At 43.1% G+C, this 72,089-nt stretch overlaps 1 protein-coding gene across 8 annotated transcripts; it reads right to left on the reverse strand.

Annotated features, from left to right (window-relative positions):
• Positions 1-499: 499 nt before the first annotated feature.
• Positions 500-39,641, reverse strand: LOC133384989 (arylsulfatase H-like). 8 transcript variants are annotated; one of them, XM_061627050.1, is made up of 13 exons: positions 34,824-34,999; positions 32,681-32,751; positions 31,242-31,312; positions 28,367-28,516; positions 28,146-28,205; positions 24,943-25,064; positions 24,491-24,613; positions 21,978-22,401; positions 20,927-20,973; positions 17,210-17,344; positions 12,264-12,426; positions 4,951-5,072; positions 500-2,395 (listed from the first exon to the last, which is right to left on the reverse strand). In XM_061627050.1, exons 3-13 carry the CDS (start codon positions 31,274-31,276, stop codon positions 2,019-2,021), a joined length of 1,758 nt encoding a protein of 585 aa, XP_061483034.1. In that variant the 5' UTR covers positions 31,277-31,312; positions 32,681-32,751; positions 34,824-34,999; the 3' UTR covers positions 500-2,018. The 8 variants fall into 8 exon arrangements, with proteins under 8 accessions (XP_061483034.1, XP_061483028.1, XP_061483029.1 ...); XM_061627044.1 differs by lacking the exon at positions 34,824-34,999 and adding an exon at positions 39,325-39,641 and having other exon boundaries at positions 502-2,395; positions 20,927-21,063; positions 32,681-32,748; XM_061627045.1 differs by lacking the exon at positions 34,824-34,999 and adding an exon at positions 39,325-39,641 and having other exon boundaries at positions 502-2,395; positions 20,927-21,063.
• Positions 39,642-72,089: the final 32,448 nt, after the last annotated feature.

The raw sequence follows: 72,089 nt of genomic DNA on the forward strand, positions 1-72,089 counted from the left end.
CAGCTTTTCCTTCAGTGTTACAGGAGGCATCCTAAAGCCATGGTGCAGAGAGACAGCCTCTCTGCCTGCCTCCAGTTCCCAGCTGTTCTCCAGACAACTCTAAACACACTCAAAGCACAAACCTCTGCTAGCCACCAGGAGGGGGGGAGGCTCTCCTGAAGAATTTCAATGACAAAAGGATCTTCCTGGCCCATTCACCAGTTGCTGGGCACCTGAAACACCCATTAGCAAACTGGCCACTCTATTAGCTTAACAAAATTAACTCATCTGGCCAGCAGAGGCAGCCCCTCCCCCAAGGCACAGGGTTCCAAATCAGAGGCTGGAAGGGGACTCAGGAATTATCCATTCCAACCCCCAAACTCACAACAATATTGTTCCATAAGCTTTCATGGATCACTAACTGTGATGCATCTGATGAAGTGGACTTCGCCCCCCTCAAAAAAACCTTTTACTACAAAACATTTGTTAGTCTTTAACGTGCTAGTACTGCTCTTTTTGTTGAGGGGGGCACCCTTTGTTTTTCTGCCTCAAACACTGCAATGTCTTGTGTTAGTCCTGATCTCTATGAAAGGTGTTGCCTTGATACAACAGACTGAATGAATTGAATTACAGTTTCACTTTGAGGCCTTATTTTTTTACGAAAATAAAATACAACACAATTCCTGAACTTCCATCCCCTTTTTGTTATTTATTTCTTTTATTAGAAGGTCTTTTTTTTTCTTGCAGGGTGTGTGTGGGAATCATTCCTTTTATTCCAAAGAGACTCCTGCTTGTTGTTTTTTACTCTAGCTGGGATGGCCAGTTATGCATTCCCCTTCCCCTGAACTGCATCACAAAAAAAGGAGAAAGGAGGACAGAGATTTTCATAAAATATACATAGGGTCATTTATATGTATAGGCACAATTTATAAATAATTACTAGGGATGTGCACACACACCCCTTCACCCCAGGGCCATGGTCTACCATTAAGCCAACCTGCCCTGTGCTAAGTGGAAGACCACCTGTCCCCCATCAGATCTGGTCCCGAATTCATTTGGGGGGGCAGGGCTAATATGTAATTAGGTTTTTAAACACACTAATTGAACATATGGTCAGGAGGGGGGTAGGAGAAGGATACACTGCATCTCCCCCCCCCGGACTGAGACTGTGTGTGTCTGTTTCAATTCTTTGGGTTGCTGTTGAGCAAAGACATTGTTTCTGTGGAATGATGCTTCCTAAGTCGCTGCTCTGCAGGGAAACCACTTGCAAATGAGCACCATGCACCCTGCAGGATCAATGTCTTTGAAGCAGAACCCCTGCAGGGAAGCCACTTGCAAATGAGCACCCTGCAGGGTCAATTCCCCTGCTCAACAGCTGTTGAGTGGAGGCATTGATCTGGTACTTCAGGGGAGGTGCATCAGGCAGGAAGGAGGGTCAGGTGGCATTAGGCAGGAAAGGCAGTCAGGTTGGAAAGAAGTACCCCACTCCCAAAGGCTTCTACCTTCCCACTCCTACCTTGTCCTGCCTCTCCTTCTGGCCTGCTGCCCTGCCCTCTGACAGCTGCTGATTGCTCTAGGCCACCAACCTGACCTGCAGGTATCTGGGGCTAACTCAGCCTGACGCAGCCAATACCAAATCTGGTGCACAGCCCTAATAATTACTATAATTTAAATAGAAATACATCTTACCCTAGAGAGGAAGACACCTGGAGACCTGTGTGCCTGCTCAGTCTGCTGACCAGAATCTTGGAAACTGTTGTTCATTAATGGTGCTGGGAACTGTATCTTTGCGAAGAGTAAACTACAGTTCCCAGGACTGTGTGTGTGTGTGCAAGTGCATGTATGGGAATGTGCTTTAAATATATGGTGTGTATGCAGCTTTGGACTTGAAAGCCTTCAAACAGAAGACACCTTCAAACAGACAACAGCCCTCAGACAACCCTTCAAAACAGAGGACTATGAAAAGTAGAACACACAGCCACCCCAACTCAAGGTCTCTTGTGGTCTAAATAGGTCTAATTCATCCAACATAGAAAACTTTAAAACTGTTGTCTGTTTTCTATGTCATCCTTTTCTTTGTCACATGAACAGAATGGGAATGTCCCACAGCATGGCTGCAGCCACGGTTTCCAGATAGTGTTGTCAAGAGAGAGCTGCTGTGGGACAGGCCTGAGAGTCCTGCGATGCTCCTCCACAGCTCTGTCTATGCTCTTTAGAACTGCTTGGAACAGTGGCTCAGTATCCGGTGACAGAGGCATGGCCTCTGATGGGTCCTTCGAGAGATCAAACAGCAGAGGAGGATTGTGATGTCTTACACCTTCCCCAGAACACGGGCAAAATCTGGTTTTGTAGCAACCACTGGCTCCCTCTGGATGAAAGACTGGTGTCATGTAATGGGCCTTCCATGTATTTCCACCTGGTAGGAAAAGAATCCATATGATTAAAATGGGTGTCAACTATGCACAATATCATCAGTCTTTTCGACTGCCTGTGGCTAAGAAAGCATGCAGACTGGTTTGTATCAATATAGCTACACCCTGTGCTTAGGAACTGAGGCAGGCAGATCTTTTGGGGTGGGTTAGGTTTTATTATTATTGTTGAGATGTTTAATGTTTTTATGTATTTGTATGTTTTTATCTTGTACGTCGCCCAGAGTGGCTGGACAGCCAGCCAGATGGGCGACTAACAAATGTAATAAATAAATAAATAAAATATCAACTGCAATCCTTAAAAGACAAAAAAGCTTCCCAATTTGGTACCTTGATCATGCACTCGTTAGCATGATGGAAGTGACCAAAGGAAAGAGTGGTTCTAGGATATAGTCTGAGGGCATATGTGGTCACTACCTTGCTGAAGGTTAAGCTAGGTCTGTGTTGGGTCAGTGCCTGGCTGGGAGACTGTGTCCTGCCTGAACTCGAAGAACTCAGACATGGCTGAGTTTTTTTTTTCATTTATTGTAGTAAGAGACAATTTCAATTCAGCGCTCTTCATGACTCTACCTATGGCTTACTCAGAACTCAGCATTTCTCTAGGTCTAACTAGGCACATGTTCATGGCACTAAGACGTTGCCTCAGCAACTACTCCCCCTCCCACTTGGCTTAAGTAAGGCTGGGCAGGCACCCAGCTTGCATGTGCCAACTGTCACTTGTTGGGAGCGTGCACGCAGGCAAAGACTCCGCCTCAACTGTGTCTGTTGAATCTCCCACCACATTTGCCTCCTGGCATGAGGCAAAGGCGGAATCTCCATCATTGTCCCATCTTCCCCCTCCGAGGGAGGAGGGCTGCCTGCTGGCGATGCAGGTGCAGGGAGAGGGGAAGCGTCAGGCTGGGAAACAAGTGGCTGGTCAGGCTGACTCCACAGGGATATCTGGAGCTGCTGGGGTTGAACTCTCAAAGTCCAGAGCTGGGGTGCCTTCAGAGTCCCATTACCCTCTCAGCCCTTTACCGGCTCGAGCATCCCACTCCTAAGTCCTCCTCCGCTTCGTTCTTGTCCGTCCACCCCCTTCCAGCAGGGCTCATGACAGACTGCCTGGGAACCTCATATATGCTGCATATGGTTCCATGAAGGAAGAAATGTGGAATATACATGTAAAAAACATTGTGGCTGTTCATAGAGAAACTGCACCTTCCCCACTTTCTCCCCTTCCCCAGTTGAGATGGTCTTGACTCATGCTGAGTCCTCATTTTCTATATGATTCCCATATTTCTCTGTATTAGAAGTGCAGCACATCCTGATTCTAGGTTAATTACAAAACAGTTTTAACCTCTTAGTGACCAATGAAGGTATCACAAGGTGACTGTTTTGACATTGTGATTGTTCCTGTCAGTGCCTTTGCACAATTAAAGTCACAGCTCCGTTTCCAAGATTACATATATGTCAGGTCTGTCTCTTGTGTGTGTAGACTGATATGTCTCAGATCAGTCCAAAAACAGGTGCCCATCTAGTCCTAGATTGAGGGATCTGCTGCCAGGTTTCATGACAGTGCCTCATTGAAAAAACATGAAGGCTGCAATCCTAACCCCATTTACTTGGGAGGAAGTCCCACTGAATTCAATAGGACTTACTTTGGAGTAGACATGGTTAGGTTTCTACTATAAACTTACAATTTCAGACACTGTGATGAATGTTGCCCTTTGAGCTTGACATTTTAAATTGCAGATCAGCATGTTTACCTCCAAACTAACCTGCTCCTCAGTAGATAGTCCAGGCAGCCATAATGACTGACAGGCTGGAGACCTTTGCTGCCAAAGATCTGTTCTTAAGCTTCAGGCCTGCTCTTTGTCACTTTGTATTATCTTGATGTATGGCTTATTACTCATTTGTCCTTTTGTCATATAAAGAATACAAAGGGGAATGAGACAAGGGACAGCTAAAAATGCAGACACACCAAGGAAAGGAATCAATTTTAAATGCTGAAGCCTTCTCAAGACCAAGTATCATGCTGAAAGGAAAATTATGAATTAGTGTTGGGGGAGTATGGTAATGCACTGCCTAAAAGTGATTGCTCTTTCACCAAATTGAAAGGGAAGTTAATAGATTGTGCAATATATATGCATTTTTACATACTTTCCCTTAATATACGCATTCTGTACACATTACTTGGCTGGAGAACTGCACTGAAAAATTCACATAAGTGCAAATTTTGAATGATGACTGTGTTTTTTTCCACATACTGTTTCAGAAAAGTGCAAATTAGGTAGGTTCACCTTTAAATTAAAACTGAATTGAATTTCTCCCTGTACCTAATCCATGGTTATCCCATATTATCCTCACAATGACCCTGCAAAATGAAGGTCTCAAGCTGCTCAGTCTTCATCACTGACTTTCATTAATTTCCTTTGTCTAGCACTATTATTACATTATCTCTTCAGAAAACAGATTTTGCCAGGTGAAGCCATTGTTTTGTTAAAGGTTATTTTGAACAGAAATTGAACAGTTCTTTGTTCAAGGGGGTAGCTCTTATACTTACTGTCCTTCTGGTACCAACGTGTTGCATGTAAATGCATTCCACAGTAGTGAAACATGAATTCATGCTCTGAGTGCTCCACTGATCCCTGCAGCAAAGGCATCAAATCCCGGCCATCAATTACTCTGAAGGGACAAAGCAAATGATAGTAAGATATTCAACAAACTATCTCTGAATTAGTTCTGCATTCAGAACTTTGAAACAATGCAACATTTGTAATATGCCAAAAGTAAGTGAGTAGGTATTTGCTAGTTTGTATCTAAAGTAATATTTTTATTGTTTTAAGGTAGTAAGCCAATATGGGGCCTCTCTCTCTCTCTGTGTGTGTGTGTGTGTGTGTGTTTGTCTGTCTCTATCACAATTGTATTCTGGGATAGGATCTGTCATACTTTACTCTAAATCCAGTAAACCCTTACATATGTGAATGCTCTGGTATGTACTACCACCAGAAAGGCTTCCCTATCCATTTCTGAATTTATAAAACAGTCTTAACATAGAGTTGTCCCATTCATTGGAATGAATTGTTCTCTGCCTGTGGATTGAAGCACACATGCAGAATTCTAATCAGGAACACTTACCCGATGTTAAAGCATGATTTCATTGGAAACTAGGGTAATCACAGTTTAAATCAAGAAACACAAAAATCAATATAAAAAAAGTTTGGAGCACTTCTTTGTTTACAGAAAAGGTGAGTAAGAGGGACTTGACAGAGGAGTGTAAAATTATGCATGGTGTGAAGAAAGTGGATAAAGTTACATTTTACTCTGTCTCATATCACACCAAAACTTGTGGACATCCAGTGAAGCTGAATGTTGGGAAATTCTGGACAGACAAAAGGAACGACCTCTTCCCACAGTGCATAGTTAAACAATGGAATTTCTCACAACAGTGATGGCCATCAACTTGGATAGCTTTAAAAGAGGATTGGACAAAATCATGGAGGATAAGGTTTTCAATGGCTATTGTTATATTTATCAGGATGAGACCGAGGATAAAATAAGAACTTCTTTATTTAATAATTCTTAAAGAGTAAAACATCTGAGCTTGTTCTGTGCTAGGCCTCACCCAGGACACACAACACTAACTCCAGTAACCAAATCAGTCTAGCTCCCCCTAGGGTATGTAATACCTTCCATAGAAAGTTAACTCTTTCTTTGCTGTGCATCTAACCTAAAGACACATTTCACTACATTTCTTTTCTTTGAGTTCTAACTTTTGTGTGTTTTTTTCCAGCAAATATTGTGTAGAATAACATTTAGTCTCTATAATGTTCTGGTTTTTGAATTACTCTTCCTCTGGATGTCACTGTCTTCGGACTCTCAAGAGATAGGCTATCTTTGGCAGGTGATGCTGGCTCACAAGAATTTGTCGGTTCTTTGTTCTCAGTCTTGAGATTATTCTGGCAATAAATGCTGCTCTTCTGGTATTTCTGCCTCTGAATTCTCATTTTGTGAAATTGATTGTGGTTTGGGAACCAACTGTAGATGTCTCCTGTTCCTTCGGAATGGTCCATTGTTGGTAGGGACAACATAAGATCTTGGAGTTTGACTTCGGCTCTGGACTGTTGCTGGTTCAGACCATCCTTTCTGGTCATCCAGTTTCAGTCTTACTTGTGAACCAGGTTGTAATTTTGGAAGTGTCTTTACTCCATAATGTCTGTCATAGTAATATTTGTAGTTTCTTTTAGCCATGTTGTCTGTGACACAGACTTCTCCCAAATCAGGCCACTTAGGATACAAATTTGTTTCTGAGGTTGGAATTGGTGCTCTTAATTGTCTTCCCATTATCAGTTGTGCAGGACTGCACTTTGTTGCATTGATAGGTGTTGCTCTGTAGCTCAGCAGTGATAGGAAGGGATCTTCCCGACATAAGATTGGCTTTGCTGTTTGTACTGCTGTCTCTGCTTCCCCATTGGCTTGTGGGTAATGGGGACTGGCTGTAATGTGACAAAAGTCATATTTCTTTGCAAACAAAGTAAACTCTTCCCCTGCAAATTGTGGTCCATTATCTGTTACCAGTTCATTTGGGCATCCCCATCTGGCAAAGATATTCTTCAGACAACTGATAACAGTAGAGCTTTTGAATCAGGCATGTATGCAATCTCTATGTATCAGGCAAAATAGTCTATTCTGACTAAGTACTTTTGTCCTTGTAACTCACAGATGTCTGTTCCCACTCTCTTCCATGGTCTATCTGGCAATGGAGTGGTAATGAGCGGTTCCTTCCATTATGAAGGTTTATTTGTCTGGCAAAACTCACAGTTTGTTATTATTGCCTTGAGGTCTTGCCCTATTTGTGGCCACAAAACAGCCATTCTTGCACATTCTCTGCACTTAGTGATTCCTTGATGACCTTCATGGAGTTTCACCAACATTTTCTGTCACATTGTAGCAAGAATGACAGTTCTATCACCAAATAGGACTGTTTGTTCCAATTCTGCAAGGCTTCACTTTTCTACAAAGAAAGGTTTAAGGTTAGTTGTCACTTCAGACATGTACAATAGCCAACTAGTTCTGACAAATTTCAGCACCATTGAAAGATCTGGGTTAGTGCTGGTACCTGCTTGAATGCACTGAAGTAGTGTGGTAGATATTGGTTTAGAAGCTTGTAGAATATTTACATAGGCTTTGATTTCCTCAACTAACTGGGTTGTTTCAGTGTCTGGAGTTTCCAGTGGATTTCTTGACAGTGTGTCTGCTACAAGAGTCTTGCCTTGTCTATATTCTGCTTGAGGATTGTACCTCATCATGCATAAAAGTAGTTGCTGACATTGTATTGGTACTTGTGATGCGTCCTTCCCTGGCTCTCCCTGTCAGGTTCCTACCTGCTCGAGGTTACTGCCTGTCTCTAGGCACCACCAGGGACTCCACCAGTCCGGACCGCACTCTCTTATGGTTTACCTATCCGCTCTAGCACAGATCTCAACAGATCCCCCTGCTAGGCAACCACCAGTAACGTCCCAATACTAGTATTCCCAGAGACTCTGAATACTGGTATTGTTATTCTCTTCACCGCTGCCACCATTTGTTACAGTTCCCCTTCAGCCTTGGTCATTACCTTACCCTCCCTTCTGGTCTGTGAAACCCCAGCCAAGGATCAGACCTTTGGTAAACCAAATTAAGTATTTATTAAAGATAACAAAGCTAACAAGATTAACAAGATTTCTTCTTAAGGCACATAAGCATATGGTTTTACTCAATACTAATCCGAACTCCACCTCCCTCCTGGTAAACAACTCTCTAAACCCCACCAAGCAATCCACTCTTTCTCTTCTCCCCCCTATTCCACTCTCACTCTTCCTTTTATACATTCAGCCATTTTAAACACTCAGCCAATCACCTCGCATTCTACTGCCCATTCACTCCCCCTCTTTCACTCCACTTACCATGTATCTTCTAAAACAACAACACTTACCATATATACATTAATATAGGAACATCACAGTACTCAATCCAGGTCTTTGCAATTTATCAGCGGTACCAAGGGTTTATGGTCTGTACAGAATGTAAATGATTCTAGCCCATAGAGATATTCTGAGAATTTTTCATAAGCCCAAACAGTAGCTAGACATTCCTTTTCTATCTCAGCATATCGGGTCTCAGCTTCTGCTAGTGTTCTTGAGCAATAGGCCACTGGTTTCAATTCTCCATTATGATTTTGGAGTAGTACTCCTCCCAGGCCCTAACGGCTGGCATCAGCACTCACTATGGTCTGCTGATTAACTTCATAGTAAGCAAGTACTGGAACCTCTGTTAAAAGTTTTTTCACTGTTGAGAAGGCCTTTTCTTGGCTTGGACCCCAGCACCATATGCTGTTCTGCTTTCAAAAGTATATTTAATGGGTGTAGTCTCTCTGCCAAATTTGTCAGGAAACATCCTACATAATGTACCATGCCCCCAAATCTTTTCAGTCCTGTGATGGACTCCAGAGGTTTGATTGCAGAAATGGCTTATATTTTCTTAGGATCTGGACTCACACCATGCTTTTATGCAGTGTCCAAGATATGCAAGGTCTTTCTGGCATAAGATGCATTTGCTGTTGTTGAGTCTTAACCCTGCTGCTTTTACTGTTGCTAAGACTTTGGCCAATCTTTCATCATGTTCTGCCATTGTGGCACCATAAACCAATCCATCGTCCATGAACACTGAAATGCCTTCCAAGTGTTGTAACAGCTCCGACATTTCTCTCTGAAACAGCTCAGATGCACTTGAAATTCCAAATGGCAATCCCTTGAAGAAGTATCTCCCAAACAGAGTGATGAATGTAGTCAATTTAGCAGTGTCGGCAGCTAGGCGGAACTGCCAGAATGCACTTGCAGCATCAAGCAATGAAAATATACAGCCCCCCCTAACTGTGGCAGGATATCATCCATAGTAGGAAGAATGGACTTTTTCTGCTTGACACCTTTATTTAGTAGTTTTAGATCCACACATATGCGTACTGTTCCATCCTTTTTTGTACTGGAACCATTGGCGTGCACCAATCAGTAGGTTTTCTGATAGATTCAGCGAACCATTCTATCCAGTTCTGCCTTTATTTTGGGTAGCAGTGGAACTGATATTGTTCTGGCAGTTTGAATAGCATAAGGTACAGCCAGAGCTCAGAAAAGTTACTTTTTTGAACTACAATTCCCATCAGCCCCAGCCAGCATAGCCACTGGATTGAGCTGATGGAGATGTAGTTCAAAAAAGTAACTTTTCCAAGCTCTGGGTACAGCCCCTTCTTTGAGCCTTATCTGTACTGGTGGTGTCTTCAAAGTTCCACCTTTGACAGGAATGTCTGTGGAAACGTTGCACCACAGTTTCACTCATCATTCTAGTGCAGCACAGAGCAGCAAAATGACCTATCTTCTTACATTTGTGGCATTCTGCAGCCTTTGCAGGACAGACTGCTCTTTGTGTATGCCCTTTCCCACATCTTCTGCATCTACGGGATTTTATTTGAGTGTTAGATGTTTGGCTGTATTTCTGTTTCTGGTATTTTGGAGTCTGGGGTTTCCATTTCTGCAGGGGTTTCTTGGCTATTTCTTGCAGCCCTTTTAAAGCACCCTGGTCTTGGACCTGATTTTTTATAAGCTCTGAGTTTCTTATCTCCACAGCTTTCTCCAAAGTGAGATTGGATTCCATCTGCAACTTCTGGGACAGGTCTTTATCCAAAATACCCACTACCAATTGGTCTCTGAGCATTTCACTCCTGGTGTCTCCAAAAACACATTCATCAGCTTTCTCATGTAGCCATCTTATATAGGCCTCTGCAGATTCCCCTGGTTTCTGATGTCTCTGGTGAAAGCATACCCTCTCATGAATTACATTTTTCTTTGGCACAAAATATTCATCAAATTTCCCCAGGACTAGGAGACAGTCATCTGGTCCTCTGCAGCAGCAAACTCAAATGATTTAAATATCTGCTCTGCTTGCTGGCCCATGGCATAAATCAAGGAGCATACTTGAATTTGTTCCTTCTCTTCATTCAGTTTTGTAGCAATGCAGTAACTGGAAAACCTCTGCTTCCAATCTGGCCATGCTGCAGGCCTGGTGAAATCAAAGGCCTCTGGTGGGGAAAAATTTGCCATTTTTTTCCCAGTGTCCCAGGAGCCCTGCTACTCTGGAGACACTATGAGGATTTCTTAACTTCTGACACCATGTTATATTGATCATGATCAGACCGAAGATAAAATAAGAGCTTCTTTATTTAACAATTCTTAAACAGTAAAACATCTGAGCTTGTTCTGTGCTAGGCCTCACCCAGGACACACAACAATGACTACCTCCAGTAACCAAATCAGTCTAGCTCCCCCTAGGGTGTGTAATACCCTCTAGAGAAAGAGAACTCTTTCTTTGCTGTGCATCTAACCTAAAGACACATTTCACTACAGCTATTAACCACAATGTCTATGTTCCTCTTCTGCTGTTTAAGTAATATGCCACTGAATGCCAGTTGCTGGGAATCGCAAGTGGGAAAGTGCTGTTGTGCTCAGCTTCTGCTTGTTGGCTTCCCATGGGCAACTGGCAGGCCACTGTGAGAACAGAGTGTTGGACTAGATGGGCTTTTGGCCTAATCCAGCAGAGTTCTTTTTATGTTCTTATTACCACATTAAACCATCCCTAGTGTAAAATGCTGTCTTGTTCTATGCATGTTTACTCAGAAGCAAGTCCCCAATGGGCAATGGAAATTATTCACAAGCATGCAGGGAGGGGGGGTATTATTTCCAGTATGTTTGAGATTAAAATATTTCATCTAAGTGTGTGGAAGCTATACATTTCTTATTTTTCTGTTCCAAAACTTATACGATGCATGAATTCAAAACACTGGTAGGTAAGGGCAGCTCCACACATTACGATTATTGCACTGGACTTACCAGCAGTATACCATGTAATATGTGCATATCATACATCTGTATACAATCTAGGAACTGTGGCCCAGTCGGGTTTCCAAGATGCATGTATGATGCCCATACACAGAAATTTCCTGCAATTAACCTTTGTTTTTCTCAAAAATCAAATACGTGGCAATTTGGTAATTATGGTAATGTCCCAGTTTGATGGTTTCAGCTGGAAGAATATCAAAGGATTCTAGGGCAACTTAACCAACGTGTTCAAAGGCGTACTGGTATTATTGTTTCACACTTTCAGCATATTAATGCTTATTTTTATTCTTTTCCCTATATTTGTCTTCTATTTGCTCATGCCTCACTAAAGCAGTTTCCTTCTTCGAACATTTTGGTTTCATTCTACCTGTGGACCACTTTATGTTACCTTTTCTATGAAAGCAAGCCTACCAAGAAGGTAGAAAACATGCATAACTATATTTTAAGAAGCTATGCTAACATCTCTTTTCTGCTGTTATACATGTGCATATTTTATTTATTTATTTATTTATTGTATTTGTATACCGCCCCATAGCCGAAGCTCTCTGGGTGGTTTACATTAACTAAAAACATTAAAAACAAATATACAAATTTAAAACACATCTTTTAAAAACAATTTAAAACACAATTTAAAAAAATTAAAACAATTTAAAAAACACATGCTAAAATGCCTGGGAGAAGAGGACTGCCCACCTTCTGCATTCATACATTTAGTCTCATATTTATATTTAAGGGAAAGTTACATGCCAGCATATGAAGTGTCTCAGATTTGAAACAGCATCAGAATGCAGATTTTGAAGTGCTCTGGATTCCAAATGCTACTTAGCTTATCAGGAGAGGTTAGCCACCTGTATACAATTAAATCATAAGCAGGGCCATGTCTCAGTTTTCAGCCATTTTTGAGACACTGGTAAATATAAGAAAGAGTCTAGCTCAACAGCACCCATACCTCTCCTGTGGAACTGTCCCGCCAGCCAGGTGAACCATTGTGGGGTAAATGTCCATTAGACTGGTTGGTTCAGGAATAACCTTGCCCTCGGGTAGCATTCCTGTCCATCTAAATAATCCAGGGACACGGATCCCTCCTTCCCAGCCTGCCATGGCTTTTCCTCCTAGAGTTTCATACAACAACACCAGTTTCAAAACAGTAAGGATTCTCAACTGAAAAAAATGTTATATCCAAGTTCATTCAGCTTACCATATAATTGTATTAATATTAATTTTACTTGAGAGATGTAGATTCCTTTTTATTTAAACCTATTTTCTTGGAAAATCCTATCAGTATAAATTTTGCACAGCACAGTCTCCCCCCCCCACGTTTAAAATTTAACCCCTTGTCATGTGGTTATTATTAGGGCTGTGCACCAAGTCCCAAATTGGACTGATTCAGGGAAATCTAGGTATTGGTTGACTTGGGTTAAGGTAGCCCTGGATTGCCATGGGTTGGGTGATCCAGAATAATCTGGGGTTGTTGGGGAATGGGGCATCAGGCAGATAAAAGAGGCAAGGGTCAGGCTTGAAGAAAGAGAAGTTGTGAGAAGCGAGGCACCTACCCAACCAGCTGGCAGCTGCATCTTTCCAGGAGAAGGTGGGGAGGAGGCATGGATGCTTTTGGGTGTGGGCTTCCCCACCCAATCTTTCCTTCCTGCCCAGCCTTTCCTTCTTCCCACCTGATGTCCCGCTCCCTAAGGTAGCACAGTGCAGGATGGAATCTTCTACTTACCAGCTGCTAAGCAAAGGATTTGATCCTGTATGGTACACATTACCACTTCTTCATGACAGCTTCCTTGATGAAGGAGTAGCACAATGCAAGATTGAGTCCTCCTGCTTTTCGTTGGGGGGAGAGGAAGGAGATGCAGGGTTCCCCCCCAAAATGTATATTAAACATTAGTCCTACCCCCAAATTGATCTAGGGTTAAATAATGGAGCAGGGTGGGTGGTGCCTGGTTGCCAAAGGGCGGATCAGCCTGATCAGCAGGGCTGGCAACAAAGGGCGGCCAGGTCAGGCCCTGGCCGAGGGCCCCTGAGAGGCCTCTAAATAGGGTAGGAGAGTAGTGCTTTCCTTCCGCGATCTGTGGCCGGATCGCTGCCACAATCACAGGAAAGGAGCTTCTGAGCCACCCACCTGGTCCCTCGCTCCACCTACCTAGTTCTCCTGTCTTTTGTGGCTGCACGCACAGGGCTGCCATTAACCAAGATGGTGGCTGAGGTTTCCCTAAGGTGCTGATGCCCCTGCCGCTATCTTGGTTGATGACAGGGATGCACATGCATAGGATGCATGTGTGCCATCAACCAAGATCGCGGCGAAGGCTTTAGCCCCTTAGGGAAACCTTGGCCACCATCTTGGTTAATGGCAGCTCTGCACACGCAGCGTGAGCAGCCTCAAAAGACAGGCAAGAGGTAAGTGGAGCAAGGGAATGGGTGAATAGCTCAGAAGTTCCCTCCCTGCAATCTGTTGCAGTGATCCTGCCATGGATCGTGGAAGAGGAGTGCAAGGTAGGTAGGTAGTGGGGTGTGTGTGCGTGTGCCGGGGCCAGGGGCAGGCTGGTGCTCAAGGGCCCTGGCATGCCTGGCGTCAGCCCTGCTGATCAAGAAGGGGGTGTGGATTGGAGCTGCAGGGCAGATCGGGGAGGGGTCTGTGTACAGCCCTAGTTATGTTGTTCACATGGAAAGTAGAATAAACTATGCTTCACTTTTAGGCAGTTTATGTAATACAATTATACCCCACCCTTCAAGGAAAAAATAACACAAATTAATCAAAGAAAAAGACAAAGCCACCAAACACAACCACCAAGATGTACAGCAGGATAAAAACCATTCTGCCACAAATAAATAAATATTTGAATAAATAAATATTTCTGGGAGGAAGGATGGGATATAAATTTAATAAATAAAAAATAAATAATCTGGAAAAACAAAAAGGCTTTTGCCTAGCGCTCGAAGTATGTTACAGATTTGTTGAAGATGGTGATCTTTAATATAACCCAGACACAAGCCAGGTAAAGCCTTAAGTACCAGCTTTTTTTTTTTTTAACTTATGAATAGAAATGGACCAGGAACCAGTGCTGTTTGAGCATTATTATTTATTGAATTTATATCCTGCTCTTCCTCCTGAAGGAACCCAGAATGGCAAACACATCAATAGTAAAACCATTTTTAAAAAAGCATTCTAACATGTAAAACGTTGTAAAACAGTTATAGTTAAAAACATTCTGTCAACCAGTGATCTCTGGGATGCTAGGAACTGTGTTTTTCAGTCATCAAATGCCTGAATAAGCAGAAATGTTTTCAAATTCCTCCTGAAAATCAATAATAATGGAAACAGATGCATCTCAACAGACAGGACATTCCACAAACAGGGAACTGCCACTGAAAAGACCGTATCACTGGTCAATGCCAACTGAGCAGTCCCCAGAGGTAGTACCATCAACAAGGCTGCATCTACCAATCGTAGGGTCTGAGGTTGATACTGAGGAAGGTGCTGTTTTAGGTACTCAGGTCCCAAGCTATTTAGGGCTTTATATGCTAGCAGCAGCACCTTGAATTGGGCCTGGTAGCTCACTGGTAGCCAGTGCAGCAATTGCAGGACCAGTGATTCATGGTCCCATTGGGCTGCCCCACTTACCAGCCTAGCAGCTGCATTCTGCACTAGCCGCAACCCCCAGACCATCTTCAAGGGCAGGCCCACATGCAGTGTAATCCAGTAATCCAGACAGTTTAAACACCACTGAGGTATGTTTCCATGGGCCAGTCCCAGAGCTGAATCTAGCATAGTCACTGCATGAGCAGAACGACTTTCACATACACAGTGGACCTCCTCCTTCCTCTTTTCCTCCCATGTGTCCCCACAAGTCTCCTCCAAGGAGTTGGGTAAACCCACAGGACAGATTTACGGGAATAAAACCCAGTTAGTAACGTTACAGCTTTGTTTGGAACCAACTGCACTTTGGCCAGATAGGGAGCAACTTTCAACAGCAAATGAGGGCTTGTCCAAACGGAGCGGGATAATCCACGGTTTCCATATTTGGTTTGTCATCTGATAGTCCCTCACTTTGCCTTTTAGTTCGCTGTTTCCCAATTAAAAAAACACACTTTTTTGCACCCGCACACGCAGCGGTAAGACCCCTACATTCTTTTCGCTGTTTCCAAGCTCCGCCTCTAAAACCTCCCCCTATCAACCAATTGGCCAGCAAAAAAATTACGTATGCTCCTCTCCCCCTTTGGAATGAAGCACAATATAGCTGTAAAGGAGTTCTCACCTCGGAAGCAAAGGCTGCTGGTCGGTTTCACGCCTGCCTTGTTTGTATTTGCGATATTACACTTAAACGAATGTATGCTTTTCTGCCTTTATTGATATTTAAGGAGATAGACACGCTGGCAATTGCACTTATTTCTCCAAAAAAGCAAGAAACTGTCACCCCCCCCTCCTTCTTCCTTCCCTTCCCACGGGAATGAAATTGACAAAGCTTTCCGGAGCAGGCTTGAAACCGACCAGAAGCCCTTTTCTTGTTTGTATTTGCGATATTACACTTAAACAAATGTATGCTTTTCTGATTTGAAGCAAAACCCCCAGCAAGTACAATGAAATTGACAAAGCTTTCCAGAGGCAGGCTGAAACCGACCATCCCCCCTTTCTCGCTTGCTGTGCATTGCAGATCTCACCCAGAGCGGCCACCCAGTTTGCAGGCTGGCAAAAAATAAAATGCATCTGTGCAGTAGTTGCAGACCCCTCCCCAACATCCCACCATTGCGATGATTGGTTCAATTTTCCCGGGCTTATTCTTGCACATGCGCAAAAGTGCAGATACGTGATTGGCTGGAATGAGGAGAAGGGGCAAGGGGAAACAAGTCCACAGTATTGCATCCTAACTCCTGAAGGCATAGTGGATGATTCCCAATTTTAAACAGCAAATCACATTTTTGCCGGTATTGCAAAGAGCGGATTTAACCCGTGAAAATGCATAACAGCGTGAGATGTCATTTGGACGACCAAAAAATAATGAATACACATAGCGGGCGTGTCACACATTTTGCAGTCGTCTGGATGAGCCCTGAGCAGAGCTTGGAAAAGTTACTTTTTTGAACTACAACTCCCATCAGCCCAATCCAGCGGCCATGCTGGCTGGGGCTGATGGGAGTTGTAGTTCAAAAAAGTAACTTTTCGAAGCTCTGGCCCTGAGTGTCTGGGCCCTTCATTAGGAGCACATTCTTCACTGGGGCCCTACACTGGCTTTTTCTACAAAATAAAGGTTAAGCTTGCTTGTTTAAAGACATGACTAACACCACATGCAGTTTGGCCCTGAATCAGATGTAAAGGAGAAATAGGGTGTCATCAGCATACTGATGAAATGACCACACCCAATTGCTTCATATAGCCATTCAAAAGAATAGGGACAAGATGGAACTCTGTGGGACTTCATAGCATAAGGTCATGTAACTGAATAGTAATCCTCTGGCACTGCCTTCTGGAAACAGCCCTTCAGGTAGAAATGGAATCATTGAATCACAGTGCCCCTAATTATCCAGAAGGTTAGCACCCAGAAAGCTGTTGAGGGATCTAGGAGAATAAAAAGGGCCCCATTTAGCATGCTGTTAGGTTGTCTCTGCCCCCAGAGTATGATTTTCAAAAATTTTCTTTTTATATAGCCACTTCAGATTTTCTCTCTTTTTAAACCTTTTTCATACTAGTCATCCTGAATCCTTTTTGCCATTCTCTCAGGTAAACTATACATGTGTCAGTGTTCTGTGAATTGCTGACACCTCCTTTTAGTAAGCCTGCTTGTTTTAATGTTTCAGATAAGGTCACACACTTCCTACAGTAACATTTGATAGGCTGTCAAATGCAATAAACTACTGAAAATCTTTTAGAACAGTGGATGAACTCAGAATTTGTACCTTTGTATATGCCATTCCAGCCACCTCGCTGAGCATTTCCTTCCTGAGCTTCTAAGTGTCCACCATGGTCAGAGGTAAAATATGTCAACGTGCTGTTTTTCAAATGTTCCTTGTCAAGAGTATCCAAAATTCTTCCTATAAATCAATAGTGACATTTTCTGGTTGTAGCCGAGTAGTTTTATGCATGTGAGTAATATTGTTGCACTACTGCACTCAGCCAGCTGCTTCATGTTTAAGGCCACATACTTCAAATTTAAAGCAAAATCATATTTAAAAAATGTTTACAGGTTTTCAATGAAATTCCAAGAAATGTACAGGTATGGCATTAACTGAGCCCATGAAAGACACCCACTGCAATGGATAGCATATTTTACCTTACTGGAAATTATTAATGCTGCTTTTTATTTCATGCTTACATAGGCCCAGTGAGCAGAATATGAATGCTATTTCTTACTTTTTCAACTGCAAGTCATTAGCTTTCAAAAGTATTTGTTACTTCTTTCTGTTTGACCAATAGTCATATATGTAATTCAGTCAACTTCAAAAGTTTTTCACACATTATTTGCATAGTACGTTTACAAAGTCATGTGGTGAATAACCCCCACACGTCCCAGCCCTAACCACATTAGCATGGGTTTAAGTTCAATTGAGTTTCTCATAAGGTGTAGTAATAACTGAAGATGGCACAGTGGTGCGGGTAGTAAGAAAACTGCATTCCTTATCTTGAATCCAGAGTTCCTGGATCTACCAAGTTCCAAATATAGTAAGATGTGATAAGGAATAGTCACATAGTGCGTAGTGCTAGACCAGACATTATGAGCAGAGATATCTGAGTGGGAAATTACTATGTGGAAGCAGCTAAAAGTAAAACAACACCACCACGGGGCCAATCTACATGTTAACATAATAATATCTATTACAGAGCAATCTAAACCCCAGGCCCCCATCACTGCCCCCAGAGCTCTGCTGCTCATCACAGCCAGGGCAGAAGGTAATGGGGGATGGGACAGACAAGAAAATTCTGGTTTTTTGCTTTACCATTTCCAGGCTGGTGCAGTAGAAAGGTTTAGATCAGGCCTGTTTCTACAACTCGCCAGTAACTGGACTGGCTTAGGACCTAGCAGATCCTTGGCTGGCCCAACTATGCCCCTCCCGTCTCCCAAACATTCCATTATATGCTGGCAATGGCCAGCAGGGATATCACTGGTGGTAGCTTCTGCCCATCCATGGTTTAGGCAGCACACAGTTGAGAGCTCTGTGGTGGTGGATCACCCCAACCAGTGAAGCCTAGTCTGGCTTGGCAGAGCTAGGTGGAGAGCAGGGATGGAAGAATCCATCAGTTTTGGTTCTTTCACTTTTTCGGTTCTCTCATTTTTCCAGTCTTAAATTCAGTTCTCCACAGTTTTACAATATATGTGTTTGTTTGTTTAAAAAGAAATACTCATTAAAATTCTTCAGCATATTTGTGCAAATTTCTCCTAGTCAGGTGTGTTTTCACAACGGGCCACTTCAGGTCATACCAGTTAATTTTTTTTTCCAGGTGCCCCCCTAACCCCCTCTTAGAGTCCCTATGTCTTTACAGCCAATCAAGTTATGCAATTCCCAGGTGCTGAGCCAAAGACGGGCCTTGCATCCAGCAAGGTGAACAGTGACATTTACATAGAGAGGAGGGTGGACAGCCAAGCTCAGGTACTTACTTTCTTATGATCACTGCAAGCTCAGGCTGCCAGCCAGCAGAAACCTTTGGGGGAGACACTGGGGCTTGCTTTTAAAAAAGTTTTGAAGGGAAGTATGGAGCAGTATATGAGTCCCTGCATGCTGAAGATGCTGCTGTCTGCCAGCAAGTGCTTCCTTTCCTTTGCCCCAGGGAGGAGTTTTATGAAGGGTGCGTGTGTTCATTTAGAGAGAAAGAGATTTTGTTCAATGTGGGCTTACTCCTAAGTAACTGTGCCTTGGATGGCAGCCTTGCGACCCATTCCTATGCATGCTTACCAAGTAAGTGTGTAACTCAATAACAACTGTAGGAAGATCGTCAGAAAACTCTGAGAATGCAAATATAATACCACATGACTGATTTTTGTGGTGGGGGAGGTGCACTCTAAAGCGTTAACTAGAAACCTCAGATTGGTACCTTACTGTTTTGGAGCAGAGAGACAGAAAGTGTGTTGCCAACTCTCTCTTTTTTTTTAATAAAAGGGGGGGGATGTGTGGTTTTGTTCCAGCCCAAAGCCAGGAATTAGGGAGGAAAAGAGAAAAAAATAAGTTGGGGAGGGGGATATGTGTGTGTGCTTTTGTGTGCAGATCCATAGCTGGGTGTGCGTTTCTGTTGGGGAGGCGGAGTTATGTTATCGTAGGTCTTTCACCTGCTGATCTTAGGCTGGTAATGCTACATTCAGTGCACAATCAGGCATCGTATTTCAGATGGAGAGGGTTGAAAATGATTTCAGATTTATAGCAGTTCTGCTCAGATGCTCATGCTGGGATAAATTCAAGATTGAAATAGTTAAAATCAAGCACTGGTTAATTTTTGTGATTACTTATTAATACTTCATAAAAACTATAGCACTTTTCTTTTTTATTTTTGAGCAAAAAGGATTTGAAATGCCCACTCAGCCATGAAGCTTATTTGATGCCCTTGGGCCCAACCTACCTCACAGGCTTGTTGTGATGTATAAAATGGCTACAAAGGGGGACTTAGGGTGCAATCCAATACATATTTATCTGGGAGTAAGTCCCATTGAACCCAGTGGAGCTTACTTCTGAGTAGACATGTATTGGATTGCAGCCTTAGTGCTACTATCATAGGCATCAAATTTTGCTTCCTTTAACCAAAATGATTCATTTTTTATAAAGGAAGGGACATGTTTTCTTCTCTGCTCCCTACCCCTCCAGGCCTCAACCAATCTGGAATGATTATTGTGTGTTTAGATGCATGCTAAGTCCCAATTGTATTCAAGTGTGCTTACTCCCAGGTTGGTGTGTACAAGGGGCCCTTTCTCCTCTACCCCTCCTTACAAAGAATCCTAGACTCCTTTACAAGGCCAGCGCCAAGGGGCGGCCAGGTCTGGCCCTGGCCAAGGGCCCCTGAAGGGCCCCTCCTTAAGGTATGGGGGTAGCGCTCACCTTCTGCGATTCTCAGCAGGGTTGACTCCTGACCCTGCTGCAGATCACAGAGATGGAGCTCCTAGGGCCCCCCCATACAGACCATTTGGGCCCACGGCACCAGCCCACTCCACCTATCTCTCTTTCCTTTCTGTAAATGCTCTGTGTGCTGCACGCTCAGCTGCCATCAACCAAGATGGCAGCAGAAGCTTCTCTAAGGGGCTGATGCCCCTACTGCCATTTCGGTTGATGTCAAGCATGTGCACGCACGCAGTGTAGCGTGCATACGTGCCATCAGCAAAGATGGCAGCAGGGGTATCAGCCCCTTAGAGAAGCCTCCACTGCCATCTTGGTTGATGGCAGTGATCTTCGTGTGGATCATTCACAGAAAGAGAGAAGAAGTAGGTGGAGTGGTCCCGCACGGTTCTCATATTGTTTTGGAAAGTGCAAATTTGATATATAGAGCTTTAGATGTAAACTGGAATGAATTTCTTCCCCATCCCTAGTAAACTGGAGATACCCGTCCATCTCACCCAAACCTCCTTCAGCATGGCATATCAGGGTTTGGATTCCTCTGCCCACCTGTTAATAATCTTATTTTTAAAAAAGACTTACCTACCATCCAGTCCATCTCTTCTACATTGTCGCCATACAATCCATGGCTGCTTTTTCCAATGAATTTTTTTGTTGTAACCAGTGGCGTGTGAACATGCAAGAAAGAAACAAAGAGGAAGAATGGCCCTTGCTTGTTCCTACAAAAATAAGTTGCCAAAAGTAAGCTTCCACAGAAGAAAATTAATTGTGTGCATGTGCATATGATGTTCTGATATTTTTGTCAGTGCCTTGCGCAGAATCTATAGTGATAGTACTGGATTCATTAAATCAAGGATGGGGAAGTTTGGGGGGGCAAATGCAGCCCTCCACACCTCTCTATCTGCCTGTGAGACTCTCCCCAGATCACACCCCTCACCAGCCCTGCTTTTCACCCTCCTTGAGTATTTTTGCCTGGCTAGAATGTATCCCAGAACTCTGCCCATGCTCCTTGTTTGCCTGGATGGAGGAGAGAGTGTGTGTAGAAACAATACTGTACAATGTAAAATTAACATTCATTGTTTCACCACTTTTGCTTGTATCTCTGCCCACCATTGGAATGTGGCCCCTGGGAGGTTGCCTAGTAGGGAATGCGGCCCACAGTTTCCTCAGCTCTGCATTAAACCATCTCAAAGCTTGTAACCTAATAGTATTTTTTTTAAAAAAAGCCCAGTGCAGTGCCTTGGTTTCTATTCAATTATGTGAAGATAATACTCTTTGCAGATGTTTGGACAATGTCTTCTCAAACCCTTTTAATCAAAATCAACACTCTCAGGAAACTGTCATTTTGTCTGATCAAGCAATTATCAGGAAGCTTCTACCCTTCGAACCATAATATTCTAAGTATATATAATAGTTGTGACTCAAGAATTCCAGAATTTGAGAGGCAAAGTAGCCATTCTGCAGACGGAAAAATAATGGAGGCTGCTGATAAAGGCCTCTTTGCGCCTGCCTCTATTGAATGTCACTACATTCAGTGACATGACTGGTCTTTTTTTTTTAATCAATATGGGTGCTATGTTTTCTCTCATCATTTTGCAACTTTGTGTAATTTATAAAAGGAATCTTGTTTTACCTTTCAATAAAGGAAATGGCTTCCCTCAGCATCAAGGGTGCAGCTCTCTCAACGTTCATTGGTTGCTCTGTAATTTCATGGTTTCTCATCACAATACAGTCCCAGTATCTTATGAATCCGAAGCTTGAGAACCAGAAAATGAAGAAGGAAAAGCCAAACAAAGCCAGGAGGAAGATGGTTTTCCAACTGAGAGGCACCAGGTGAGTGAGTTTTGCTGCTATAAGTGTAAGCACAGCGAGGGCAATCATCTGGGTATAAGACCAAAGTTTGGTTCGCAGGGACATAGCCTTCTCTGGAGGTTGTGTTATTTGACAATCACCCATTAATGAAAGTGGCATTCCATAAAAATAGTCAAATCCATGATTTAAGGGGTGATGGCAGTGGTCATTACGGGATTGACAGTTCACACCTTGATGCCACTTCCCTGAAAAACAGAATTGTGGAAGAAAAGTGACACTATTGACAACCAATGAGTACAAGGCAGGGGTGTTGACAAACTGGCTTCCAATTTCCCCAATGCATTTCAAACATTAAAATGTTTTTCCTCAAAGGAATTATTTGTTATATTTGTACCCCACTCTTCAGCAAAAAGGCTCCAGGAGTGGCTTACATACAGTCAGTTAATACAAGACAGTCCCTGCCCACAGGCTTAGAATCTAAAAAAAAATGACACATAAGAGAAAAAGGGCAGGGAGGGAAGCAGAAAAAAGGAAATAGTAATTCTCATAATAACCAGCTGTCGTAGAAACAGTTCAGGGGTAGGAGGTGCCTGATGAGCTGGTCTTTCAGCAGAGCTAATGGAATGAGCCCTACTTCTGATCTTTCTCACTAAGCCAGTCTGGTGGAATGGCCGTTTCCAGATGACAGTTGAGGGAGAGGAGGCCTGATGGAGGTGGTCTTCCAGCAGAACTGATGGAATGAGCCTTGCTTCCTATCTCTTCCACTGAGGCGCCCTGGTGGAATGGCCACTGCCAGGAGACAGTTAGCCACACAAATCTGGGACAGCGTGGGGGGGGGGCAGGAGCGGGGAATGCTCAGTATTCCTTTTGTATTTTATTATATATTTGTTTTTAATTGTATAGGCTGCTTTCCAGCAAAGTCTTCAGAGTTATAATTAAAACACAGTAAAAACACCAAAAAAGTAAAAACACCAAGATGACAGAATCAAACCAAATAAAATAAAAGAACAACCATCATTCAGTGGATACAAAAAAGCAGTCAAAATTATGAAGGCTGCATAAAAAAGGTGGACTTCACTAACCTACAAAAAGGTTGAAAGGGAAGGGGGCAGGTCTTCTGCGGGAAGGAGTTCCAGATTCTGGCATCACAGGCAAGAAGGCCCTGCTTCACATACCCACTAACTACTGTGCAGACAGTGGTGGGACACTGATCAGAGCTTTTGGAACTCAAAACCAGAGCTTGGAAAAGTTACTTTTTTGAACTACAACTCCCAGTGGCCATGCTGGCTGGGGCTGATGGGAGTTATAGTTCAAAAAAGTAACTTTTCCAACCTCTGCTCAAAACACACATACCGGAAAATCAAAAAATGCTTTCAATAGTGGAGCCCTGTCAGTGGCCCGGCCATAGCATTTTGCACCAGCCACTTTCCAAAGAAGCCCCATATAAATGCAACCAGTGTGCCATTAGGTCATGATTTTAAGGATACCTTAGGATTAGAGCAACCTGAGGAGGTTGACAGACTGCTTGCACAGCTACTGCTTGTACCCTTGACTCTTGCCCTTCCTGGCTGATTAAAACAGTCAGAGGTGGTACAGGTACACGAGTCTAGGAGAGGGCATGGTTTCCTCCCCTAGGGGAGGCCTCTCCACTGTGCTACACGAAAATGGTCACCAAAATAACTGAAGATGATTTTGGGGGCTGCAATTCAGTTTCATCAAATGGTTTTGGTTTGAGGGGACACTTATAATGGTGGCAACCATAGCTTCATTCCCTTCTCTCTCTCCCCTCCTTTAAGAATTTAAAAGCTGCTGGTGGCTTTGGCACTGGTGGCCAGATCTCTGCTTCTATCTCTGCTGATGAAACTGCCAGCAGGGTTTGCCCCCAAACAAGTAAACTCCCAAATGGTAGGAACCCAGGCCTGCATCCTGCCTTAAAGGAGGCAGTGGTGTAAGCCAATTTTCTCAAAAGAAATTTACTCCAGATCTGTCTGATCTACTGCCTGGTGTTGAATCTATCCTTTTTGATCAAGGTGTTAGAGCATGTCTTGGTATCTCAACTCTAGATAGTTCTGGATTTAGATGATTTAGATCCATTTCATTCTGGCTTCCAGCCTATTGCTGAGACAGAGAGGGAATGAGATCCTTCAAGTGTCATTCTATACCATTAGCCATGGTATCCTTCTGGGTTGCCTTTGTGGGATTAGATTTGGAGGCACTGGCCCTTTCTAGAGGGGAGTACCCAGAAGTTGGTGCTGGGGGCTACTGCTCTACCTCATGGCCTTTAATGATATATGCACGTTTTTTCACCTAAATGCTACACACAAGTTTTCCTACCTATTAAGCCAGTGGCATAGCCTTGCTTCTGCAATATCTTGGCAAAAGTAGTTTCATTCGTGGGAAGGCCTCCTGAACTAGCAACCCACTGAAGGACGCGGGAATGACCTGTTCCAGCCATACCTGAGATAACGACAACCAGTAATATGACAGTGAACATCAACAAGTTGCCCAAATATAATTCTAATGGCAGATTAAGATTTCCTCTCCCTGCCTTATTAAATGGACAACCGATGGAAACAATGAGCATTGTGAAACCTGCATAATGTAGCCTCCCTCAAAGGGAAGAATGAAAAACTAGCAACTTTAATGATACTGTAAAATTATCAGGAGAGTCCCTTTCTCACCCTCCCCAATGATATCCAATACCCCAGTACTAACGTACAGAACATTTCCACAACTGTATTCAAAGACAATTGTTTCTACTTGTGCCTTTCAACTATATAGCAAACCTGATCGGATTGGGTATCTTCCAGTTAAGAAAGCAGCTCTGCTTGGAGTACAAAGTGGAGCTGCAGCAATATGCTGAGTAAGTTTCACACCTTCCTTTGCTAGCCGATCAATATTAGGAGTCCTAAGGAAACAACAACAGAAGCACAACTGGTTTGAGCAGAGGAACTGGAAAGCAAGTAGAGAATGGCTAGACACTCAGCTTCTTGAAGAAGTCAAAGGATTCCTCAGGTTTGTGTAGTTAAAGTGGATTAAAGTGCTTTGTCACCCTAGTACAAATCCACTTTTTTAAAACTGAATTTTTGATGTCTGGAAAGTGATGGAGAAATTCACTGAAAAGTGTGAGATTAACTAATGATTAATGAGAAACCACAACCAAATCAGGATGAATACTAATTGTTTTATAACCTCCCCACAAACAAATCAGAACAAATGCTTAGTAAAGATCAGACATAATCTAACCTCTTCATAAGCTTTTTGTAAGCAAATCAGGATGCATGCCCAATAAACAGGTCAGCTGGTGTAGCCCTTGGTATGTAGTTATGGGATGACAGGCAGCAATTGAGAAACATGTAGGGCTTATTCACATGGGACATTACTTTGTACTAAAGATGCTGTTTTTAACCTATTTGCACTGTCCACAGGAGGGGCTCAATGCCAGCTGCAAACATGGTGTTTTCTATTCACACTGTGGGGAAGGATCAACCATGCAGTTTCCTAATAACCACACCCTCTAATTTAACACATTCACTCCCTCTAGGCAACTGAGCATGCTGCATGGGTTCCTTTAAAAAAACCCCTAGATATCTGTGTTTTTCCTGGTCGGATACAGCTGAAATACAAAGCTTTGTTTGAGCAGTGTTATGTTTTTGTGCACAAGTTAGGAGGGAAAATAAAATAAAGGCACCGTTTGCAGCAACATAAAAAACACCAGCAGAACGAAGGAGAGCAGCCAGGCATTTCTTGTCAGCCTACAGGAAATAAAATGAACAAAGGGAGGTGGAGAGAGTGGGCATGGAGAGGGGAACAATTGGCACACCCATCTAAAAGCATCAGAGCAAAGCATCTGCAAGCACTAGCGATATGGGGTGAAGACTTTTTTTCTTCCCTTTTTGTATTATCAGTGGATTGGGTTAGTACGGATTTACAGGGGGGAAACTGCGTAATAGCTTCTGTTTGCCAGTAACATCACATGAACCATGCAAATTAAAATGTGATATGAGTAGCACCAAACACACAGTGAACCACCATGTAGATGAGCCCATAGTTTCTCTTCTTATTTGTTTGAGACAGTTAATGGTTATATCCAACATTAGTCATACTCAGAGTAATCCCAGAGCACTGAAATTACTGGACAAGACTAACTTATGTTCATTGATTTCAGTAGTTCTATTCTGAGCAGAACTCTGTTGGATACAATATTGAGCTTTCCAGTGTAAGTAGAAATAGATGACCTAGGTTATAACATAAAGAACAGTGTATGTATGTACACACACACATTAATATGATAATATATGTAAAACACCCACATTTTCAGATATGCATGTTGATCAATGAATATTCAATATTTATATTGAAACTTATTAAAATATTTAGATCCCACCTTTGTGTTTTGTTCTTAAAACACAAAATACTCAAGGGAGTTTACGTTTTAAACACAATAAAACAGAGGGAGCCAGCACGGTGCCCTCCAGATGTCGTTGGAGTACAGCTCACATCAGATTTAGACAGCGTGGCTAATAGCCAGAGACTGATGGGAGTTGCACTCCAAAATATCTGGAGGGCACCACATTGGCTACTCCTGCAATAGATCATCACCAAGCAAAAACCCCCACAAAACTTATGAGAGGGGAATACAGTGCATAAATTCAGCATAAAAACTCATTCTCCAGGGAGTCAATTAAAATAAATCTCAATTTGAAAGGCAAACATCTGCCAGAAAAGTAAGTTCTTCATGAGACAATAAAAAACCAACAGAGCTTGGTAAGCCAAAACCAAAGGCTCATATGAGAGTGTGTGTTCAGACACAATGTTAAACTAAGGCTTAGTGTTACTTGAATAAGCCTCAGGCTTGCTAGCTCCCCAACACCACCTTCCAGCATACCAACAAGGAAGAGATTGGAAACTTTCACTTCTATTTTTAACTGATAGTAGTTTAATCTTATGTCCAAACCTGGCCAAACTGGGTTAGTCTTCACTACGGTTTACTGAAACATGCTAACTTTATACTGTACACTGTTATTAAGACTAACAACATGCTGGCTGAGTTTGAACATACAGCTAAACTGGTCCCTTGAAAATGGAAGTGAAAGCTTCTGATCTTCTCACAGCTGTACAAGTGGAGGAGAGAGCACACAAGCCTGAGGCTCATGCATACAATGCTAAACCATAGTTTCGCACAGGGATAGGGAACCTATTGCCTCCCAGATGTTGTTGGATTCCAACTTCCATCATCCCAAGCCATCATAGCCAATGGTCAGAGATCATGGGCACTGTAGTTCAACAATGTCTGCAGGACCACAGATTCCCATCTTTGGTTTAGTATTGTATCTGAACCAGTCCGGAGAAAAGACTTTGCAAGCTGGTGAAAGGCCAAGAGGAAGATGGGCCACCATAGAAAGGGAGTGCCAAAAGACCTCTTCTGTGTCCAGCCAATCATGCCCCAGAAGTGGACAGAACATAAAGAGCCTATTTATTTGATATGCATGAATGGAAAGGCTCATATGAGAAGATCCTGACCATAAGCCATTTGGGTTTTTTAATATGGTGGCCAGCACTTTTGAATTTGGCCCAGAAACAGCCTTTCTGTAGCAGCTTTGCTAGATTCTGATCTAGAACATGTTCCTACAAACGGTTCCTGTCAGAACTCCAGCTGCTGTATTGTGGACCAGCTGAAGTTTGACACTTTTCCAAAGGCAGTCTTATGTAGAGCAAATTAAGATAATCTTGATGTAATTAAGGCATGCGTTACAATGGCCAGATCTGATCACTCTAGGAATGAATGCAGCTATCACACCAGTTAGCAACCACAGGAGTTAAGCCAGATCCAGGAGTACCCCCTCCAAAGTGATGTATTTATATATTTATAAAAGCTAGTGTGGTGTAGCGGTTAGGGTATCAGATGAGTACCTAGGAGAAATCCATACTCAGCCATGAATCTCACTGGGTGACCTTGGGCCAGTCACCAACTCTAAGCCTAACCTACCTCACAGGGTTGTTGGTAGGATAATAGGGATAGAAGGAGAGCCATGTATGCCACTTTGACCTGTTTGGAGGAAAGGTGGTGTAAATGCAATAATAAATAGATAAATAAAATTAGTGTCTAGAAGGAATTCCTTGTACATCAAAAATTCATATTTTATAGATTTTTATAGTATTTATAGAATTTGGTATGGGAGGGTATAACATCTCTACAGAAGCATTTACCTGATTGTATTGTTTCCATAGCAGCCTATATCCCCAATGCCAAGGTCATCAGCCAGGAAGATGACAATGCTGGGCTTGTAACTAACCAAAGCTTGCAATTCAAATGGGTTTAGGAACAGGTTCAAACTTAGAAATAAGCATATATATCTCCTGGAAAGAAGAAAGATGATTAAACTGACACGAGATCCTTTAGTAACTATCTTAATTCATTGTATTCACATTACATAGTAACTTTTGCAGAGTTCTGTTAAGCAGCATGAAACCACAGAAGGCAGTAAAGTGTTAAGTTGGTTGGGCAATATATACCTGTCAGACAGAAATGTCACCGTGCAGCTGTGAAGACATGAGCCTGAGATAAAATGCAAACCAACCGTAATGTTCCTTTCAAACCTAGCCATCAGTTTGATTATATGTTATGTACAGACATGTAGCATATTTTTCCTACTGGAGCATGGCCAAGAGATGAGCAAGACTATGTAAAAGGTTGGGATAAGGACTGTCCCAGTATTGCTTAATCCTATCACTCTGCTGCCTGGACAACACTGAAGATCTCAGTCTGAGATTGGGGAGTTCTGCTTCTACCGTCTTTATTCTTTCATATAACTGGGTCTATCCATGTGCTTCCAGTTTACGTGCTACTGCTTCATCCATGCAAATACAGGCAAGTGTGAGCTGAAAGAGGCAACACATAATTACATTTGGGGAATTCAGTTGCATAAGCTGTATCAATATGCACTAGCCAAAATGATTTTAAGAAGAGTGAGATAAATTAATGATTAAGAGGTGTGATTAGTTTAAAAATGAACCTCCAACCTAATTTCTACAGATTTAACTTGTACAACTCTGGGGAAAGTACAATACAAGTTGCCAGAATAAGAAAATAAAGGGAATGTAACCATTGTCTTCCCAAATCTGGTGAATAGTCTAGAGCATGTATGGGGAACTTGAGGTACACACTTATCCTCTGGACACATAGTTTCTTCCAAGCAGCTCTTCCTATGTTAAGCCCCAACTTGCATGTTTTGCATCCAGAACTAGGAAATAAGAGGCAAAATGGGACAGGGCTGGTGAAAGCAGCACAAGATGGACATGTGACCCAGCGGCTCCACAGCTTAATTGTGTAAGTTGCCTCACTTAATCACTGCCCTCTCAAAACAGGGGAACCGAGGGGGGCATAGAAGTGAGTGCATCAAGGAGTAAGGAATCTAACCTCACCAATTATTTTAAACCCCATAAGAAGGAAGTGTCCTCTCTCCCGTTGCAATGAAAATAGTCTTCCAAAATGGCGCATGTGCCACATAAAACTGACAAGGAAGCTCAAACAGAGGGAGCGCTCACTGAGAGAGATGAGATTTACATGCAATTAAAAACCTTTAAGCAGGAACTTATGGACAGGTGGACAGAGTTGTTACAATGAAAATTAATTGTTTTGGCATGCACACTGAAAGCATTGAAACTACTGGCTCTGGAGCTGTAGATCTTTCAACCACACATAGGGAGGCAATCGAAAAGCTGAAAGGGAGAAATGTTGAAACAAAGCAAAAGTTCAACAAAACCAGGAATAGGAACAGAAAAATTAATGTGTACATGCACAGAATAACAGAAGAAGGCAATATGGAAACATTTACTGCAAAATGACTGACTTCACTGTTACCTGATTTCAGATTTGAAACTGGATTTGGAGAGAGCTCATAGAGCGCTGGGACCCAAACCAAAAGATGCTGCCCTGCTTCAGGATATTATAATTTGTTTTGTCAGATCACATTTTATTTAAAAAACCATCTGTAAGGGAGATGAAACCATATGGGTAGCTAACCTATCAAATGCAATGGGCAAGCCCAATCATTGCCAGGGCCATGACCCCTTACCTGGGCTACACCATTAAGGTACATAGGGAGGCCTTCCTGACCACCCCCACTCAGACTCCCTCAACTCTGAGTGGGTGAAATAGGTTAGCTTCAAGAGATGCTCCATATCCAAGCTGAGGGCCCCACAGCTAGTACCTGACCTCCAAAGATGACTACCACCTTTAAAGGTGCCTAAGAGTGCTCACAAGTGCGTCTAATTCCCCTTTAATCCCCACACCTTCCTGTGAAATGTGACCAATTCATTAAAGACACTGGTCCACTAAGCCCTAACACCCTCTGGCATCCAGTACAGAGTAGGTGAAAAAGCCTGCCCAACAAAGCCAGTCTACAGACAAGCAAAACATTTCCACTCAACCCTGAAGCAAATGGAAAAATTCCTGCACTGCAACTGAGGGTGGGCACCAAAAATCAAAAGAGGTCTCGTAGGAGCTTCAATAACCCTGCAGACCTTCCTAGCACCCATGAAAGTGTGCATGCACAAGCACACCATCCTTACGCCTTTCCTTTCTCAGCCCCAACCACAAAAGATGCACCCGGATGCAGCTTTGTGCGGGCTCGGGCAATGGCAAAATTTCAAGTTTATGCAACAGTTGGGTGGTTTGGCATTTCTACAGTTTTAAAAGGGAGTTGGAAGGAATGCTTTGTCACTTGCCATCAAGCAGCTCCCATGACAAGTGTAATATTACTTTTAAACTTAATATTACTTTTCTGTTTAATATTACTCAGGAATATTACTAATTGACATGTCATAAAACATTTTGTTGTAATTTTCACATTCTTTGCTTTTTGAAAAGATGCATTCATAGTCTTTCTCACTGGTTTCCATATTAGTCAGCAACTGAATTACGATGAACCAAAGTTTCTTTAACCCTGTTAAAGTCATGCAAAGACATACGACAACTATGCAGAAGCATACTGTTTGTGTTTTCCCATTACATTAACTAGCTACTGAAATATTTTGTCAAACAAAAGAGAAAACAACAACTAATTTTAGTGAACACTTTTACCTGGAATGGGCTACACGTTGCATGACCTCTTTCATGGGCTACCAAGATGTAGATATGCTCCAATGAAGAATCTGAAAGAAAGAAAAAGCCATAACACCAATACAAGAGAAGATCTGAAAAATCATAAATAATAATGAAAAGATATAGGTATTAAATGTCTATAGATTCATTTTTAAAAAAGGAAAAGGAAACAGCACATCGACAGTCTCATACAACCTTCTATCCTATGAATGTTGTCTGGAAGAAGAATTCTTTTTGTTCTGTATGCTCTTTACAGTTCCCTTCTTACAACCGTAAAGGAATGAATTTCTTGTTCTGCTACCACACTGTATGTGAGCTTCCCACAGTAAACATTCTGTTGCTCCACTTGACTTTTATTGTGGTAAAACCACATTTCATTCTGAGATTTAATTAGGGACTTGCATTTTTAAAATTATGTTTAGCACACATAGCTCAGTACTGTGCTGTAAAGAATTTGCTTGCCTGAGGAAGAGTCTTAAAGTGCTCCCAATCAGTCTTATAGACAAAGTTTACTCAACTTTTTCAAGGCCCAAGAGGAATGAAAGTTCCATGCTCTGTAGCCACACTGTTCTGGGACATTCCCAGAGAAAAGTGTTGGTTGTTCTAATGTTTTGATGTTACAAAACTGCATTTCCTCCTGAGCTAGTTTAGTTTAAAAAAATGTAAGTGAGTACACTGACAGCTTAGTCTTATGCACATTTACTTGAAATTAAGTGCCACTGATTTTAACAATGGGACTTGCTCTCAAGTAGGCGTGCATGGAGCTAACATTCTGCACATAGGCCAGGGAAGTGGAACCTCTGCCCCTCTAGAAGTTGTTGGACTCCAGTTCTCATCAGCCCCAGCAAGCATAACCAATGATCAGGGATGATGCGAGTTGTAGTCCGGCAACATCTGGTGGTCTATAGGTTCCCCATCCCTGATGACTCTTCCACTAGAAACTCTAGAATTTTGTTTAGTCTACGTAGCAGCTATCCTGGTTGCTGCTCTGTAAGGGTGAGCACTCAGTCCTTACTACAATGCAGGGTTTTTGGTGTGATGATGTTAAGGCAAATCTTCACTAATTTAACTTGGCAAACTTACACCAGATGAGAAAAAAATACTGTTGGTTTATTTATCTTATACACCTAAGGCACTGTCAAGAAACATTAAGAATTCTAAAATCAATGGGACTAAGGCTGCAATAAAAAAAATCAGTCCTAATGAACTCAGTGAAATGTCCAAATAAACACATCTAGGGATGCACTGTTAAGCACTGAAGTCTGCTTGACTCGTTTCAAGATTGCAAACTTGCTCTTTCTGTTTTCAGTTTCTCAGTATGGTTTCGAATATTGCACCTGTATATATTATTTCTAACAAATTTCTTTCATTAACAACTGAAGACAGAGAAAAGGAAGGAATAAAACTCGCAGACTTACCTGTTTCAGAGAAAAGAGTGGCTTTCATGAGATTCCAATATTCCCCTCCTACTTGCCACCCTGGGCTCCTACTGGGCGGGATATAAATTTAATAAATAATAAAATATGGCTTAAAAATAGAAAGGTTTCCTCAAGAGCCTTGTGTTCCCTTAAGGTTCCTAACAAAACATAGGGAAGAGGCAGGGAGATGGGGAAGAGGGGAGGGGTAAAGAAGGGATTGAGCTAGCTAAGCCTAAGGACATTTGCTCCTGCAGGCGTCTACAGGGTCAAACAGACTTGAAAGAGAAGAGCATGGAGTAGACTTCTGGAGAATAATAGTAATAAATAATAATAATAAGCCAAACCAAATAAAAACGGAATCTTGGAGTAGTCTCTTGGGAGAAAGTCTGAATAACTTGAGACCTGAGGGACACAAAGTTAAAAGATAGGTCTTCCTGAAGGGAGTTGGAGCTATCACAAAGGATTATTACATTGAGGACAAAGATGGGCAGAAGGGAGTTTAAATGACAAAAGACAGGGTACTGAGTCATCAGCAGCTCTAAACAAGAGAGATTTCCCTCTGCAGGTTGGCAGAGTTGTCACAGAGGCTCTTGAACCAATCAGAACCAGCTGCCACATGAGCAACACATTTCATGTAGAAACAGATGGTGGCGGCTTCCCAGAAAATACAAATAGTGCATTGATTAAGTTATCAGTGAAATAGTGCATTGATTAAGTGTCAGTGGACCTTGTTATCAGTTTGGTAGAAAGGCTTTTATTCTCTCTTGCCAGAATGAATTAATGACTAAACAGAGTCATATCTATGGTAAAGGTACCAGTGGTTAATGAGGTATTCCCATAATTCAGGACAAATGGTCCAGCTCAGTCCCATGTCTGGGGAGGGCAGTCAGCGTCTGCTTTCTCTGTTGGTCACTTTGGCAATGGTCTTGCCTTCATTTTACACAAAGTGAAACTCTAATAGTCATATAGTCATGTAACCCTTGGGCATGTGCAGAATTCCTGCAGGCACGTTGCAAACGCACAGTATTTTTGGCAGTATTTGTATGAATGCTCACAATTTTTATAATTGCTAGATTTGAATGCATGCAAAGTTGTGCATCCTTTAGGTCATGGATGGGAAACCTGTGTGCCTCTGTATGTTGTTGGACTTCATCTCCCATCAGACCTCGCCAACATTACCAATGATCAGAGTTGATGGGAACTGTAGTCTAACAACATCTGGGGGTGGGGCATAGGGTTTATTCCCCTGCTGTGCACCTTTTGATGCAAAGTAAAATGAGCTGGCCTGTAGTGAATCTACACATACTAAACCAGTTAATGGTTAAGATTACAATTTAATGTATTTGGTTCAACATACTTCCCCAAGCTTTTTACAGGACATATTGTTTATGATCTGGACATGTCCATGGTCTACAAATACACATCTTAAAAAGTCAGCTCAGGTTGACTTCTCCATGGGAAAACACTGGTCACAATCAGAGGAATCTTCTGGAGACGTTACTGTTTATAGCCACAAATATATCCAAACACTCAGTGTATTACAAACAAATATACTACAGAGAAAACTAGATTATCTGAGCTAAGAAGATCTAAACATCACCTACATCTATCAAAGACCCCAGGTGTCCACGACACCTGATCTTTGCTTCCAAACCAATCCCCAACTCCCTGGGCAATTGCTCCTGGGCAGACACTCCCCACACCTCTCCTTACCAAGGTTAGGTTACAACCACCACCAACCCTGTAAGATAGGTAGACTGCCACCACCACTTAACCTGGCTTTCCACTCTAAGCAAGGGGGACCCAGAGCACCAATTAGAATGAAAGAAATCCCCAAAAGCAACAGCTATTGTTACACTCGTTGCCCTGGAGTCTTTAGCCAAACCTAAAATAATAATCACTAGTCAGTAGCGTTATGGTCAAGGAACTGGATTCAGAGCCAAAGCCCCAAAGTAGCACACACCAAGTAATATGAGATAGTTTATTAAATATATAAAAGTGCATATAAAAAGAGCAGCATACAAATTCCCTTAAGCCCAAACACCCTCAGCAGGCCTAGGCATAGTCAACACTTCATAAAACACAGTGAGGGGTTCCAACAGACAAGACAGAACAAAGCTTGCTAACATAAGCTAATACTCACTTCAAAAAGTATAAGAGCCTGGTTCCCTTTGGCTCCATATACCACAGAACATCCCAGAGGCAAGTCAAGATGGCATAATGCAGGAACAACTTACGGAAGAGTCACCCTTTTTTTGATGGCGTTTTGCCTGGCAACAGCAAGACGGCCAATTAGCCAATCCTGACACCTCTTGATGATGGAATCACCTAGAAAGTTCATAGCAAGGGCAGGACTACTAATTTATGACAACTCAGGCCTCCTGACCTTGGTACCAGGCTAATCTATCAGCCTGCCTCCCTTTAGAATAACAACCCACAGCTGGCTGGTATGAGACGCCCTAATTTTTCTCAGCACAGAGTATCCCAGGAACCTATGCAAAATATTCCCAATAATGGTCTCTGGCTGAAGCATTTTACTTTGGTCACCTTTAACTCAACCTTAGCTATTCTTTACAACATCAATCACTGAGTTGACGCAATATCATCTCCACCAAAACATGCACTGCACATAATGCCTAGCTCCTTGGGGTGTGATTATACAGCCACGAGAATGGCTGTATACTATAGCCAGCGTGGATTTTTCACATTCCACAATGTTAAATTGAAAATACCCCCATGCCATTCTGATGCTTCCCTTAAGCTCATTTCAAAACAAAATCTTACAAAACTTATAGTCCTGAACTTAGAAACACTTGCTTAACAACCCTTTAAATTTTCATGGCGATACACAAAACAGTCAGAGAGAACAGAGAGTTCAAAGTATAAAAAAAGAGAGAAAAAAGTATGCAACTGATCAAACCCACCCTCCCTTCTCCTCCCTCCTATCCTGTCCCTCTTGCCCCTTCCCTCCCCCTTCCTTTGCCCCTCCCTCCCCCTCCCCCCCCTCCCCCTCCCCCTCCCCCTCCCCTCCTTCCCCTTCCCCCTCCACCTCGCCTTCCTCCTTCCCATGGTCAGTCTATCTTAAGCATGATTGCATGGGAGTAAATACCATTGAACTCTATAAGCATGCAAATGATCAAACCTGCCCTCCCCTTTCCATTGCCCCCCTCCAATCCGGTCCTTCTCCACCCCCTCCTCTTCCCCCATGGTCAGTTTTACCCATCCTAACCATGATTGCATAGGAGTAAATCCCATTGAACACAATAAGCATGCAAATGATCAGACCTGCTTTTCTCCTCCTTCCCCTCTCCTCTCCCTTCCTCCTCCCCTCCCCTCTTGCTTCCTCCTCCTCCCCTGTCCCCTGCATGTTTGCACGGGAGTAAAACCCACTGAACTCAATAAACATGCCAATGATCTAACCTGTCATTCTCCCCTCCCCTTCCTGCCTTCTCCCATCCCCCTCCTCCCTTCTGCCCTTCCTCCCCTCCTCCTCTCCATCCTCTATGGTCAGTTTCTATCCATTCTCAGCAAACTTGCACAGGATCCCATTTCTTAACTCCCAGATTAAAAAGCAGAGAAATTCACTAATAGGCAAAAACCCTTGCAGTTTAAGAATGTACCTATAGCCCACAGATCTTTCTATCTAACTTTAAAAAGCAGGGAAATTGGGGAGCTATAGTGAATGCACCAGGGGAGCAGGAGACCTGACTTCATCTCTGAGATATTGTACTGCCCTACAAATTTGTAAAAATGCAAACACAATTTGGGTTGGTCTTTCACAGTCCAATCCACTTCTTGTGTAGCTTGGAAGAATTTGGTAACATGTGCCTCTGAGCATATGGTGAGTGATTGACATTTCAATTTTTGTGAATTTTCCTATAGGAAATCATTTTCTTTTGTTTCTATTTCTGTGAATATGTGAAGTACAGCAACACTGCAAAATTAACACTAAAAAACTCCAAAAATAATTGTGGAATAATGGCGCTGACTATTCTGCAGAATAGACTCCAGTGGACCTCAGGAGTGTCTCAGTTTGCACAAGATCAAACAGTGGGAGGTGAAATATATTCTAGCAAAATTCTAGGTATCCCCTATGTTTTTAATTGACCATGCCCACCTTGCCTTAAATGAAGTGGTTTTAACATAGCAGGCTGAAAACATGCATCCTCTTTTTTCGAACAGCTAGAGTTATTGCTTAAGTAGCAACATATTGTAATCAGACTGATTTTACATCAAACTGCGGTTTCAGATTCCACTGCTAATGCACTCAAAATAGAAATAGAACATAACCTCCAATTTGAAACACAACTGTCTTCACCATCATATAACATTGACCAATAAGAAGGCTTTGAAATTAATAAAAATAATTTTGACACAGATTTCTAGGATGAATAATGAGGGAAATATACTTTTCTAGTTTAGATTCTCTGTAGAAACATTAGTAACACAGGAAAGAAGAAAAGTAAGAACACCAACAAACATACAAAAATATAATTCTCTATCTTTGGAGATGGCAGGTGTTGCCACCACTCCCCATATGCTCAGAGGCACATGTTACCAAATTCTTCCAAGCTACACAGGAAGTGGATTGGACTGTGAAAGACCAACCCAAATTGTGTTTGCATTTTTACAAATTTGTAGGGCAGTCCAATATCTCAGAGAGGAGGTCAGGTCTCCTGCTGCCCTGGTGCAATCACTATAGCTGCCCAATTTCTCTGCTTTTTAAAGTTTGATGGAAATATCTGTTGGCTATAGGTACATTCTTAAACTGCAAGGTTTTTTGTCTATTAGTGAATATATACCTATATTGTGAGTTCTCCTATATCCAGACAGAATAGATCGTAAGACTTAACCATTCTGAGCACTTCACACTTTAAAGTTGCAACTAAACTTTGAAGACTGATGGCAGATTATTTGGCTGTTTGAAGTTTGAGGCAACAGTAGAACTGAGTTTTTGAGAGCTTCAATTTTTGGGTCAAAATGTACATGTTTTGAAAAGGGAGACTTTTTGTTTAACAGTAAATCACAATAAAATTGAAAGTGTTTCTCTGCTTTTCTTCCTAAATGCTGGGAAGTGCCGTTCCATGTGCTTCCCTGGTGATTTCAAAACAGCTTAGGCAGTACCCAAGGATAAGTCAGAAGCCAAGGGCAAGCCAGGAGGCAGAACTGAGAAGCAAGCCAGAAGTTAGAACCAAAAACAAATAAGGATAGAGGAACTTGCTAGAGCTCAGGAAAATTGCTTTTCACGCAAGGCTCAAAGAAACAGGAAGTCCTCTTTTATTCTCTCAGGAGCATTCGGTGGCCAGATTGGGTAGGTTAAGTGAGTTTAGGGCTGCGTTGGGGACCTTTTTTCAACCTGCCAGTTGTGGATGTCACCACAGGTAAAGGTGGTCAGAACAACAATGATACATTTACCTTTGCTCAATAGGCTAGTTTCTATATACACTCACACATCCTTCTCTATCCTTCATCTACACAAGCAAGAGTCATTATAGAGTTCAAGGCCACATTCCAGCCAGGCAAAAACACTCAGTGGTTATGGCCTGGGAAGAGTTCCAAGGGAAAAGAGGCCTGGAGAGACTGAGTTTCCCCACCCTGGGACCGGAGGGTATTTCACTGAGGAGCTGCCATCTGCACCTGTCCACAGAACCCAGCAGCACCTGACAGGTCTTTGACTTATCTCTGGTGTTCAGGACCTGGATGAAAAATAGACAAAAAAACCCCCCAGACGGGCTGGTAGAAAGCACACCCAAACCAGAGGTGCTTTTACACAACAAAATAGAATGAAAAAGCCTGCTGTCCTTCCAAGGTGAGTGAAACAATATAATGCCACTCAGTTATAATGGCCCAGTACAATGCCACCCTACTGAAGGTTGTCCCTAACATAGGGCAATGCAAAAAGAAAACAAGGTACATATACAGAGTTAAAGAGATTAGTGGATATTTTAATGGCTTAGTGCAGTCTCATGTATTTTCTCTTTCCCTCTCTTTTTTTCATGCACAGGATGTTAAATTATAAATACCAAATATGCAATGTACTAGCCAAGAGGTTCTGACTATGATCTCCCTGAGACATCTGTAGGACAATCCTGTACATGTCTGCTCAGAAGTTAGATCCATTGTGTTCAGTGGGGCTTACTTCTAGGTAAGTGTGTGTAAGACTGCAGTTCTAATTTCTTTTCCCAAGTCACCATACTTGTCAGAGAGAGCCATGTAGTTCTAGGCAGAGTGTATGGACATGCTTCAATCCATCATGCTTTGCATAAGAGAGCCTTTCACAATGGCATTATTCATAGGAAGAATTGATACTTGTACTAATTTCAAAACTACACTTTGATATGTAGTCTAACAACGAGGAGGAGACATCTAAAAGAGCTTTGCATTTCTTTGTCAATTTCTTTGTCAGTTTTTTTGTCAACTTTTAAATTTAGTTTGCTGATGTTTTTATACAGTGTAAACTATCTGTACCAGGTCTTCTTGTAGAGAGGAAGCTGATCTCCCAAGAGACGTAATTGAAAATAAGCTGTTTTGAAGTCAGTGTGCCGATGTGCTCTTGAGTGCCAGCAGTAGCAGTTGTGTACTTCTCAACGGCAAGAAGAAAAAGATTTCTGTATTTGATCAGAGCAAAATGACTTATACACTACCTGGTGAAGTCTCAGTGAAGCCAGAGGGGCTACGGCAGCAGTACCAGCAGGAGGAAGGAGCTTAGCTTCAGGGAAGACTTCATTCCTAGCTTTTCAATAAACCTTAACCCCAGCCACAAGTGCAATATCTTTCATCAGTCTCTGCCGGAGGCTACAAAGGAAGTCATCATATCTGTCCATCTGCTCATGCGCGTTTGCTGAACTGTTCCCACTGGAAGAAACTTAGTTTTATAGAATAGCAATTAAGCTGGAAACTTCACAGGCAGCTCTCCGCCGGCTGTCAGTCAGTGCTGGATGCACTCTGCAGCTTTCCCCATACCGTACCTCTTTGATATCAGCACAGTGTTAACATTCAGCTGCACATGTGGGACTGATCAGAGAACAGGAGGGCCTTTCATTAGAGACCTGGCTCAGATGGTTGAATGGGGACTCTCTGGTTTCCGGAAAATGGAATTCTTCCCACTCTGAATTCTTACTGAAGCAGCCATTTCCCCATGTGCAGAATATTTTCCCCAAAGCTATCCTCCCCCATCCCCCATAGGAATCTAAAATAAGCAATCAAGGAGAAATGGCAAAGGGTTGGGCAAAGGAGGACCTGTTACACATCTAAGGTAGTGAATTTTTAAAAAGGCTTTTTTAATGGTTCTTGCAGCTTCTGAATACAGCGCCATGGCTTCCTTTTTCTTTCCACCTGCATTGGAGCTCACTGCAGGACTAGAGTCTGCAGACCCACTTCAAGCCCCAGTTTTGGGAAAATACTAATTAGCACCAACTCAGATGCAGAGCTTGGAAAAGTTACTTTTTTGAACTACAACTCCCATCAGCCCTAGCCAGCATGGCCACTGGATTGGGCTGATGGGAGTTGTAGTTCAAAAAAGTAACTTTTCCAAGCTCTGCTCAGATGTAGTGTTACATCAGGGGTGAGGAGCCTTTTTCAGTCCGAGGACTGCGTTTTGTTGTGAGGAGCCTTCTAGAGGCTGCATGCCAGCAGTGGTAGGGCTGGAGCCAAGAGTAGGCAGGGCCAGAGCCATCTCACACACTCTCTTCTTCATCTGCCCACACATCACCATATCCCCTCCATTCTGTTCTTCTCCCCCTTCTTTCCCATCCTCAGCCCCAACCCCGTGCATTACAGAGCTTTTTTTAAAAAAGCTCCCATTAGCTGAAGTGGAAGCTTGTAAACAGCGTAATTGCTGGGGGAAGGGTGAGACCCAGGAGGAGAGGCTACCAGCCAGATGGAAGCCCTTCTGGTCACTTGAGTGCATTAAACTTTGAGCATATAAAATTTCAATGGTAGGGTCCTTTTGGAGCCACAAAAGGCCCTGATCTGTCTATAGGTAACACAAACTGATGGGGGACAATACATGCAGCCTGGCTTGCAGCATGGGGCAACATGCCTTGTTATGACTCTCTAGGACATCGCCTTTGGGTGATCAGGTGAAAGCAAGCAAGAATTGGAATCAGACTAATCTGTTGATTGGAGCCAGGGCAAGCTTGCTCATTTTAAGGTACACTGGGAGAGTGCTAGTGGAGGGAGGTCCTTTAGGGCAAATGGGGCTCTGCTCCACCAACTTCAGTCTTCCCTTCAGTCAGCCCCCACCTGCCTGCCTTCTTACTTACAGCCAGTCCAGGGGGTGGCACTGCCTGTTATCTTCCTCCTCCTTATTCTCAGTGTTGTCCTTGTAAAACTCAGCAGGATGGAGACAAAACTAGAAATAGCTGGCTCTGCTTGTCATTGGCTCTGTCTTCACCCACTGCTGGCCTTCCACTCCACCAGTCCCAATGGGTACCGGCCACCATTGGAGATCACATTATTGGGCTGGAGTTAGTTATGTTTTGGAAATGTTTTGCTCACTGGAAGTTTCAATAAAGTTATGGCTCTTTGTTTACTCTATATACTCTTGTGCCCCCATTCTGGGATATGGGCAAAGCTGTCATCTTCTTCACCATCACCTCTACTGCTCTAATGCCATCTTTGTATTCATTGCGTGATTGCATCAACTTAGACTGTAACCACACTAGTTGCCAGAACAAAGCATTTCCATTAGCCATGTCTGGAGGGGAATGGTTTGATCTGCTGATCAGCTGCAAAATCTCTTTGAAGCTGAATTCTTTTTTAAAAAATGCACTCAAGTTGCTCCCACCAGGTTTTATAGTAAAAAGAGGGTGGAGTTTGGCTAGCGTCACGTGCCCCCATTTTCAGAAGAGAGAGGTGGAGGTGCACTGGAACTGGCAGAACAGTGAGTGTGTTTCTACCCATCGTTTCTGTGTACTGGGGGTGTACACAGGCCACAAGATTTGCTTTATATCATTATCTGGATAGTTCTTCCTTGTCCTTTAGAAAAAAAGCCAGACTCCTGCCTTTCATTGTATATATTGTTAACTTCTCAGGTAGAACATCTGTCACCTGAATTGGCAAGATTGGTCTTGGGATAATATTGCATTCTAATCTGTTCTGAGTTGATCTGCTGTTTGTCAGATTCGACTCGTGTTTTGGGTCTGAAGCAGCTTCTCCCTCCCCCTTTTGACAGATGTGGATGAAGTTTTAGACATAACAGCCGCTCCAAAGTGGATTAAGTTGCCAAATAACAGGCAAATACATCCAGGGGGTTTGGAATGGGATACCCCAATATTTTAGGAAAAGGAAACACCATCTTAATTTATTTGGGGGTGAATTGGATGGAATTTGCAGCCACAGTTGCCTCTTCTGTGGGCATGAACACTACCAAATTTCAGAAGGACAGCTGCAGTAGTTCTCCTGTAAGGACAGCCTAGACAGTTTGAGGGTGTAAAATAGGAATCATTTAACCTCCTCTAGTGTATTGTAGGCATTTTCTCAGAAAATTGCTGACCTGAGAGGTGCTCCGGAAAGGAAACCTACAAAATTGCAGACAAATGGATTCATCCTTAGATTTTAAAGTTGGGGGTTGGGGGTTGGAGAGGAGAAATAAAGGATATAAAGAGATCAAATGAAAAGAAACTCACACCAACCAGCCCTGCAACTTGGGAGCGAGGAAGAGGATAAGACCATATTCAACACTGACAACCTTGACACAAATACAAATAAAAAACCAGAAAAAAGAATGAAAATAAAATAATTAAAGTAGGTACATTGTTTGTTGGTAAATAGAAAGCTAAGGGAAATGGTAGAAGGAACACGGGCTAGTTCATCACTTTTCTAAGCACCCTGCTCTGGAGAGTCAGAACTTGCAAGAGAACAATGAAGGAGCACGGGAGATTATTTCCGTCAACACCCTGGTAAAATAATTTCCTCTGATTTAAAGCTAAACCTGTTTATCCACCCCTCTCCCTTCTCCCCTCAGTCTGCAATGGGACATTTTCTTTATAGTTAGGTTTGTTTCCCTTTTAACCACAACAAGAAATCTCTGGAGCAGTTTCTTTGATGACAAAGTGGCCTGAAGCTTTTGCATAGAGTTGTTGTTCTGACGCGGTGCATTGTTAACATCACAATCCAGCTTGGGCAAGTAAAAAAAACACTCTGAGGCACTACAATTCAACTCATACTAAGGATTTCATACAGAGCCACTGCACGTGCCTCCTGTTTACCATCTGCTCCTGCAAAATGGTTTATTTCCATATACAGGACTTCTTTGTGCTCAGTGACATCTTCCATGTTTTTTGCAATCCACATTCATCTCTATCTGCATGATATTTTTCTTCTGCATTATCTGATCTACGGTAACCAAATCTGGTTTATCCTCTGCATGATTCTCATGATGTTACTGGCAAACAGAAGCTATCACAGTTTCCCCCTGTAAATCCGTACTAACCCAATCCTTTGGGTTAACTAAATCCCGACAAGACCGAGGTGTTGCTTGTGGGAGACAGGGGCAGGCTGGGGGATATAGACCTGGTGTTCAATGGGGTAAGATTGCCCCTAAAAGACCAGGTCCACAGCCTCGGGGTCATTCTTGACTCCCAGCTGTCCATGGAGGCTCAGGTCTTGGCAGTGAGCCGGGCAGCTTGGTATCAATTACATCTGATTAGGAGGTTGCAACCCTACCTGCCTGCCCATCTGCTCCCGGGGGTAATACAGGCTCTGGTCTTCTCTCGCCTAGACGACTGTAATAATAATAATAATAATAATAATAATAATAATAAATTTAATTTCTTCGTCGCCTATCTGGCCAATGGCCACTCTAGGCGACTTACAAAATTGTTAAAATACATTTGATAAAATACAGTAATACAATATAAAAACAACACATCTGCAGCAACAATACTAAAACTGGGCAGGAGGCATTTCAGTTATAACAATTAACCCTTCCCGGATACCCCGAAGGCCTGCTGAAAGAGCCAGGTCTTTAAGGCTTTCCGAAACACATTTAAAGAAGAGGCGTGCCGGAGATCTTGTGGGAGGGAGTTCCAAAGAGTGGGGGCTGCCACTGAGAATGCCCTCTCTCTTGTACCCGCCAATCTGGCTGTTTTTGTTGGCGGGATTGAGAGAAGGCCCTGTGTGGCCGATCTTGTCGGGTGGCATAATTGGTGGCGTTGAAGGCGCTCCGTGAGATAAACTGGGCCGGAACTGTGTAGGGATTTAAAGGTCAATACCAACACCTTGAATTGGGCTCGGAAAACAACTGGTAGCCAGTGTAGGTCGAACAACACTGGTGTGATGTGATCTCGGCGGTGACTATTCATAAGTAGTCGAGCCGCTGCATTTTGTATCAGTTGTAATTTCTGGACCGTTTTCAAGGGTAACCCCACGTAGAGCGCATTACATTAGTCCAAATGAGAGGTGACCAGGGCATGTACCACTAGTGGGAGCTGATGAACAGGAAGGTAGGGTTGCAGCCTTCGTATGAGGTGTAGTTGGTACCAGGCTGCCCGGCTCACTGCCGAAATCTGAGCCTCCATGGACAGCCTGGAATCAAGCACAACCCCAAGGCTGCGGACCTGGTCCTTTAGGGGTAGACTCACCCCGTTGAACTTCAGGTCAATGTCGCCCAACCTTCTCTTGTCCCCCACAAGTAGTACCTCGGTCTTATCAGGGTTCAACTTCAGCTTGTTCCTTCCCATCCATCCACTCACGGATTCCAGGCACTTGGACAAGGTCTCCACAGCCAACTCTGGTGAAGATTTAAACGAGAGATAGAGCTGAGTGTCATCCGCATATTGATGTAATGTGCTCTATGTGGGGTTACCCTTGAAAACGGTCCGGAAATTGCAACTGATACAGAATGCGGCGGCACGTTTGATTAAGAACAGCCGCCGCCGTGATCATATCACTCCGGTGTTGATAGATCTACACTGGCTACCAGTTGTTTACCGGGCCCAATTCAAGGTGTTGGTACTGACCTTTAAAGCCCTATACGGTTTCGGCCCAGTTTATCTGAAGGAGCACCTCCAGCATCACCAATTATGCCGCCTGACGAGATCAGCCACGCAAGACCTTCTCTCGGTCCCACCAGTTAAAACAGCGAGGATGGTGCGGACCAGAGAGAGGGCATTTTCGATTGTGGCCCCCGCCCTCTGGAATTCCCTTCCTTTCGATCTGCGTCATGCCCCTTCCCTGATAGGTTTCCGCCAGGCCTTGAAAACCTGGCTGTTCAGGCAGGCCTACGGGACCTCTGGGGTGGTTTAGTTTTAATACTGATATTATTAATTATTATTATGATTCTTGTGGTTTTATTGTATTTATTGATTAAATTGTACGTCGCCTAGAGTGGCCGTTGATTCGGCCAGATAGGCGACTCAGAAATAAAATTTATTATTATTATTTATTATTGAAAATCCAAAAAGGGAAGGAAAAAACATCTTCACTCTGTATGCAGACACTTTGCTCCAATGTTTTTAGGTGGATGTGTCAATTGTTCCCCTCTCCACGCCCACTCCCTCCTCCTCCTCCCTTTGTTCATTTTGTTTTCAGTGGGCTGAAAAGCAACTTCAGGCTGCTCTCCCCTGTTCTGCTAGTCTTTTATATTGCTGCAAACTGTCCCTTTATTTTCTCCCCCCCCCAACTTATGCACAAAAGCACAGCACTGCTCAAACAAAGATTTGTATTTTAGCTGTATTGTAACAGTGAAAATACAAATAATTGCACTTCCGGGTTGTTGTTGTTTTTAAATGAAACTTACTGGTAGAACAAACTGAGCATGCTCAGTTGCCAGGTAACAAGAGGGAGTAGAAATGTTAAATTAGAGGGTGTGGTCTTTAGGAAACTGCATGATTGATGCTTCCCCTCAAGTGTGACTAGAAAATACCGTGTTTGCAGCTGGCATTGAGCCCTTACTGTGGACGGTGCAAACAAAAAACTGAGGTAAAAACAGTGCCTTTAGCATGAAGTTATGCTCCCATGTGGATAAGCCTTTGGTTTTGATCTAAGTTTCAAAGATTAAAGTTTTGGGAAAGCTGCCATAGCTCAGTGGTAGAGCAATTGCATTGCATACAGAAGGTTCCAAGGCTGGGAATATCCCCTGCCTAAAACTCTGGAGAACCACTGCTAGTCAGTGTAGACAAAACTGAGCTAGATGGACCAATGGTCTGACTCAGAATAAGGCAACTCTCTGCTTTCTTATCTTCTGAATGCTGCAATGCTAAAAAAATATACTCACTAGAGAGTTAGAAATATTGAATACAGTAAACATGCATAGGATTGCACCGCAAAGCTTTTAAATAATGAGACAGCTACAACATCGGCAATGTTTAGAAATATTGTCCCTTGGGGGCTTCTACCGTTGAGTTTAATCCACTCATCTTTATAAATATCGAACTCATGTATGAAATTGCCAGTGTAGAGTCAAGCATACATTTCTAGATGCTTTCAACTGTTCAGTTCTTTAATATGATCACCTATCAGCTCACCAGGCTTTACGAAGTCTCCATATGTAGTCAATGGGCTGGATCCAGGCTAAGTTAGTTGCAATCAATGAGAAAGTGAGTGCAACTAACTTGAACTCATGTTCAAGAATTACTGCATGAAGAAAGTTAGCAAACATTTTAATTGAACTAAATCCAGCTTGCTCTTTACTTGCCACATTGGTTCCTCCGTCTCACTCCAGCTGCTAATTGAGTAAGTTTTTCATATTTGGAATTCTCATTGAGCTCCAGTAGTTAATAGTCTATTATAATCACAGCTATCACATTATGGTAGCTACCATAGTAAAGGCACAATTGTCTTTGGCTTAAGGCACAAACATGGTGGGATCCCCAAATAATAAATCATGTACAAATGCAGAAGGCGTCCATGGAGATTCTAGCAGCAGCCCTCAAATAGAAATAGTTTTATATGATTTATTGTCTTTTTAAAAAAGAAAAAGCAAAGAACAGCAGCACAAACTTGATATACTCATCTGTAGGCAGCTAAAGCAAGAAAAACAGGAAGGTTACAGTAATTACAGTTGCCTAGAGAAGGTAGCAGTCATGATGCTGCAGTTTGGTCATACTTCAAATGATTGCCAAGAACATATAAAAAGAGTATTTATAAAATCTGCTCTAGCAGTTACCAGAGCACTGACACATGAAAAGAGAATGCTTCCACTACAGTGCCCTGGTAACTCCAACCGTTAACTTGCAGCTTGTGTTTGGGGTACATTTTTCATATGATGGAGAATTTTTCTCCTATGGGGTCTTTTGCTGGGGGTCCTTGAATCAAATATTTGAGGACACAGGCTTGAATCAAAAAGGTAGGCCTTTATTCTTTACAAGCATATACAGGGTCAGCCTCCCAGAAAATCTGGAGAGGACCGCACTGAGGCACAGTCTGCACAGATCTTTTATACAGTACTGAATACACATGCAATATTAGTTTACCAATCCCATAAGTTCCTGCCCACATAACATCACAGTTCTTCTCTCCTGCAATCGTTCCAAACCAATCAGAAAGCATTAGGTAATTCTACTCCTGATTCCAAGATTCTGTCCATCTCGTTAATATCACCATTGTTCTGCTGTCCCTCAAGACTAATGCTCTTTTAGCCCAGTTAAAACAGTTACTATTGTGAATGTGCTTTCAAGCATGCTTGGTACGTCCATTATTTCATTGTTTCTGATTGGCCATGCTGACCCCGGTACACCTGCTTGGGTTTTGCCTCAACTCAGGATGGCTGAATTTTCCTGATCTGCACAGTATCTTAATAGGGTTTCTTATTTCTTATATTTTCTTAGAAATTCCATCTCTAACTGTAAAAATACTTAACTGTAGAGGAAAAGTTATAATTAAGGGGCTGTACAGTGCTGGAAGTTCACTTAGTTAAGAAATACACTGGGCAATTCTAAAACCAGCTCCTGTCTCTCAGCCTCAGAAAAAATAGAAAAGGCAAGCCACCTCAAACTACTTTTTCACCACGAAAAACACAATTATAAAAAGTAGTATAATATAATACACTGGATTATTTTAAAATCATTATAAAATCACACCATTTATCTCATTAAATCCTTTGATTATGCTGTAAAGCTTTTTCCCCTAGATGGAATTATTGCTCTACCCAAGAATCACATATAAGTGATTTCTACCTATTCAAATCAATCACAGCCTTTTCACAGGTTAAATGCCCCTTTGATTCTAAACAGTATGCGAATTAATATATGTCAGTCATGCACCAGCCAAGTTTTATGGCAAGGAAACAGAAGATCACTGAGACCATTGCCTGTCAGCAACAGGTTTTGCTTACAAGTCTGATTGAGGCCTATGGATTTTTTTTGGGTTCTCTGTGAGCCTGGATCTCAGAGTCTTAACAGGCCTGCAGGCCTATGCTTAACTCCTTATGATTATAAAGCATATACCTTCTTAATATCTATGATTATATATGTGTGGATATATAAAATTCTCCATTACATATCACACAGCTAAAAAAAGAAAGACCTTCTGGGCCATATCCAGTGATTGACATTTCATAAAAATACTGTGGTTGAGGATTATGTTCACTTATGGCATCCTTCTCCAGCCAGAACAGTGGGCAAGTCTTATGATATTTTCAGCACAAAATGTTGGGTTGATTAAATATGGTTCAGAAAACAGGAAGACTCCAAACTACTGCTTACCTTCGATATAATAGATATTCGGCACTGCATGGAACTTAGTCACTTCCAGATGGCCTGTTTATGGAACATTCATCCTGATTTGTTGCACAAAGTTTACGGGGAGGTTAGACAAAGTTGGCTATTTGCTGATCATTCTCATTTGTACGCTGGGAGGTTAGATGACATTGCATCAGTCATTATCCCATACTTCCAGTTCATTTTCCTGTCACTTTCCTTACTGCAAAAAGTCTCATTTTGGGGAGGAGAGGCAATCTTGCTGTGCAAGAGTGCCAAATCAATTTGACTGTGCAACCTGAATTTGCCAGTGTGTGATTGAATCCCACCTGAAACCTGTGACTATCTGGAAGTGCTCAGAGATGATCAATGGCTATCACTAGAAACACTCTTTGGCCCTGGTTCCCTCTACATGGCCCTGGCCCTCTACATGGCCCTGGTTCCCATAGGTCACTTAGTCACTTAGCTACTCTGCTGACTTTGGCGAATGGACTCCTCACAGTAACTTGCTGCCACCATCATCTGAGTTACAGAGAACAAGAGGGCTCTCCTTCTATATGCTTAATCCACGCAAGACATGTGGGATGAGACATAAGTTCCACCCAGACCACAACACAGATAGTTAAAACAGTAAACATATATTTATTCATAGAAAACAATACTCAGAGCAATTAGTCATTTTATACAGAATAATAAAATAAGAGTTCTAATATCTTAATCTAAATCACTCTCTGCTCTCTAAGAAATGACCTGAGATTATAAGATTTGATCTCTGTACAGCAGGGGTGGCCAAACTTACTTAACGTAAGAGCCACATACGATAAACTTCAGATGTTTGAGAGCTGCAAGACATGAACAAATATTACACACACGTTTTTATTGTTACATGCATATTTTGTTACAAAACTTTTATATAAATATTAAGAAATATATGTACGTAATAATATTTATTCATGTATGTAGTTTTTAAACTGTTAATTTGTATTAGTTTCAATAATCACATAGTACACATATCATATATATACCAAATGTTTTCAAAATCTTGAATGATTATTGTTTTAACTATATTGAGCATATTTAATACGGTAATGAACTACGGAAACATCTAAGAAAAATATGCAAATAAACGGGTAAAAACAGATATTTTAATGATATTTATTTGTCTTAGTAAATATCTGGTCAAAACATGGAGGAAAATATGTAAACCAATAAAATTAGAGATATTTTAATCAGATAGCACCTTACAAAATTATAGTCTTATCGTAATATTTTTATGACACAAACAGACATTGCTACAATTATCAGGCTATTTACTGCTAGTAGAGGTCTTATGAGTCTCCATCTTGGCTGTGAGTCATTGAAAATCCGGCTGATATGTTGTCAAGGATGTACAAATTAGCTCCGTCAGGTGTTGATTTGTAAGGATAGTACGATGCTTTGACTTCACAAACTTCATTACAGAGTACAGTGATTCACAGCCGTAAGTTGTACTGAAAATTGAGATGAGTCGCACACTGGTTTTCTTCAGTTCAGGATATTTTATTTCTGGAACTTGCTTCCAGAACTCAATTGTAGACTGGGATTTATGGATAATCTTTAGACCCAGGTCCTCCTGTAATTCTATTAGTTCCATTTCCACAGCAGATGATTCTGTAACCACAGGTTCGAGAATTGGACAACCATCATTGATCACATCAACCATGAATGGATTTACAAGAAAGGCGAAGCACGGCTTCAAGTCCTCAAACCTGTCTAGAAAATTATCAAGCAGTCCTTGTAATTTATCTTTGTATTCTTCTGGTTTGTGGTCTTTTATTTCAATATCAGGGAATGTATTTACTCTCCTTTTGAGATTGGGAAAGTAACTGAAGTTTCTTGACAATATGTCTCTTTGAAAAACTCTTATTTTAATCTGAAAGCTGAAAATTGTCTGAGTAAGATCAGAAACAATCTTATCCTTCCCCTGGAGTGCCAAGTTGAGAGTTTGTAGATGATTCATTATATTAGTAAGGAACATTAGATCTTGCATCCATTCATTATTTTCCAGTTGAGGATAGAATCTTTTCTTTTCTTCAAGAAAAGTAATAATAGGCTCCAACAGATCCACAAACCTACTTAAGACATTGCTGGTTGACAGCCACCTCACAATGCAGTAGAAAGAGACATCACTGGGTTTATCTTCAAGCTCCAGTTCTTCAATAAAATTTTTGAACTGTCGGTAGGTCTTCCCATTTAAGCGTATGAAATTGACTATTTCAAGAACAGATTTCATAACATTTTCATGCTTGAAGTATCTGACTGCCAGGTGTTCACAATGAACAATGCAATGAACAGGGAGAAACTCTGGAAAGCTGGGATCATTTTTCATAAGTGCAATTAATCCTGCATTTTTCTCCACCATTGCAGGTGCTCCATCTGTTGCAACACTGACAAGTTTATCCAGTGGAATATCAGCATTTGTTAAGGCTCTGTCAAGTGCATTTTTAATGTCAACACCACGAGTTGTTTCTTTTAGTGCCACTAGGTCCAACATCTCTTCTTTCACAGTTACATCAGAGGAAACATAACGAACAAATACCGCCAGTTGTGGGTTGTCTTGTATGTCTGTAGATTCCTCAAGAGCAAAGCTGAATGCAAGGGAATTCTTTAAATCGTTTTGCATTTTGCCTGCAACTTCAACACTGATCTGGGAGATACGCCTCTCTGTAGTGTGGCGTGAAGCTGGTGTTTGTGCTACTAGTTGCTGAAGTTTTGTGTTATTTGGATCTAACACTGCAACAACTTCAGCTATATTCTTCTTAACAAATTCGCCATCAGAATATGGGCTTTTAGCACGAGCAATATTCCATGATATAACAAAACTAGCTTCAGTCGTTGTATCGGCTTCCTTACTGAATGTGGTCAACAGTGTCTGCTGGCTATTTAGTTATGATTTTAACACAGTTAACTTGTTTTTCTGTAATTCTGATTTAGGTGCACATTATATGTCAAAGAGCTGCACATTATATGTCAAAGAGCTGCATGTGGCTCGCGAGCCGCGGTTTGGCCACCCCTGCTGTATAGTATTGAAGGAATTGTTAAGAGATCAAAATAACCACTAGAGGGTGCAAGTATCTCTCTCTTTTTTTAAGGAAAATAATGGTGCATAAGGATGGATGAGGTGCTTGAGGAATTTGTTACTTGTGAATTCCAAGATAAATTAACCTGATCCATACCTCCTAAAGTGGTATGCTAATTGGGACTTAGAGATATCCACTGGGTTTTTTATGCCCTGCATGTTCTAACACAATCCCAGCTTAGAATACATTTCAAATTTTATATTTTAAGAGAATTATATTTTCATCTACATGTTTGTGCAGATTTTGTTTTAAAAAATGTGGAAATAGACTGGTTCACCCATCCATAATAAGGAGCCAATCTTGATTCAAGCTCTTTGCATCCAACTTCAGCCTGTTCATTGCAGCTAAAGAACAGAGAAGCTCCTCTTGGCACTTTGGTTTACTACCACAAATCAAAGGAATATACAAGACTTAGGCGTAACTCACTTATTTCAAAAATTTATATACCACTTAATGCCAGAACAGTCTCTAAGCAGTTTACAAAAAGATAACAAACACTTCATGAACAGAACAAACAATGAAACTAAGATGCTACAATACCATATGAAATAATAAATCCCCCCCAAAAAACATAGCAGCATATTTTGAAAACGTCTTAAGAGTCAGGAAAATGACTCAGTAGCCAGACCACCAAGTCCCTGTGAGGAGGATGGTGGATCGGAGGGAGGTATGGTTCAGAGCTATCCAGACCCCAACCCCCTCCGAACGTATCCCTCCCCCACTGCTCACCATACTGTCTCCTAACCATAACCACTTGAATAGAAGTTGATGGAGAATTAACAAGGGGTGGCTGATCCAGTAGGAAAAATGGGGCACTCTTCCACTAACCTCATTCTGCCCTCGGCCAGCCTCCAACTGCCCTGCCTTCTTACTTATAACCAGTCCAGGGGATGGCACTGCTTGTCAGTTTCTTTCTCTTTAGACTCATTGTTGGCTTCTGTACAACTCAGTACGGAGGAGGATGGGAACAAAACTAGAATTAGTTGGATCTGCTAATTAGTCATTAGCTCTGGCTTCACCTACAGTTGGTCTCCCTGCCTTCCGCCCTATCAGTCCGACTGGGCATCAGCCACCACTGAAGTTAACACTGGAATTCCAGATACTTTCTTAGAGGATGGTGGTGTAATTAACCTTATCCTGCTTTATCAGGTTCTCTTTTATTGTCTTTATCACCATAGTTGAATCAACAGTGAATTTCCTGGCTTGATTCCATAGTTCGTGTTCTATTCTTGTGTCAGGTGCATATGGGCTGCACATTTATGCCAAAGGACTTGATCTATGAGAGAAGCTCGGAAAGAATGCAAAAGTTCCTGTCAAATGTTTATGGTGGAGAAAAATAATAAAGCACTGTTCTCTGTGCACCAGTGTGCGGGAGAGTCTTGACAGACAATTGGCTCTGCTGTTTTATGTTGAGTGAAGATGTCAGGATGATGCTCATTTGTCTGGGTACTTCATTGCCAAGTGTTTCGATGAATGTTACTTGAGTGTGACTGCGCATCTCTTTCACAGCTTGTTTCTATTTTGTGAAAGGGACTTGGGGGGATAGAAAATGCCATTTCACAGCCCAGGACGCCAGTCAAATGTCTGCTGCTTTTGGCAATCTATGCAGGCAATCCTTTACTGTATTTGAAGAAGTACTAACATATTTATATATGACTGCTTCTACATTTTTCCTTTACCTATGTATCATGCTGAACTATGGGATATTCTAAAGCCTATTATCTCATAAAAATCCAGTATAGTATTTCCATGTCTTTTTCAATATGTCAGCTCACCTCTCATAGCCAATTACCTGTCAGTTCTTTAAGTTATTGATTTAACTGTGCATCCCTGTAGACATAGTTTTCTTCTCTTGTCTTTGGCATTTGGTGGTGTGGATTAGGGAGGATAGAGCTGCTTCCCTAAAAGGAACAGATGGTACTTGGAAGCCCATTATTCATTTCAACACAGGTAGCAGTTGTTGATTAAGAATAAACTCCAAGCCCCTGGGGAAGGAGGCCTGAATCCTTTCTTCTGTTACAATTACTGCAATTCCCCAATGCAGATCACCCTTCCTAAAAGTGGTATTAATGGTTCAGGAGGCAGGGGGAGATAAATACATGCAGTCAGCTCCATCCTGTGGGGCTTGCATATGGTTTTCAAATGGAAAAAAAACATGTAGCAAAATAGATTATTTTCAAATGAGAGCAAATGCATTTTTGCCAAACACCTGCGCAAAGCTATACATGTCTGCCACCAGAACTGGCGGGTTACAATCCTCTTGTTTTTTTAACCCATGTCTGCTTCCACCATACTCAACTGCAGAGTTGGTGTAAATAACATTACAGACCATCAGTGGTGTAGAGGTTAGAGTGTTGAACTAGGACCTGGAAGACTAGGGTTCAAATCCCCAAGCAGTCATGAAGTTCACGGGCTGACTTTGGGTCAGTTGTCACTGTCTCTCACTCTAACTTAACTCATAAGGTTGTTGCGAGTATAAAATGGGGAAGGTAAGAACCATGCATGCCATGGAGAAAAGGTGGGATATAAATGTAATAATAAATATTTTAGAGGGTGGCCTACAGAACTTTGTTAAGTTGAAATTCATTGGGGCACAAAAATGTATAAAGCAAAGAACTGTCAGCATATATAATTCTTAAAAAGAGATTTCTATTCTGCCTGGAATTGCTCAAGTTTGGCTAATATTAGTAAATATTAGTATTTTCTTCTTTTAAAGAAGAGAAGAAACCTTGATAATTTAAGTACAGTAATACTGCTGTTAACAAAGTACATGTGTTCTTGGCAGGGCTGGCTCCAGGAATGCTGTGGCCCTTGGGCATCAGCTTGCCCTGGGCCCCGGTGTGTGTGTTTGTGTGTGTGCGTGCACGCATGCACGCACGCACACAGCCCCCCCCACTTACCTGTCTGCTGTCTTTTACCATTGCCCTTAATGAAGATGACGGCCACGGTTTCCCTAAGGGGATGACGCCTCTGCCGCCATCTTTGTTGATGGCACGCGTGCATACTATGTGGGTGCATCTCTGCCATCAACTAAGATGGCGGCAGGGGCTTCAGTACCTTAGGGAAACCGAGGCCACCATCTTTGTTAAGGGCAATTGTAAAAGACAGCAGACAGGTAGGTGGGGATGTGTGGGGTGTGCGGATCGCAGAAGGGAAGCAGAGGGGCAGCTGAGCCCACCTGGCCTCCCTTTAGAACCGGCCCTGGTTCCTGGACATTACTTATTTAAAAGAAACTTTGGTACCAGCTGTGGGAATAACATGAAAAGAATAGGGATAGGTTCCTATACCACAAAAGAGGAGTTCAACATATTTCAGCAAACTTTTTATTCAAAACTAACAATATGCATGTCTGAAATGAAACAACCAGGTCAGGTAAGCCTTGCATATAGACCACTTGAAGGCTTCTTCCAGAATGCATCCAGGTATGCCTGCCTTGCCTTATTTCTTTTATCGTGTAACTTCTTGCTATAGCAATCTAAAGCTTTGAGTACAGGTCTCCTCTCCATACACTCAAGTACAGGGCCGGCTCCAGACATGCCAGGGCCCTTGGGCACCAGCTTTCCCCAGGCCCCGGCACGCACACGTGCTCTCTCTCTCACACACATGCATGCACTCACACACATACATGCACCTACCTGTCTCTCACAGGGAGGGAGCTTCTTCCGCCTGCCGGTTTGCTGGATCCGTCTCTCCTGTCTTTTGCGGCTGCATGGGCTGCTATGTGCACACATCACTGCCATCAGTCAAGATGGCACCGTAGGCTTCAGACCCTTAGGAAAACCTCAGCTGCCATCTTGGTTAATGGCAGTCCTGCAGCCTCAAAAGATAGGAGAGATAGGTGGGCAGAAGAAGCTCCCTTTCTGCAATCTGCGGCAGCTACTCTGCTGTGGATCGTGGAAAAGGAGAGCTTCTCCTCCCCCATCCTATTGAGAGGCCCCTTGGGGCCTCTGTGGCTCCAGGGGCCCTCAGCCAGGGCCCGACCTGGCCACCCTTTGGGAGTGGCCCTGCTCAAGTAGGCAGCCACCACCCTGTGCTTGGTCTCTCTCTCTCTTTCTCTCTTGCTCTATGCCATCCTCAGACGCATCTGCAGGAACAGTGCTTCCAGGAGCACAATTCCAGCCACACTTGAGAGAGCTGTCTGCAGCAGCCACAATCTAACAGACAAGCAGTCACATTCTGACTGTGTCAGAGTGTCCACCCGCATGCCCCCCACACCCAAAAAAGACTTTATTAAAAGGAGCATCTTTCCTGGAGGATTTGTTAACTGAGGTAATACTGTATAGCATAATTAAATATAGCATCCAAAAACATACATTTTCTTGTAATATATTTTCACCACTAGAGGGAGGAGAGAGACCGTGCTGTAAGAACATGAGACTTACATAGAGGAATACCTCAGCTTTTAGTGTTTTTATATGTACAGCCCATTATCTTAACTGAGCTTACTTCCAGAACTGTTAGAGAGAATCTGGGTTTCAAGTGGAGGAGGAGAGAGTAATTACCAGGCATTGACTTTTGTTGGATTCAACTTTGATCTGTTGGACATCCCTACATACAAGAAAAGCAAAAAAATCAGAGCAGCTTTTGCATCCAGTCAACATAACCTGTTACAAGACTGTGCATTTTCTCCCTTTCAGCTACCAACCATGTAGTCAAGAATCGATCCTCGCTTCCTCTGGCTCTATTCCACCAGCAAGACTCCAAGGTCCTCTTCCATTTTGACAAGAAACCCAGATTTGGAGGCAGGGCTGTAGACCCACAGAGGGCCATGTCCAGCAAACATTTAGAGAACCTGTACTTGGAGTAAGCAAGCAGGGCAATATTTCATGCTCAGCCACTGCCGATAGTATATCAACATATGAGAAAAAATATATGAAAAAAGTAACAAATGCAGTGATTGAGGAACGTTGTTGTACAAGGACACCAATCACAGGGAGGCTTCTCAGGGTAGAGACTAGGGTTGCCAGGTCGGAACCATCCAAAAACCTGAGAAAATGGGGGCGCGTCTTAGTGACGTCACGGGGCGGGCCCTAGTGACACCACGGGGCAGGCCCTAGTGATGTCATGGGGCGGGCCCTAGTGACATCATTAAACATGATACATTGTATCAACCACAGTTGCTTGGAGCATACCATTCAAAAAAAAATTCTCTGGAGATTAAAATAGAAATCTTACCTAAAATAGGGTGTTCCTAGGTCCATCTGAAGTGACAAGGTCATTCTTTCTCACAAGCTTAGGGTGATGCAAAATGGAAATGGACTGCCTTCCAGTTGATCCCAGATAGGGTCTTCATGGTAAGCAGTATTCAGACAGAGGTGGTTTACTATTGCCTTCCTCTGAGTCTGAGAGGCAGTGACTGGCCCAAGGTCACCCAGTGAGCTTCATGGCTGTGTGGGGATTCGAACCCTGGTCTCCCAGGTCGTAGCCCAACACCTTTAGGGAACATTTAATCTAGTTTACTTGCTTCTGGCAAGAAGGGTTTACGTGCCCTCAGGCCAGGCCATTATTGGAAGAAAGGAGCTTAGTGTTGCAGAGATGTTAGATGGGAGCACAGATGGATGCCCCTGAAGGCAGCAACTGTAAACATGCTTATTAAGGAGCTAAGCCCCATAGAACTCAATAGGACTTACTTCTGAGTAGATACGGTTGCAGCCATATTAAACAAATTAAACCAGAACTATCACTAGAAGCTAAAATGATGAAACTGAGGTTATCATTCTTTGGGCACATAATGAGAAGACATGATTCACTAGAAAAGACAGTAATGCTGGGAAAAACAGAAGGGAGTAGAAAAAGAGGAAGTCCAAAGAAGAGATGGATTGATTCCATAAAGGAAGCCACAGACCTGAACTTACAAGATCTGAACAGGGTGGTTCATGACATGCTCTTGGAAGTCGCTGATTGATAGGGTCGCCATAAGTCGTAATCGACTCAAAGGCACATAACAACAACATAGAAGGTAAAATTCATTGCCTCTGGCCAGTGGCCACGTTCACTACTGGGACATGGCCCTCAGAGGACTGCCCAGAAAGGAATGCGGCCCTTGTGCTCAGATTGGCTCTACAGTGAGGATGGGGGAACCTGTGTTCCTCCAGATGTTGCTGGACCCCAAACTCCCATCGCCCTCAATTATCTGTAGGCCTGATGAGAGTTGTGAGCTGACTGTAGTTATTACAGAACTGATGCACAGTCAAGCACATTTACAACCTGGCAAAGGAGATACAGTGATGAAAGCCGTATCTGGAGGTGTGGTGTTTTTTTTTTGTCTCTGTGTGCAAATTTACATCACGATGCAGCCACACAACCCTCTCGGGAGGTTTAATAGCTAAGAATGCAAAATAGGCTGCAAAATAGAACATTTTAGCACCTGTCTGCACACTAACAAAAAAAAAATAAGGCAGTATTCCTCAACATGTTCCTCACAGGCAAATTAAGGACAGTGTTTGTTGTTTAAAATCAGGACAGCAGAGTGCACACAATGCCACATTCACACCGCACATTTAATTCACTATTAAACTGCTACATCACACAATAATTTGCATTAATTAACTTATTTTGTAGAACCCAAACTTTCTTGTAGACCTGTAGGAGTTTCATAGGCACTAATGCAGGGGCCTAGAGGGAAATCCAGCCCTGCACACAAGTATGCCACAATGCTGCTGGAGGAGCCCTGTTGGATCAGAGTAAAGGCCCTTCATATGACAAGCTATATGGCTCTGTGTACCATTTGCTGGGAATCACAAGTGGGGACAGCGCTGCTGCACTAGGGTCCTGCTTGTGGGCTTCCCACAGGCATCTAGGTGGTCACTGTGCAAACAAGACGCTGGACTAAATGGGCCTTTGGCTGATCCAGCAGGGCTGTCCTTATGTTCTTCAAACCCAGCATCCAACCCTGGCCAGTCAAATGCATCCTGTAAGTTCACAACCAGACAGCAAGGCGATAGACCAGGGATTTGCAAACTCACCACCACCACTACTTGAACATTACTGAGGGTCTTGGCAGACCACTTAATGACTTTTTCACCTGCTGAAGCAATTGAATGGTTTTTAATTGCATCAAGATGAAACGTCTTATAAAAGATTATCCAACATAAGAATAATCTTTTATAAAAGATAATAATGCTTGGGAAAATAGCAGGGAGTAGAAAAAGAGGAAGGCCAAACAAGACATGGATTGATTCCATAAAGGAAGCCATATGATTCCATAAAGGCATGCCTACCAAGATCCTGCTGTGGTGCTTCTTGGATGTTCTGGACCTCGTCCCAGCTATCTACAGCAAGATAAAGGTGGAGGGACAGGCACATCAGCTCTGAGAATTGTTCAGCCCATAGCCGCCGCCCCCTCTCTCTGAGGATATGCAGCCCATCGCTCTCTCTGCCCCCTCTCTCTGAGGTTATGCAGCCCATCGCTCTCTCTGCCCCCCCTCTAAGGTTATGCAGCCCTCTCCCTGAGGGTCTTCAGCCCCTCTCTGAGGGTTATTCAGCCCTCTCCCTGGGGTTCCTCAGCCCATCCTTCATATAGGCTGTCGTCGTGGGCCAGCTGGTGGCGACGGCGGCGGCAGGAAAACGCTGCAGAGGATACTCTAGAGAAGACTTGTTACGGAGGAGGGTTTTTTTAATGCTGGTTGTTATTGTTGTTGTCTGGCTGTATTTTAATTTGTTTGTTTGTTTGTTTGTCTGTTGTTGTGTGAATGAGATTGAGTGGATGTGTGTGTGTCTTTGTGTTTATGTTGTTTAAGTGTTTTGTTGTGTTAGTTTTATTCTAAGATGAGCCTGGGAGAACATACCTCGGGTTTAGCAAGGAGTTTTTCGGGGGCCCCAATTAACGTTGTGACGGGTAATGGGAGGTACGGTGTTGGGAGGAGAACGTGCCAGGTAAGGGGAACTCGTCCCAGACAAGTTGTGTCTGTGCCTTGTTCCGGTTCTCCTCATATCCACAGGATTGTTGGTTGTACTGTTAGCCAGCTCTCGGATCTCCAGGTGCTGCTTTTAAATGCTAGGTCGGTCGTTAATAAAACCGTCCTTATCCACGATTTGATTGTGGAGAAGGGCGCCGACCTTGCGTGCATTACCGAGACCTGGGTGCATGAGGAGGGAGGAGTTGCTCTTTCCCAGCTTTGCCCACCTGGGTATTCGGTGCAGCACTGTGGTAGATCTGAGGGCCAGGGAGGCGGGGTTGCTGTGGTCTATCGGAGTTTTTTCTCTCTCACCAAGCACCCTGTCCAGTCGGCGACTGGTTTGGAGTGTCTTCATCTTGTGTTGAGCCATGGAGACAGATTGGGAATACTGTTGGTGTACCGCCCACCTTGCTGCCCAACGGCTTCCCTAGCTGAGCTGACGGAGATAGTCTCGGAGGTATTGTTGAGGTCCCCCAGACTGGTGGTAATGGGGGATATCAACATTCATGCCGAGGCTGTCTTGTTCGGGGCGGCTCAGGACTTCATGGCCTCTATGACAACCATGGGGCTGTCTCAAGTTGTTGCTGGCCCTACGCATGTATCAGGACATACTCTTGATTTGATCTTCGCCACTGGTCATGGAGATGGTGATCTGAGGGTGGGGTATTTTTCATCTACCCCATTGTCATGGACAGATCACCGCTTGCTGAGCTTTAGACTCACGACAGCCCTTTCCCTCTGAAGAGGTTGGGGACCTATTAAGTTGGTCCGCTCCCTGTGGCTTATGGATCCTGTTGCTTTCCAGAGTGCTCTGGGAGTTTTTCCGGCTGATAGTACTGGCGCTCCTGTCGAGGCCATGGTCGACCTGTGGAATACGGAGATGACCCGGGCCATTGACATGATTGCCCCCGCGTGCCCCCTTCGGTGCAGAACTCAAACGGCACCGTGGTATACCCCGGAGCTGAGAGTGATGAAGCAAGAGAGAAGGAGGCCAGAGTGCAGGTGGAGGCGAACTCCTGATGGATGCAGTCATTCTTTGGTGAGTGCCTCCACTAAGGCATATGTAAAAGCGGTTAGGGCGGCAAAAAAGTCTTACTTTGCTGCCACCATTAGATCATCTCTTTGCCGCCCAGTGGAGCTTTTTAGGGTGGTACGAGGGCTCTTACATTCTGCCCCTCATGATACTAAAGAAACATCAGAAGCCCGCTGCAACGAATTTGCGGAGCACTTCCAAGACAAGATTGCTTGCATCCGTCGGGACTTAGACTCTGATGTTATTACAGATGATTCCATTGGAGTGTCCAGAGCGCGGTCTTGTCCTTCATTGTTGGATGAATTTCAGTTGGTGCAGCTTGAGGAAGTGGACAAGGTGCTTGGAATGGTGCGGGCGACCACGTCCGCCCTGGATCCTTGCCCATCTTGGCTGGTGAAGGCCGGCAGGGCTGTAACCACCGGCTGGGCCAAAGAGGTGATAAATGCCTCCTTGAGAGAGGGAGTAGTCCCTGGTAGTCTCAAGGAGGCAGTAGTGAGACCTCTTTTGAAGAAACCTTCTTTGGACCCAGATGTTCTGAACAACTACAGGCCGGTGGCGAATGTCCCTTTTTTGGGCAAGGTCTTGGAACGGGTGGTCGCCGGCCAGCTCCAGGCGCTTTTGGATGAAACCGGGTTTTAGGCCCGGTTTTGGCACTGAAACAGCCTTGGTCGCCCTGTATGATGACCTTTGTCGGGAGAGGGACAGGGGGAGTGTGACTCTGTTGATTCTCCTTGATCTCTCAGCGGCGTTTGATACCATCGACCATGGTATCCTTCTGGGGAGGCTCGCAGAGTTGGGAGTTGGGGGCACTGCTTGGCAGTGGCTCCGCTCCTACTTAGCAGATCGTCGCCAGAAGGTAGTGCTTGGGGAACACTGCTCGACACCCTGGAATCCCCATTGTGGAGTCCCTCAGGGGTCGGTCTTGTTCCCCATGCTTTTTAACATCTACATGCAGCCTCTGGGTGCGGTCATCAGGAGTTTTGGAGTGCGTTGCCATCAGTACGCTGATGACACGCAACTCTACTTCTCCTTTTCACCTTCTTCAGGTGAGGCTGTTGATGTGCTGAACCGTTGCCTGACTGCGATAATGGACTGGATGGGAGCTAATAAAATGAAACTCAATCCAGACAAGACCGAGACACTGTTGGTGAGCTCTTTATCTGCCCAGATTGTGGATGTTCACCCTGTTCTAGATGGGGTTACACTCCCCTTGAAGGAACAGGTTCGTAGTTTGGGGGTCCTTTTTGACCCTTCCTTGTCGCTTGAGGCTCAAGTGGCCTCGGTGGCGCGGAATGCGTTTTACCATCTTCGCTTAGTAGCCCAACTACGCCCCTATCTGGACAGTGACGATCTCGCCTCTGTTGTTCATGCTCTGGTAACTTCTAGATTGGACTACTGTAATGCGCTCTACGTAGGGCTGCCCTTGAAGACCGTTCGGAAACTTCAGCTAGTGCAAAATGCAGCAGCCAGGTTGTTGATGGGGACCCATTGGTCCACGCATATAACACCTGTCCTGGCCCATTTGCACTGGCTACCTATTCGTTTCCGAGCCAGATTCAAGGTGCTGGTTTTGACCTATAAAGCCTTACACGGTGTGGGACCACAATATCTGATGGAATGCCTCTCCCGCTATGAACCTACCCATTCACTTCGTTCAGTATCTAAGGCCCTCCTCCGGGGACCAACCCATCAGGATGCCTGGAGGATTGTTATTAGATCCAGGGCCTTTTCTGTGGTGGCCCCCGAACTATGGAACAGCTTACCTGAGGAGATACACCTGGCGCCTACGGTACTTTCTTTTAGGCACCAGGTTAAGACCTGGTTATACTCCCAGGCATTTTAATGTTCATGTTTTATATTTAATGTTTTTATTCTACTTTGTTGTGATTTTGTATGTTTTATTGTAACTTTGTATTTTAACTCTGCTGTTCACCGCCCAGAGAGCTATTCGCTATGGGCGGTCTATAAATAAATAAAATAAATAAATAAATAAATAAATAAATAAATAAATAAATATATTAATATTCAATATATTTAGGTCTGAACTTTCACAGATTTATCTATAAGTCCTATTGATCTCTATAGGGCTGTATAGACATGTATAGCATTGTTCCATGAAAGCCTACATCAAAAACCATACATATTCTAATAACAGGCAGTGAAACATGCAATATTTTAATAACTATAATTATGATAGTTACAAGTTGGTATTTTCTTTTAAAAAGTTGGTGTTTTGATTTAAAAAACTTAACAATATGCAGGAAAAATGAAGAGTAAAACTACCCCCTTTCTACCAAAACTTCTATTGAATGTAGGCCTTAACAGGAAACAGTTTCAGGAAGTATAACAGACACAGCATGCCTTGCCTTGTTGCCAGTAAAAGGGAATTGCTTCAATGGCTCATTTAATAAGTGTCATTGAAGCCATTTTCTTTCCCTGGCAGCAGTGTGTATGTATGCCATTGTTGGCTTTAAGATATATAAAAAACAGAGCTTGGAAACATTACTTTTTTGAACTACAGCTCCCATCAGCCCCAGCCTGCATGGCCACTGGATTGGGCTGATAGGAGCTGTAGTTCAAAAAAGTAACTTTTCCAAGCTCTGACACAACACATCCAAGCAGCCTGGTTGACCACTGCTTAAACAGGATGCTGACTACATGGCTCTTTGGCCTGATCCAGCAAGGCTCTTCCACTATTCTTAGGGCTAACTTGGTGCCTACATTAAAAGTTTTTCCAGTGCCAGGTAATTTTTTTTAATTCATCCCAGGCTTTTACATTTGACTTTTTTATGCTGCTGTTTTTATATATTTTTGTTGGTTTTAGTGTAGTTTTAATATCTTGTGAACTGCCCTGATTATTTATTTTAAGGTAGCATACAAATATATTCAATTAAAATGCAATATGTGAGTTGTGAATGCCTCTCTCTCTCTCTCTCTCTCTCTCTGTGTGTGTGTGTGTGTGTGTGTGTGTGCCTGCCCCAGCCAGCCTCCAACCTGCTCCTGCCTCCACAGCTGTCTCATTCAAAATGACGAGCTCCTCCTTCCCAACTGCCATCTCATTCCAAACTCATTCCAAATGAGGCCCTCTAGCGGCCACGATGCACACCGCAGGCACAGACTGCCTCTAGGTGGGAGGAGCGGCCGCCATCACGCATGCATGTGTCAATCACACATGCGTGCATCAGGCACACACTAAAAAGCCGGAGATCAACATCTTCAACACAACTATGGCCGGAGGCCGGAGATGGCCCCCTTTTGCCGGAGACTCCGGCAGAAAACCGGAGACCTGGCAACCCTAGTAGAGACACATTTACTGTTGTGTTGGTCACAGTGTGTCTCCACTTCTCTTTTTAGAAAACAGGGACACACAACACTAGTCAAATGCCAACCTTTTTAACTCTAAAACCCTGGGTAGATCAGCTTGAGTGCATTTTTAAAAAATATTCAGCTTCAGGCAGATTTCGCAATTGGTAGATCAACCTGTTTGTCTTCCAGGTGTGGCCAATGGAAACGCTTTGCTGCAGACTCAGACAGAGACAGTGATGGGCCCAACACTTTGCTGTGGGTGGTCCTGAATGGTCTGAAGTCAGCAGTGGGGAAGGGAGGAATGTCCAGCAGAGGGCAGAGTTGCTTCAAAACACAGCTAGAAAAACCATTCTCACTGCTTTTGAAGCGACTAGTGTATGTTCAGTCAAACATGGTTAGAATTGCCCTTCGGACCTTTCAACTGAGCACGTGAAGATTAGAAACGGAATGGGGCACTGTGGGGCAAGAATGGTGTGTGTGTGGCCCCATGGCCCCTATATGAGTTATTTAACTGCAGTTCTAATAACAACCAAATATGGCTACTGCTTCACTGTATTCTGCACTGGTCAAGTTACATCTGTGGCATTATATTTAATTCTGGGTGCCACATTTCAGGAAGGGCATTGATGAACTGGGGTGTGTCCAGATGAGGAGGACCAGGATGGTGAGTTGTCTGGAAACCAATGTTGGCATGGAATGCTCAGAAAAGCTGGGCATGTTAATCTTGAAGAAGAGAAGATTGATTAAGGGGAGGCATGATAGTGTCTGAAGGGATGTTGTCAAGAACATGGAGCAGGCATGTTCTCAGTTGCTCTGGAGGGCAGGACTAGGATCTATGACTGGAAACTGCAGAGAAGCAGATTTTACCTAAACATTAGGAGAAACTTTCTTAAAGTAAGAGCTGATGGGCAATGGAACAATCTGCCTGGGATGCTGTAGTTGCATCCTCTTTTGAAGATCCTACACTGAGCAATGGGTTGGACTAGATGCCCTCCATGATACCTTCCAAGTCCATGGTTGTAACTATATAACCTGCTGCTGCAACTTACAGCGCAACTATACAGTTCTTCCACCAATCAAAATATCGTATCTGGACAATTTCCATAGCTGCTATACAGGGAAAATCTCAGTTATGCAGAAACAGCTTGTGATGTTCCTATATTAGTGTATATATGGTAAGTGTTGTTTAGAAGATACATGGTAAGTGGAGTGAAAGAGGAGGGGGATTGAATGGGCTGTAGAATGCTAGATGATTGGCTGAGTGTTTAAAATGGCTGAATGTATAAAAGGAAGAGTGAGAGTGGGGGTGGATGAGGTGGACTGAGTGGGTTGCCTCGTGGGGGTTTAGAGAGTTGTTTGCCAGGAGAGAGTGGAGAAGGAGGGGGGTGGAGTTCAGATTAGTATTGAGTAAAACCATATGCTTATGTGCCTTAAGAAGAAATCTTGTTAATCTTGTTAGCTTTGTTATCTTTAATAAATACTTAATTTGGTTTACCAAAGGCTTGATCTTTGGCTGGGGTTTCACAGACCAGAAGGGAGGGTAAGGTAATGACCAAGGCTGAAGGGGAACTGTAACAAATGGTGGCAGCGGTGAAGAGAATAACAATACCAGTATTCAGAGTCTGTGGGAATACTAGTATTAGGACGTGACTGGTGGTTGCCTAGCAGGGGGATCTGTTGAGATCTGTGCTAGAGCGGGGAGAGAAACAATAAAAAAGGACAGTCCGGACTGGTGGAGTCCCTGGTGGTGCCTAGTGACAGGCAGTAGCCACGCGCAGGTAGGAACCTGACAGGGAGAGCCGGGAAGGGCGTCACAGGTGGTGGCAGTAGCGGTGGGATACGAACAACAGAGAATCCAGATACGAACAAAGGAGACTACGTCACAGGTGTTGGCTGTAGCAGTGGTACGAATACTAGAGAATCCTTAACAGTGGTGTGGCAAACAGAAATAACAAAACAAGATTACTTGTGAGAGTGACTGGCAAAGAGTGTGTGGCAAAGAGTGAGTGAACTCAAACACCATGGCTGAATATATAAAAATGAAAAGAGAGGAGCTGGTGGAGAAGTGCATAACATTCAATTTACCTCACGAGGGTAAAGGGGTATATGAATTGAGGGTAGCACTTATAGGATTTGCAACTGCCCAGCAAAAACAACCTGTCAGAGAAGAGACCCCAGAAGGATATTTAAGCAATCCCGCTTATATAGAGTACTTGAGAGAGAAGTTGAAGATGGAAGCTGAGAGATTGAGGATGGAAGCTGATGGGAAAGACAAGCAGAGGGAGTTGGAAGCCGAGAGATTGAGGATGGAAGGTGCAGAGAAGGAAAAACAGAGGGAGTTGGAAATTGAGAGAATGAGATTGGGGTTTGAGGAGAGGGAGAAGCAATGAGCATTGGATGCTGAATTACAAGTAGAAAAGTTAAAATTTGATAGAGAGAAATTTCACTCTGAGGAGACAAGGGAAGACAGAGATGGAGCAAAAATAAAAATTACTCCAAAGGACTTTGCTGTCTATGAGCCTGGACAAGATCCTCAAATTTACCTCAGCACCTTTGAAAAAGCAGCTCAGTTGTGGGGGCTACCTGAAGATAAATACATGCAGTATTTATCAAACCTGATTAAAGGGGAATTGGCTGAGGTATACCAATATTTCCCCTCAGACAGGCCCGTCACCTATGCTGAATTCAAAGAAGCAGTGTTTAAAAGATTCAGACTGGGGCCTGATTATTTTAGAAAGCTTTTCAGAAACTGCCAGATACAGACAAGGAGGTCTTTCGTGGAGCTGGGGGCAAAACTGATGGACATATTTGGGAAATGGCTGACAAGTGCAAAAGCTCAGTCTGTGGAGGAGGTGAAAAACCTCATGATATTGGATCAATTATACCATCAGTTACTACCAGAAATAAGGCTCCTGGTCAAAGACCGTTCCCCTACATTGGTGCAGGAGGCCGCAGAGATGGCGGATCACTTTGCCTCCAACAGAATTGGCTGGGTGGGGAAAACATCAAGAGATTTTAAACCCAGACCATATAATGCTTGCAGAAGGGATGTGGTACCACAGAGAGTGAGTCCTCCAGTAAAATCTGAAGGGCACAGGACACCCCAGAGTGGACCTGTGTACCCTAAAAGTGAGGAGAAATTATGCTACAAATGTGGTAGACCGGGGCACCTACATTTTCAATGTGAGGTTGCCAACCCCATTAGTAATCCTGCTCAGACAAGGGCAGTGAAAACAGAGCCCAAGGCTTTAGAAACAGCAAAAAAGGTTCAGTTCTGCCAGATAAACTGGACAGAAGTAACAGACCTTGATTCAAGTCTGAGAGAGGAAGTGAGTGTACAAGGGGCAAATTATTGGGCATTGCTTGATACTGGTGCCGCTCAGACATTACTGAGGCCAGATTTAATAAAATCTGAGGTAATATTACCTCAGGAAACTGTGACTATCCAAGGAGTGAGGGGTCAACCAGAAAGTTTGCCTGTGGCCCTGGTGGAAATGACTTGGAGAAGCCGAGAGGGCCGATATAAAGTAGGCATTAATGCCCAGCAACAAGAACCAGTAATACTGGGAAGAGATGTAATGGGAGCCCAAGGAAAGATATATGTAGTGACCAGACAGCAAATTGGCAGAGAAAAAGAAGCCATATTAAGGGGGGCTGAAACAAACAGGGTGGAATCTGTTAACCAGCCTCAGGTCACCATAGCAACCACTAGCAGGCCTGCTGAAGAAGACAAACTGTATCAAGTGGTCTCTGGGGAAGAAGCAGATCAATTCAGGGAAGAGCTGCATAAAGATATAAGTTTGAAGCAGATAAAGGAACAAGCTCTGACCCAACAGATTCCTTTCACTGACAAACTGAGGAATCAAGTTGTGTGTGAAAATGGGATTTTATATAGACTGTGGATGCCTGCTGAGAGAAAGGATGAATGTGAACCAGTGAAGCAATTGATAGTACCTAGCAAATACAGAACCAGATTGCTAGAGGTAGCCCACGATGTCCCATGTGCAGGACATCTGGGAATAAAAAAGACCAAGACGAGATTGGCAGCACACTATTATTGGCCAAATATCTCCAAAGATGTAAAACAACATTGTCTATCTTGTGGAATATGCCAAAAGGTGGGAAAAAGTGGAGTAAAGACTAAGGCACCCTTAAAGCCCCTTCCTATAATTGGACAACCCTTTTATAGAGTGGGAATAGATTTGGTGGGCCCTTTTTCCAAACTCACAAGGCATGGCAAGGAATATCTAGTGGTGGTGGTGGATTTTGCCACCAGGTACCCAGACGCAGAAGCACTGAGATCTGTAGAAGCCCCTGTAGTGGCAGAGGCTTTATTAAAAATCTTTATGAGGCTGGGTTTCCCTCATGAAGTGCTGACGGATCAAGGCAGTGTATTCATGGGAGAAGTGATGCAATGTATGTGGAAATGTTGTGGTCTAAAACATCTAAAGACCACTACTTACCATCCCGCCACTAATGGGTTAACAGAGAGATTCAATGGCGTTTTGAAGGGCATGATCAGAAGCTATGTTCAAGATCACCCACAAGACTGGGATGAACGTTTGGGATGCTTCTTATTTGCATATAGAGAAGTCCCTCAAGAGTCAACAGGCTTCTCACCCTTTGAACTCATGTTCACTAGAAAAGTGAGGGGACCTTTGGAACTATTAAAAAATTCATGGGAAGGAACCCTGGGAGAGTACAAAACATCTGTAGTAGATTTTGTATTGGAATTCCGCAATAAATTAACATCAATGATGGAAGTGGTGAAAGAGAATCTCAGTCAAGCTCAGCAGAAGCAAAGTTACTGGTATGACAGAACAGCCAGGGAACGTGTGTATGATGTGGGAGATATGGTTATGGCGTTCATACCCAGGAAACATGACAAATTACAGGCTAACTGGGAAGGACCATATACCATCAGAGAAAGGCTTGACACAGTGACGTATGTAATCATCACAGACCAATTAAACAAAAGCAAAGTGGTTCATGTAAATATGTTGAAGCCTTACCATACCAGGGATGCACAGGTGTTGCAAGTTACCTTATTCCCTGAGGGAAGTGGGCCTGAACTTCCAGATTTAGTACAGGAAAGCAAAGACAAAGGAGGGGTAGATCAAGTGGAATGGTCAGAGGAGGTGAAGGAGGAAGTAAAAGAAGAGATTCTGAGAGTTTTGAAAACCTATAGGAATCTCTTTAGCAACAAACCTGGCCGAACCAGTATAGTTATACATTCCATTGATACTGGAGATCATGCCCCAATTAGATCTATGCCGTACCGTGTGAATGGGAAAGTTTTGAATGAGATCAAAAAGGAGGTGGAAGATATGCTGGAATTAGGAGTGATCAGGGAATCCATCAGTCCCTGGGCCTCAAGTATTGTCCTGGTTCCGAAAAAAGATGGAACGACCAGGTTTTGCATTGATTATCGGCTAATCAATAAAATTACTGTCCCAGATGCGTATCCTATGCCTAGGGTAGACGCAATGTTAGAGTTATTGGGGGCAGCAACCATTATCTCTACACTAGATCTCTGTAAAGGATTTTGGCAAATGGAACTAGACGAGCAATCCAGAGCCAAAACTGCCTTCAGTACACCAGATGGGTTATATGAGTTTGTGACCTTACCCATGGGACTAAGGAACTCACCAAGTTCATTTCAGAGGCTAATCAATACTGTGTTGCGAGGCATGTCAGATTTTGCAGTGGCCTATATCGATGACGTGGCCATTTTTAGCAAGTCGATGCCTGAGCATGTCCAACACCTGACAACAGTATTGGAGGCCTTAAGAAAAGCAGGCCTCACAATAAAAGCTAAGAAATGCCAGTTTGGACTAAAGGAAGTAATTTATTTAGGACATAAGGTGGGGAGTGGGAAAATCACCCCCTTATGGAGCAAGGTGGAGGCAATACAAGCGTGGCCGATCCCCTTAACCAAAAAACAAGTAAGGGCATTTCTGGGTGTGGCTGGATTTTATAGGAAGTTTGTGAGAAATTTTGGGGAAATCGCAACCCCCTTGCATGAATTAACAAAGAAGAAGTGTTCTGAGCGTGTGGTATGGACGGATGAATGTCAGAAGGCTTTTGATCTACTGAAGCAAGCCTTGTGCCAAGGACCCATATTAATAGCACCAGACTATGAGAAACCATTCATCGTGGCTACAGATGCGTCGGACCTGGTGCTGGGAGTCGTCTTGCTACAGGAGAGAGAAGGCACCAGACATCCAGTGGCGTACCTGAGTCGCAAGCTGACGCCGAGGGAGAAAAACTATTCGTCGGTCCAGAAGGAGTGCCTAGCGGTCGTGTGGGGACTGAACAAGTTGCACCCATACGTGTGGGGACGAAGATTCACAGTGACTACGGATCATCGGGCCTTGTTATGGTTGCAGACTATGAAAAACCATAACACTATGCTGCAGAGGTGGTCCTGGGCCCTACAGGACTATCAAGTGGACTTCCATTTCATAAAAGGCAAGGACAATGTACTGGCCGATGGACTTTCCAGGCAAGTGGCTGGGACTGCAGTGACGTGACCAGACAGAGGAACAAAGAAAGACATTTTCCCCATAGAGACTTTTATTTGTTAACGCGACGTATAAATCCTGGAACAGGAATAATACTCTGCTGTTGTTTTAAGGGGGGGGAAATGTGATGTTCCTATATTAATGTATATATGGTAAGTGTTGTTGTTTAGAAGATACATGGTAAGTGGAGTGAAAGAGGAGGGGGAGTGAATGGGCTGTAGAATGCTAGATGATTGGCTGAATGTTTAAAATGGCTGAACGTATAAAAGGAAGAGTGAGAGTGGGGGTGGATGAGGTGGACTGAGTGGGTTGCCTCGTGGGGGTTTAGAGAGTTGTTTGCCAGGAGAGAGTGGAGAAGGAGGGGGGTGGAGTTCAGATTAGTATTGAGTAAAACCATATGCTTATGTGCCTTAAGAAGAAATCTTGTTAATCTTGTTAGCTTTAATAAATACTTAATTTGGTTTACCAAAGGCCTGATCCTTGGCTGGGGTTTCACAGACCAGAAGGGAGGGTAAGGTAATGACCAAGGCTGAAGGGGAACTGTAACAAATAGTGGCAGCGGTGAAGAGAATAAGAATACCAGTATTCAGAGTCTCTGGGAATACTAGTATTAGGACGTGACTGGTGGTTGCCTAGCAGGGGGATCTGTTGAGATCTGTGCTAGAGCGGGGAGAGAAACAATAAAAAAGGACAGTCCGGACTGGTGGAGTCCCTGGTGGTGCCTAGTGACAGGCAGTAGCCACGCGCAGGTAGGAACCTGAGAGGGAGAGCCGGGAAGGGTGTCACACAGCTCTCCTGAATTGCTGGCAGCACTGGATTCATTCCTGTTTACTGTTTTATGTTGTACACTGCCCAGAGAGCCGTTGGCTGTGGGCGGTATAGAAATTGAATAAAATAATAATAATAATAAATTTCTTATCCATGGTCTGCTGATGGGATAGAATGAGTACTCTTTTGTTCTGTGATGCCAAACTGGAGAGGGATAATATTTCTTTTCAGAGACCTGAAAGTGCTGCTATAGAGTAAACCGTTGCCCGCTATCATTTCTATTCATCCATTTTGGAAGGTGTTGTAGTGCTTCATTCATCTGCATTAGTGATGTCAACAGGAAAAAGAAAATTAGTGCATACACTCTGGGAAAGGATTGTATAGACTTGCCAAGTGCCCAAGAGAAAAAAGGCCTAACTTACTCATTTGATTTTTATTGCAGAGGTTTGATAGGTACTGCATCTGGTCTGGAGTTAAACACTATCACCTTCTCTAATAGCTACAGATCAAACTGCTGTTAAATGGAGAGCTACAGGGGCCAGTTCAATACAAAGTGGAAAATTTGATCTCAAATTCTAGTACACACCATGCTGCTTCCCTGCTTTCATCTCTTGTGCCTTCCCATGGCTGATTTGTTCCATACATGTCAAGAGTTATATTTCCCCTTATTGGAATTCTGCAATTAATTATTGTGTCTGGAAAAGAGGAGGTGATTGGGGGGGGGGATGAGCATTCATCCTGATTTGCTTGCAGGGTGTTTATACATCTTTCAACTGATACTTGGTTCACTCCACACTTTTCAGTGAATATCCCCGTCACTTTCCTAACTGCAAAAAGTCTCTGTGTTTTAATAAGTGGATTTGTTGTGCTAGGGTGACAGAATTTTTAATCTACTTCAGTTGCACAGTTCTAAATTTCCTAATTTTCCTTGAGGGTAAGAGGGTAAGTTGTGTCAGCACCACACCCAGCAACCTTAACAGTGCAATCCTATGCATATATAGTCACAAGTAAGTCCTACTGTGTTCAGCAGGGCTTACTCCCTTGCAAGTGTGTTTGGAAGAGCAGCCTGAGTGCTCTGTCGTTCATAGGGTTGCCAGGTTCATGGCCTGAGACTGATTCT

Source organism: Rhineura floridana, chromosome 5 (genome assembly GCF_030035675.1).
Source record: "Rhineura floridana isolate rRhiFlo1 chromosome 5, rRhiFlo1.hap2, whole genome shotgun sequence".
NCBI classification, from domain to species: Eukaryota; Metazoa; Chordata; class Lepidosauria; order Squamata; family Rhineuridae; genus Rhineura; species Rhineura floridana.

Coding starts and splice junctions, on each gene's coding strand:
- LOC133384989 (XM_061627046.1), bottom strand. CDS start 31,276: ATGAAAGAGGTCATGCAACGTGTAGCCCATTCCAG. Junction 28,206..28,366: donor TATGGAAACAATACAATCAG/GTAAATGCTTCT, acceptor TCCTCCAAACAG/GTCAAAGTGGCATACATGGC. Junction 2,396..4,950: donor ACGTTGGTACCAGAAGGACA/GTAAGTATAAGA, acceptor TTTTCCTACCAG/GTGGAAATACATGGAAGGCC.